General features: G+C 45.2%; 1 protein-coding gene across 2 annotated transcripts; it reads left to right on the forward strand.

Moving 5' to 3' along the window:
• Positions 1-21,624: 21,624 nt before the first annotated feature.
• Positions 21,625-47,898, forward strand: Mdm1 (Mdm1 nuclear protein). Of its 2 annotated transcripts, XM_032912916.1 has the most exons (15): positions 21,625-21,760; positions 22,685-22,799; positions 26,620-26,993; positions 28,046-28,180; positions 30,246-30,413; positions 31,711-31,805; positions 31,884-31,983; positions 35,846-35,875; positions 36,201-36,376; positions 37,289-37,594; positions 38,408-38,517; positions 38,604-38,713; positions 43,205-43,454; positions 45,468-45,527; positions 46,967-47,898. In XM_032912916.1, the coding sequence occupies exons 1-15, from the start codon at positions 21,743-21,745 to the stop codon at positions 47,071-47,073; spliced, it is 2,154 nt and encodes a 717-aa protein (XP_032768807.1). In that variant the 5' UTR covers positions 21,625-21,742; the 3' UTR covers positions 47,074-47,898. The 2 variants fall into 2 exon arrangements, with proteins under 2 accessions (XP_032768807.1, XP_032768815.1); XM_032912924.1 differs by lacking the exons at positions 35,846-35,875; positions 45,468-45,527 and adding an exon at positions 43,790-43,795.
• The last annotated feature ends 23,826 nt before the right edge of the window (positions 47,899-71,724 follow it).

Raw genomic sequence — 71,724 nt, forward strand, 5'->3', positions numbered from 1 at the left:
AATTTGAGTTGTTCCTACCACAGCCTTGGTCTGGAACTGAGAACACAGGTTTTGCCTGGAGGGTTCCCTACCTGATGGCAGTGAAACTGGACTAGTGAAGATTTTGGGGAGAATGAAAGGACAGTTACCGGGACTAAAGGGTTTCCTGTACTGGGAGTGGAGATCTAAGCCTATGGAGCTGGCCTGTCTGCCTGCCTCACTCTCTTAATTCACCTACACCTTGTTCTTCTGGCTATCCTAGGAGACCCACTGAGACACAGCAAGGTGCAAAATGAAGGCAAGGCGGGTGGGGAACCAGTGGGATGGAGCAAGGGCTCTGATTGGATAATGGACCTGAAGAGGCCAAGTCAAAGGTTACCGTATGTTCAGTGCTGTGGGTTCGGGATTAGAGACAGTGGGACTTGGGCTGAGCTCTGACCAAGTGGGGAAGACGCAAATGAGACCTTGTGTTTGTAGAAATTGAGTTTGTGACAGTGTCCGGTCTCCTGTAACAATGCCAAACTCTTATTTACTGTGTCCCAGACAGTTTATCATGAGCTCATTTCCTCCTCTTGGAACCCGCTGGCAACAGGTACGACGATCACCTCTATTTTGCAAAGAATAAGAAGTTCAACACAATTTACAGTTAGACGGGTTGAAACTCAAGCCACCCCTTTCCGGACCGTATGCGAAATTAGGCTTTGCGCATCAAACTCTGGCCGGAAATGATACCGAAGGTTACGGACAGTGACTTGCAGCCCACGTAGCTTTTGGAATGGGGAAGCTTTTTGAAGGAAGAAGGCACAGACAGGAGAGATGCTGTGAGAAGTCAAAAGTTGGGAGACAAAAGACAAACCGTTTGGTTTGACTGGCTTGTTAAGTGGATGGAGAAGGACGTCAGCGCTGAGGAGAGAACGCTTTCTCCGGGACGGCTGAGGGCAGTGACTGTCTAGTCATCAAAATGAAGAAGAAAACAACCGGATGGCTAAATGCAGGGTTCTTTCACCACCTCTCCCATCACCTAAATAAGACCGACCTTAGTGCTGAGTCCAGCATGGCTCTGTGAACTTGCTATGTAGCTGAGGGTGATTGAACTCTTTCTGCTTCTCCTGCCTCCCAAACGCTGGGATTACAGGCGTGTACCAACACTGCGCCTGATTTCTGCTGGTGTTGGGATTGAACCCAGGGCTTCCTGCATGCTAGGCAAGCACTCCATCTATCGAGCTTTGTCTCCAGCATGTGTTCTCCTTCCTGAACAAACCGAGGATGATCTTATCTCAAGACCCCCTCACATGCTGCTCTACATCTTGAGTCACTCCTCCAATAAGTGTTTGCTGCGTACTTACTATGCAGCGGGAACTGTTCCTAGGCAGTTGCTACATATTAGCAAAGTCAATGGACAAAGTCTCTGCTTTTAAATTAGCATCTTATTAGCATTCCTTACTTCTCTCTGCTCAAATATCATGTTATTAAAGAGGCTTTTCCTGACTGCCTCATTTAAAACACAATCCTTGCCACTCACCTCACTGTCCTCAATTATTTCACTTGGGTATTCAAATGTAGTAGAACATTGGGTGGGTCCAAACTGGGGTGGGAGGTACAATCATTTCAGAGGGGTTCTGTGAGACCATCAGAAAACACATTTATATTATGATTCATGACAATAGTAAAATTACAGTTATGGAGTAGTAATGAAAATAATTTTATGGTCGGGGGTCACCAGGATATGAGGAACTGTATATTAAAGGGTCGCAGGGTCAGGAAGACTGAAAACTGCTGTAGTAGAACCAAGTGACACTTCCTGCTATTTGGCTGTCATTGTGACCTCTCTGGTCCCAGTACAATCCAAGCTCTATAGGAGAGACTTCGTTTCATCTGTTGTAGTTCCACAGCAGGACTCTGCACATAGTAGAGGATTTCAGAGACTGAAGGAATACATTAATGCGTGCATCCAGTAGACACTTTAAATTTGGAAACTCACGTTTTTTTACTCTAGGCTGATCTGCTTGTATTTGTTTCTTTGGTCATTTCCTCCTTGTCCTGTTCTCTTCCCAAACTCCTATCATTGTATCAGAGTCTGGACCCTCTTAAGTGCCTGCAACATTTAGTAAGCCCACACTTTTTAAAAGTTTATTTTATGTATATTAGTACACTGTTGCTGTCTTCAGACACACCAGAAGAGGGCATCCGATCCTATTACAGATGGCTGCGAGCCACCATGTGGTTGCTAGGAATTGAACTCAGGACGTCTGGAAGAGCAATCAGTGAGTGCTCTTAACTGCTAAGCTATCTTTCCAGCCCCACACTTTTTTTTTTTTTTTTTTTTTTAAGATTGAATTCTTTGCTATGTTTTCCTGGGCTGTCCCAAACTTCTGGGCTCAAACAATCCTCCTGCCTCAGTTTCCCAGGAAGTCGGGACTGCATGCATATGTCAGTGCACCTGGCTATTTTAAAAACTCTTACCCACTAATGTTAAGTTCTACTAATGTGTTTGGTTTCTAAGAGTGCTTTTGTGTTCTGTCTTCCATTGATACAGTCATTTTACAAGCTACACTGAGTAGGGTAAAGTGGATGCAGGATGCTCTGCCCTTTCCCATCTCTTCCTGTTAAATCTCATCCCCGCTTTCCTTTCCTGGCCTCAGTCCTGATAGTTATGTCGCCCAGGGCCCTGGGTTCCTGAAGCTGAGAGATCAGGATGGCACGCCTGGCTTTCTATACCCAGGCTTTCCTGTATTTTTTTTTTTTTTCTTTTCTATTTTTTCGAGCTGGGGACCGAACCTGGCCTTTGCGCTTGTCTAGGTAAGCGCCTACCACTGAGCTAAATCCCCAACCCCATGGCTTTCCCGTATTTTTGTTGTTCCTTTTCTTCCTTTCTTCTTCCCTTCCTTCCTTTCTTTTTGTTTGCTTTCAACATCAAGGCTTCTTAAACTTTTCCACTCATGACTTCTTTTTGACTGAGAAAGTTTTACATAACCCTGGGTATACAGGTATGTAAGACAAAGATACCAATCAAACACCTACTGATAACAAGTCATAATGAAACTTGCTTTTAAACAGTCCTCTGGCATGCACAAATCTTACTGTTCATTGAAAAGAAAAGCAAATTTGCATACTAATAAAATAGATGTGCTTTTTCATCAATTTATTTTTTTATACATAAAAATCTTTGCTGAATACTTGATCCTTTGGGGGCACAGAGCATCTTTGGTGTTTTCAGAGTTGACTGACATGTTAATTCTGTAATCCCCAGTGCAGAGAATGTCACTTTGCATAAATAAGTAGTTCAAAATGGCAGTGTATTTAGGGTCACTCCAAAATTGTTGGAAATTGTGTCCTAATCACAAGTCAAAATTTACTCAAAATAAAAAAAAAATCAAGTCAGTAAATTTTAACAGAACATTTTAAAGTCAGACGCTCTGACACAATTCAATCCAAAGACACTAATTGGATAATTATCTGCTGAGGAATGTAGGCAGGGTAACAAGTAAGTCTTTCTGTAAGCAAACTGTTATGTTCCTACAAGATCAGAAAAGGTTGTGGTACAGTGAAAGACCTGCAGTTCACTACACAGAATAGCCTTGACCAGAGCTAAGTTTTTCTAGGCACCAACACACACAGTATGACAGCTTGTAAATGCAAAATGCACAAGCTGTGCGTTCAGCACGGAGGCCACAGTGAAGTCCTGGGGTGCAGCTGAGCCAGCTCTGCGGCAAACACCTTGCGGTCGGTCAGATGCTTTGATTATGAGTTACTTTAAAAAAAAAATCATTGCTTGTTCACTAATCTCTTTTTGTTATCAATTTTTTTCTTGATTTCCACATTTTTGTCCTGTGTCCATGATTTAGGAAGCTGGGTTCTAGATGCCAGCTTCTATGCTATTAGGTGCCTCGTCCTCCCACACACAGTTTAAGGAGCTGAGTTAAACCAGCCTCTTCCGTTTCCAGAGCCAGACTCAGAGTGGGAAAGAGGCCTTTTGTGGCTTCCTCCGCCGTCTGCTTGGAACCTGATGATTTCCTTTCAGGTGTCAGCCACACAATTGCTGGCCTTTTCTCTGGTGTGATACCTCGGAAGTCTGCCCACTGGGCACCCCTGACTACAGCAACGTTGGTGTTGGTGGGATCATACCTCAGGACTCTACCCCGCTCTCATCCCTAGACTTTGGCAATATACTCTGGGTCAGAGTTCCCAAGCTGGCAAAACCAGACTCAGATGACTCCAGGCTCTCTCCCACTGTCTGATTTGGCACGTAGAAAAACAGCTTTTGCTGTTTTGTGGGCTTAAGAGTATCTGTTCCTAATGCACCACCTCTGTGCTTTTGGCCAGTAAGCCTGTTAGGTGAGCCGCAGCCTTTCGACACCGTGTTCCCCACAGCAGAACTGGATTGCTACTCTGTTTCAGAAGTCCAGAGCAGACAGATTAAACAATGCTAAGGATTCCTTGGTGTACTTCACACTCAACTTTGGTAATGAAAAATATACTTTCGTTTCTTCAAATGAGGTTGAAGGGGTGAGCTGTAGGGCACAGCCCTGGCAAACCTAGTGAAATGAGAACTGTAGATATTATTTTTCTCTATCCAGAGGAAGATATGATAACCGATTCCCGTAGTTGTCTGATAATTCCCTTCCTGTGAAGGGAAGTAGAGATGTCCTAGTTGGGTGTAGATCCCAAAGGAGGCCTATGTCCCTAATGAATATCATTTTGTCTGCAGAACTGTAGCCCTTAAAATGTTCTAGAAGAATGGAAGTGTATGCCTCAGAAGCTCACAGAGATATCAACATTGTGTTAAAAGAACTATTATGACAGCCAGTGAGCATTTATATCGATTTTGAAGAGTTGTTCAAAGTATGACCCCGGGCATCAAACAGGTTTGGATTTCATGTTTGGCTTTGCAATATCTTGGGCAATTTATTTAATATATGAGATTTTTCTCATATAATACTAGGAATGCCTACTTTATATAGTAGTCTCTGTGCTGACTGGCTCATTGCTTCCAGTGTCCCTGTAGTCTGGGGCTGGAACTACTTTTTCCCAGAATCCCCTTTCCACTTGATCCTGGCTTTGTGTTTGTTATTAAAACTTTGAGTCTGTAACTTGTGCAAGACTTGGAAGACGGAATAAAGGAAGATGCCGTTCTTGGGATGTCCAGTGCTGAGGTTCATCGATAAGGGTTTCCACGGACCTGGGAGCTCACAGCCCTTCCTCTTCTCTCACTGGATGGTGAAGGAGGGTTCCCAGACTCCACACATGAGCTGCCTTCTCGGTGCATACAGTCCAGGCTTCAGGCACAAGACTTCAGTGGCTTTTTCTCTTGTCCCTTGTCACCTTCTAGACTTTCATTCCTAAAGCATCCCTACACACCAATGCAAGCTTGTACTTGAGGTATGAAGCCCCAGTTCCTCTGTCCCCAGTTCTGATACAGCACTGACGTCTCAGGATGTGGAGTGGTTACTTCACTATGGTAATAAGCCTAAAAGCTGTTTTTCAGAATAAATTCGGTGCTGACAGACTAGTGAGGTTCGACTCGAGGAGTTTCATTTCCTAGCAAGAGTGAAGATGAGGGGCGGGGCAAAAGGGAACTTCTCAAGGGTGAGTGTGTGCTAATATTAAGAATAATTTACATGGAAGCTGGAGAAAGGCTCACTGACTGCTCTTCCAGAGGTCCTGAGTTCAATTCCCAGCAACCGCATGGTGGCTCACAACCATCTGTAATGGGATCCGACGCCCTCTTCTGGTGTGTCCGAAGACAGCTACAGTGTATTCATACCTAAAATAAATAATATTAAGACTGATTCACATCTGACATCACACTTCTATTCACACTCGCTCACGGGTTGCTCACACAGTTGTAGAGTTTAGCTCTCTGATCAGCGGACTGACTAAACACTTGGTATACACGTTTGGTATTGATCTGTGTGCTCATCGGGTAAAAGTGGCACTTTCTGGTTTATAAATTACTGCCAGTGGGATTAATTTTAAGGAACCCACGCTGTTTTTCTTGGTTCGCCAATATCAGCAATTCTCCTTTAAACCATGTTTTCGTTCATCCCTGTGGGTGAACGACAAGCCGGAAGTGGCTCTTCTGAACCAATCCCTTTTGGACTTCTAGAATCACGGTTCTTTTGTCTTTAATGCCCAGTTCCCACCCTTCTTTTGCCCATGGAGATCTTAAGCAGGATGTCCCGCCGTTTCTTGGATCTGCTGTTCTTAGCTTGAATGACACCAGCACCTCTGGATTCTGGGGCAGTATCAGGCTATGTGTGGACCAAGTGTCCCAGATGCAGGGGCAGAGAAGAGACATAGGGTAAACCTAGGGAAGGGAAGGGGTGGAATTCAGAGCTAGTGCTTCATCTCGGGGAGCTTTAAACTAGAGCTACAGAGGCTTAGAGGACATCGACTCCTTCTTGGATCCCAGTGGTGCTGGGAATCAGTCCTCTGCTAAGTCAGGAGGACGTGATGCCTGACTGAAGTCTCTGTGGAGAGGCTAAAGCGACCAGCGCTGACAGGACTGCTCTTTACCCCTGCGTATGTTGGGGTTAAGACTCCAACTGGTGCATTGGGATTAACTCCCAACAGAAGCACAGGTTTTTTTTTGGTCTATAGCAGTGGTTCTCAACCTGTGGGTTAATACTTCTTTGGGGGTCAAACAACCGTTTCCCAGGGATGGCATGCTATCTTGCATACCATATATGTACATTATGATTCATCACAGCAGCACAATGACAGTTATGGAGTAGCAATAGGCAATAATTTTATGGTTGGGGCTCACCACAGCATGAGGAGCTGTTTTAAAGAGTCACCACGTTAGGAAGGTTGAGAACCACCAGTTTATGACTTCACAGATGTGCTGCTTCTTCAGAACACTTGACTGTTCCACCCGGATGTTCTGTTGGCAACATTCCGTCCAAGTCCCACTTCAAGGAGGGAATGGTGGTTTGAACAGGTCTGGCTCCCGCAGACTCCTGTGTTTGAATGCTTGGCCCATAAGGAGTAGCCTTATTAGGAGGTGTGGCCTTGGAGTAGGTGTGGCCTTGTGGGAAGAAGTGTGTTACAATGGGGGTGGGCTTTGAGGTCTCCTGTAGAGGGCCGCAATAACATTCGCCACCACTAGATGGCGCTGGCTTCCACTGCGCCCCACGTGGAAGGCCAGGTCAGTCAAGATGGCGCTAGCCTTTTACCGCTGCAAGCCGGCTCCCCTATGGGGAGATTAACTGTGTGCAAAGTGCAAGAGTGCCTTCATGCCAGGTCTTTGCCCATTTCAAGGCATGCACTGATGAGGTCATGAGTAAGCAAAATCAATCAGGTGTGGGTGCGCATCGGGGATAAATAGGGTGGAAACCTGCAAGCAAGGGCTTCCACCATGAGAGAGGAATAGACAGAAATAAAAGTCACTCATAGTAAGAATTTCTATGTCTCAAGGTGTTCTTGCAAGGAAAGTCGTAAGGGGGACATTTGGTGCCAAGAAACCCTGGACAAAAAAACATCGCCGTGCCACGGAAGCCTCCATTTCGTGGAACAAATTCAGAAGCTATGAGTGGGGTAAGACTCTGAGAGACCATGGCTAGCCTTGATCCGCCCAACTCAGTCTCAGGCCGGACGCTGCAGGTGCCGCCAGGTTGTTTGGCAACCTCGGGCTTTTTTTCTATTGACCTTGAGTTTCTAGCTACCGCTAAAAAGGCGCTAGAGGTTGCATGGGAACTGCCTAGGTAAAACAGCAAAGCGGAGAGCGTTGGAGCAAGGAAAAGATGGTCAGAAACAGGGGGTAGTGAAAAGTTGCAACGAAAAAGGAAACTGATCGATCTCAAGTAGCAGTCCCTCCAATTGAGGTGAGAAGTTGGGAAAAGAATGTCCCGGGAGAGAATAAAAAAGAGGAGGTAAAAGGAACACAGTATTTTGGGAGAAAACTTTGTCTTGGTGCTTATAAAGGTATAATTAAGCTCCCGCTGCTCTCGACGCCATGGCGTCTGCGGCGCTTGACGCGACAGCTTTGCAGAGTCATGCTGATCAGATTTGATCGAGGCAGACCGCCTTGAAAATTTATTCAGGAGAATCAAACAAAAGGACATCTCAGTGCCCGTGCACAGCCTGATGGAGTTTATGTAATTGGGTTGTGAGTACAAATATTCAGGGCTGTGTTTCACTTCCATACCATTGGCAAATGTCGGTTGTGCCGCTCAGATAATATATCTTAGTATCTTACAGGAATTGGGTTTCAACACGTTGGTGGACTAGTCCAGGAATTGAGACGATCCATCGCCCATATCAACTCCACCCGAGTGGATAGTCACCGTGAACACCATCTGGTTTTTTCCCTCTTTGTCTATTGTTTGTCTCTGGTGCACCAGGATTTCCCTGTGTCTGTCAGTTTATGTCTGTGATTTTTGTTTCTCGTTGTTTAAATGTTTTATGTTTCATGTTCAAAAGAAAAATGGTAAAAACCTTTATCTGCCGGGTCGCATACACCTTGACTTGGTTTTAACTTTTGGTTTTTAACAAAAGGAACAAATGAATAGAAAAGGTTTCAATCAGGTCTTTAAAGCCCTGTGCCTAGAGCCAGGTGTCTAGATTAGCTGGAGGAGCTGCTTAGAAGCTGACTAAGCGTCTACACGGGCTGATCTTAAAGGTGCAACAGCTTCTCAGCTTCTTTGGTACGAAGAGTTGATAGCTGTTTCTCTTAGAAAAATCCCTGACTGATTAATTGACTCAACAGGTGACAAGGTACATCTCTTAAAATCATAGCTAAAAAGGTAAAAATGGTGTTTGGTGTATATATTAAGATATGTGTAGCCACTTCAATTTTGTTTCTCATTGGTTTTAAATGTATAAATATGCTCTGCTTGCCTTGGTTGTGGACTATTGGCTTTCAAGTTATTGGATATGGTTAAAAAGGTATAATATTGGCAACAGAAAGTTAGCTTAAAACTGTAATTTAGATGAAGTAATTCTAGATACATGTGACATTGGGCCACCCTAGTGAGACAGGTCTAAATTGAGGTAATCTTTTTATGGAATACTTATGCTACAAACCAGGCTTCTAAAAGAATTTAGGACATTGTCTTGAAAGGTATTGGAGACCACGCCATTGTGCGTTCTAATGTAGAATTGATAGTCAAACTTTACAACATAATAGATAGACTGTGGTGCCTTGGAGACTAGATTGTTGGGGGGTTGACTTTTGCTTTCCATAGGTGTGCTTGCCCTGAAGTTATCTGTATTCTAATGCTAATTTCCACTGCCCGGAGAACAGCTGCCTAGTCACGATAAGAGCTCAGCTGACCTTGTGGTGGTGGTCTGCTGTTAGAAGGAGAATTTAAGATTGTGATTAGGGATTGCCAGTTTGACATTGAATAACTAAAATTTATTTATAATTGAGGAAAAATCAAACAGATAGAGATTGTATTAGATAGAGATTGTTACAAGATTTATAAAGGATTGATGAGGTTTTAGAACTTATGAGAACATTACAGCTTGTTTGCTTACTCCAACTGCCATTTCAAGATAGATTTAGAGGATTGTTTTTATGCAGTTTGTTTACATCCTGGCGATTGTGAGTTTTTATTTTGTGAGCTTGCTTATAATTTTAGAGAGCCCATAGAGTGATATCATTAAAAGTGGCTAATAGCCTTATATTATGTAATTTTGTTGCTTCTTCAATGTAAGAAGTTAGAACTTTGAATCTTTCAGTGTATATGAAAAATTTTACTACAAACTTTTGCTCTCAAAATGAGCTTTAATATTTGGGGAGTAGCTGTTGCACTACTCCAGAAAAGAATATTTGAAACTAATTTTAAGCTACTAAAGATATGTTAATTGGCTAAGTACCTCACCTTACCAGAGGACTTAGGTCTTTGTTATGAACATTGGAGATAAAACTTCAGCTGTGTTAATGCAGAATTGTAGGCTAGAGTCTTGGAAGTATTTTAAAAAGAAACCTGGTAAAACATACCTTAGTCCAAACAACAATTTAATTGGTTATTACAAAATACTGATATTTGGCCTATTACATATACGAATTTCAGGCAAAATTGATAACTTTACTCCTTACATGCTTTTGTATTTACTGTAAATTTGTGCATGCAACCCATAGAAAATGCGCTTCCACTGTTTTTTATATGTTAAAAAATCAAGCTTTCACTTCATATACTGATAGTCATTGTGTGGTTTGTGGTTTACAATTGATTTCAATCACTTAATGCTTTATTGGAGACAGGTTTTCTACTTGAAATCAGTGAGTGATTTCAGTGTGAATTGTCTGACAACTCACTGTCCTTTCAGTGCTCTGGCTCAGAGAACTAAACAAAACCATAGACCCAGCTCTTTGAAAATGATAATGGAGTTGATAACACACCCTCACGAAAAGAGGAAGACTCCATTTGCTTACTTTCAACGCCCAGCCTCACCCTGCAAACTCAGATTTCTAAATAAGGCTAAATCTGGACCTTGTTTACAGGATTTGACATTTCTAATTAATGCTTATGTTTAGGTAAATAAAGTTTGTGAGGAGGTGCTGAGAGATGGCTTAGTGGTTAAGAGCACTAAATACTGTTCCTTTATAGGACATTTAAGAACTCAAACTGGATTGCCTAGACTCCTTAACTAGGGAGGAAAGATACCAGACAGATTAGGCCTTACATAAGAAAAATTAGTGAAAAAATCTCATTCTTTATATATCCAAAACAATAATGCTGGAGACAATAATTTGGTATACAAGTCAAATTATAAATACAAGTGCTCAGTGTCCTCAATTTAATCCTCGAGGACTTATCTTAAGAAATAATATTTTAATAATTTTAATAAATAAAAGGGGGAGATATCCCTGAATGCTAATAATACTCCTTTTATTTCAATTTTAAAATTTGGATGCCAAAGTTTATGGCACCCTACAACTAGGCATACTCCTGCCTAGGTGAAATAGAGAGATCCACATATTGACATGATCCTGTCCAGATATTTTATATGGGGAAGAGGGAATGTTTGTGTTTTTTCTACAGGATGCTACAAGAGTGTGCCAGCTGCCTGGGTGGTTGCTGAGACTTGCTGATCCTGGTTACATGAAGATTCAGCTCTCGTGGTTCGGGTCCCTAGAGTCATTCCTCTGCCCTGAAAGGAAGGCGGAAGATCCCCCCTTCACCTTTTGTCATCACAGAAATCTTGCCGTTGCTGCAGTCAGTGTTACCGCTGCGTGTGTTCCCGTCCCACTGTGGCCCTACGCCAGACTCTGTACACTGCTGCTTTTACTGATTCCAGCTGTTACCCTGTCCCTTCATTTCCCTGGTGACTTTGCTGCCTTAACTGGTAACTGGTGTTGCCATTTTACAGACTGTAGCTTCACAGAAAGCCACCTGTGTAAAGCTACAATGACTGGAGAACTCTGTCCTGGTCATACAGATCTCAGAAATTGGTTCCATTGTCTGCTGGTTGTTCCAGAGAAAAATGACTGATCCTGAACTGTCCTGGAAAAGACCTTGACACTTTCGCTGCTATTGTAGCAGCCATTACTGCTGCAGACATTGTGTCTACAGTGTCTGAGTTATCCTCCCCTATTGTTAGACAAGTACAATGGGTGAACTTTCTGGAGTAGTTACTAACAATTGGAAATTCTAAATTTCATTATAGGAGTGGCTTGACCATGGCCCTTGGTGGCAACAGCTGAGGAGGACCAAATGAGGTGCCCACTACTTATCGGGAGTGGCTCTGTTTGATGCAACCCTATGCTGTGGATCAGTATTCATACCATGGTTGGTTTGCAAACTCAGATCTCAACAGTAATGTGACAAGGCCGTTATTCACTCAAGCACTTGTGGCCATTGTACAAAGGGCCTCCACTGAAATTTGGTTATCTTGCTCAGGACTTACTCTGTATCTGAGTTCCCTGCTCCTGCACCCCAAGGACCTGTGGGTCCATTTGCACTGGGAGGAGAGGGTCTCTCTCTGTATTCTGAGTTCTCTGCTCTTGCACCCCATGGATCTGTGGGTCCATTTGCACTGGGATTGAGAGAGACTCAGCGATTTCCTTTGATCAGCCCCTGCACATCGCTGAGGTTTCCTCATTGCACGCGATGGGGTGATCATGACTGCTATAAAATTATATATATTAAAAGGGTGAGATGTAGAGGGCCGCAATAACATTCGCCACCACTAGATGGCGCTGGCTTCCACTGCGCCCCACGTGGAAGGCCAGGTCAGTCAAGATGGCGCTAGCCTTTACCGCGCAAGCCGGCTCCCTATGGGGAGATTAACTGTGTGCGCATGTGCAAGAGTGCCTTCATGCCAGGTCTTTGCCCATTTCCGGGGCGTACCTGATGAGGTCATGAGTAAGCAACCAATCAGGTGTGGGTGCGTACACGGGGGATAAATAGGGTGCGCCTGGCGGCGCAAGCGGGGCTTCCACCATGAGAGAGGAATAGACAGAAATAAAGTCACTCATAGTAAGAATTTCTATGTCTCGCGTGCTTCTTGCCGGCGGAAAGTCGTGCGTGGGACAGTCTCCTTTGCTCAAGCTACACCTAGTGGGAAATTCCAGTCTCCTTCGTCTGCCTGAGGACCAAGAGGTAAAACTCTTAGCTACCTCGTTAGCACCAACATGTCTGCATGAATGCTGCCATGCTGAACTGTAAGCCAGCCCCAAATAAATGTTTTCTTTATAAGAGTTGCCTTGGTCATGGTGTCTCTTCAAAGCAATGGAAACCCCAAGACAGTGATACGGTGTGCGAGTTTTCTCGGCTGTGAGCCCTGTGAAGGAGGAGCACCTCGGAGAAGAGAGACACTTGGCCCAAGGCCATGGCCTTTCTGAGGCATCGAGGAAGGGCAATTCTAAAAAGCCACCTTATTTCAGAACTTTTCTTCTGGTTGGATGAGGCTGGCACTAGCCTGATTTGTAGCTTGCCGTTGTGTATCACCTTCTCCTCCTCTGCCCTCTCTTGTACAGTGTTGATCTCAAGGGTATATATAGAGGGCTAGCATTCAGCATTCAGTTAGGGTTTCATTGCTGTGAAGAGATACCATGACTAAGTCAACTCTCATAGAGGAAAGCATTTAATTGGGGCTGGCATACAGTTTCTTTCAGAGGCTCGTTCCATTTTCATCATGGTGGGAAGCATGGCAGAATGCAGACCGACTTGGTGCTGGAGGAGCCCAGGGTTCTACATCTTGATCTACAGGCAGCAGAAAGGGATTGTGTCGTCACACTGGCTAGATTTGAACATATATATATATATATATATATATATATATATATATATATCCTCAAAACCCTGCCCCCACAGTGGCACACTTCCTTAACAAGGTCACACCTCCTGCAATAAGGCCACACCTCTTAATAGTGTCACTTTTGCATCTCTATTTTGTCAGTGTCTCCTCTAACATTCTTGGTGATTTGTTAACCGGATCGTCATCTTGTGGAGTTTCAAGAGGGAACGGAGAGAAGTGCATACATCTGGCCTGACGTTATATCTGCTAGAATAATTTGAAGAGGAAATAATTTATTCTAGCTTTTGCAAGGTTATAGCTCTGTGGAGAAAGGTGGGTGGCTGCCTCTGCTCTGGAGAGGCAGCAGGGAGCTGAATAGTATAAGACTTCTTGGGATTTCCGGGGTGGGGACTGGTGGGATTTCAAGGCAAGCCCAGGGCCTGATGGGATTTTGAGTTCAGGGATTGGTAGGTTTTCAAACCTGGAAGTGGCATGGGGCCAACATTCTCACCAAAGAAGACTTGTGCAGGGAACTCAGAGTGAGGTCTTGCTATGATGAGGGCCCAGGTAGCACATGAGAGTAAACCTTCCTGAGGCCAGCTAGACAGTCCCAACCACCCCGTCAGCTGACCACAAATTCATGAATGTTTAGAATAGAAGGAATTAGGCCCTAGGATCATATCACCGAACACTTGTGATAAGAGCTATTGGGAAGTTGTAGAAGCAGAAAGCTAATTGATAAGCCGTTGCTACAAGCCCTAGTGAGTCTGTTATGAAGAGTCCATTATGCCCACTCCACAGGAAGCCGCCCACTCCACTGCCGCTGTGACTGACAACAGAGTTCTGCTCTTCTGTATTACACAGTCTGTGGGAGCGCCTCTGATGTGCAGAATGGGAGTTATACCTGCATGTCTGCAGCATAGCCATCTAAGGTCAAGAGGTCAGAGGGATAATTAGTTTCCCACATCCCGAGGTTGTAATGGGTTTGGACTTAGTCAGGTTCACTGTTTGCCACACCTACCATTAGCTAAGATGAACAGGAGCTTCTAAAACTTATTCCATAGCCAGTGCTCAATGATACTAAGTCAATTTCTTAGAATTTCTAGGTGCACTGTTCTATGACTGGGTGTTCACTCTCTATACTGTCACACATACTGAGAGAGTGGAGGGCGAGATAACAACACAGTACTGAGATTGTTCTGAACTCAGCGCTCCAGCAAAGCAAATCTGTTAGGATCATCAACAATGATTAAAAAAAAAAGGCAGAAGAAACTGATTTTATATTCTGAAAAACAAACAACAAACAAACCAAAAACCTCAACCACTGATTGACACTTGCTTGAGCATCGCTAACAGGAAGAGGGGTGATCTCAGAAGAGGATAGAAAACCTGGCCTTGACTCACAGTTCCGAAGTGCACATACATTAACTATATGGCAAAGAAATAGTTCAAAGTTTATGTTGGCCTAAGGGCAGGCATTTACACGGTTCTTCCGGAGTTTTGGATTAGACCCTCTAATAATGCCTTAAGAGATAGCATCTGGGGGTTGGAATGATGGCTCAGTGGTCAAGAATATTCATTTCTCATAGAGGACCTGGATTTGGCTCCTATCAACTCCATGCTAACTAAGGACCTCTGGAACTCCACTTCCAGAGGATCCAATGCCCTCTTCTGACTTCCTCAGTGTGCATGTGCACCGTGCACAGACAAACAAGTTAGCAAAACTTGAATACATATAAATACATACAAAACAAAATAAATAAAAGTTTACAAACAAATTAATGAAAGAAATATGGCACCTGGGCCCTACACCCAGAGTATACAGGAAAACAACTGGATTCATGGATTTATTTAAATAAAAGAGGAGGTGGGGGACTGGGAGTGGATCTGGGAGGAGTTTAGCAGAGGAGCAAGAGGCAGGTGATGAATATGACCAAAATACATCGTATAAAATTCTCAAATGATTAATAAAACTTTATATATCATATATAAAGTGTATATATATGATATATATTATATACACAGATGCCATTTTCTATATATGAAATGACATCTGGTTTTATGTGGCAAGAAAATGCTTCCAAATCTACAGTTAGCAATTCTGGAGAAAAATTTATGGTCCTGTGGGTGCTCTGTAAAGGGATGGTGATTTAAGACAATGGGTAATCGGGGGAGAAAAAGGAAGCTGATTCTTAGCAAAATCATCAGCAGTGTAGGTGTTAAAATGAAGGAATCTTTGCCCACAGTTTTGTTCCCTGTGTCTACCAGTGGAGACATGTTTTTATTTCGGGATGTAAGGCTCATGGTATTTTCTGCTTCACTAAGAATTACTTCTCTCAGCCATGGCTTTGTATGGTGAGGAGTCTATCAGCCTCATCCAAAGGGAAGAGTCCTTGTCAAGAGAACCTGGAGCTCTTCCAAAGTTCCCCCAAATCAGCTGCATTTGGTACAAAAGCCACACACACACACACACACACACACACACACACACACACACACCAAAAACACACACACACACCACAAACACACACACACACCCACACACCACAAACACACACACACACCACACACACACACACACACACACACACACACACACCTGGACAATAAACTATTCCTACAGTTTAAAACCCAGAGGGCAAATTCAACTTGACTCCTTATCAAGTCCTTATCAACCACAGATATCTGCTTATTCAGTTCTGACTGACATTAATGTGAAGTATCAGAGGGAGAACCCTGGTTTGCTAGTTCAGTTTCTTTCCCAGTTATACAGTCAGAAACTCACTGATGTAAGGAAACTGAAGGTTGGTGCCTACAGAAAAATATCGGAAGGCCCCCGCGTCGGAGCCATTTCTTTTTGGAAGCTGTAGAGCTTAAGTTTTAATAAGGATAATCCCAGGAAGTTGCAGGGCAGAAGAACTGGGAGCAGGAACACCTAGAATTTCAGTCACTTTAGAAGTCACTTCAGAGAAGACAGGAGGCCCCTCACTCTGTCGGAGCACTGGGCTTCTAAACCAGCTTCACCGTGATTTCCGAAGTAGCAAGGAAAGGGAACGGGAGAGATTGATAATCGGACACAGTGGTTGGCATTTGGTGGAGCAAATGTTAGTTACCTCTTCCTAAGGAAGGATCCAAAGTAGCATCCGGTGCGCTACTCCCGGGCAGAACAAAGAAAAAGTGAAAGACCCTAGATCAGGTGTTTCTGAGGGTGGCGTTTGAAAGCAGCTTCTTTGTCCCGCCTAGTCTTTAGTCGCCTCCGCGGAACTTTCCAGGCAGAAGATTTAAAAGCATCGTTAGCATATCCAGGTGCTCAGCCCGCAGCCCTTGCCCGCCCTCGTCGGCTTATTTCCTGCTTTCTTTGTCTGTGTGTCCCTCCCCACGAGAGATTGTAATCGGCTTTGACTGCAGGGCCGCGTCTTATTCTTCTCTGTAACACCTTTCCCCACCCCTTGTTGTCTGGTGCTTTACCCGTGTTGTTAAATAAAAGCAATCAGATTTAGAAGCAAATACAGGTTCTCCAACGTTTATGTTGCTACCGGAAGAGAGACAAAAGATGCATGTGAAAGGCGACTAGCCTTTGGATGATATACAAGCACATCTCTTTCAAGAGCAAATAAAAGTTGCCTTAAAGGATTTTTGTTACTGTTTTAGTAGAAAACCCGCAGTATTATTGTAGTGTATGTAAATTAGAATGGCCCCAGGAGGGACCCGTGGAAGGAGTCAATTTATATAGGGAAAACAACCCTAAAGATAACTATTAATACTGACTCCAAAAAGCTGTCCTCTGACCTCCGCCTATACACCATGGCACACGTGTGCTCCCTCCATTAAAATAATTTGCATACCCTCTTAAGTGGGCTGAGTAAAACACCTCTGTCTAGCTGCAGCTAATAGGGTTCGGGTCACCCTGTGAATGTCATCGTATCATATCATACGACACATCTTTTCCTGTATTTGTCCTTTATTTCAACTGTTGGCAGATCATAGTCACGCTTCTCGCTTTTATCTCTGATCTCTGAGATTCTTGCGCAATAACTCATGGAGACGCCCCCCCCTCCCCACACCTCTTTAGTCCTGGAACTTGCTGTAAACCAGACTGGGGTCTAACTCATAGAGACCTGCCTCTGCCTCCTGAGTGCTGGGATTAAAAATGTGAGTCACCACTGCCCGGCTGCTTTTTTTCTTTAAGGTTTTTATGGGTGTGGGCAAGTTACCCACTGGTTTCTGCCATCTCAGTTCAGACTCTGCAAACCATAAGGCCAGCACCCTCATAGGTTTGCTAAGAAAGAACCCCAGAGAGAGGCTGGAATGCTTTGAATGGAGTTGCTGTCCCTCTCATTGGTACCCAAACAGTGACCTCATAGCTCCTGGTGGCAATGCATTATAGGCGTCCGCTTTCTTTTTGCCTTACTTGGCCTTTCCTTGGTAGCCTCATGCTGTTCCCTCAGGACGTTGGCACCTCTAGTCAGTGATGCTTTCTCAGAGGCCTGTTTCATAGGCTTCTCCTGTAAACGTCTTCTCTGTAGGAACCCTTTATGGACAGACCTAAGACATGCTTCCAGGGTGTGAGCTGCTTCCTGCTAAGTGACTAATCCCCCTCTCTCTCCTTTTTGCATTGAAAGTTCTCCAGTAACCAAGAAAATAAAGCCCATGAATTTGTCTTTGCAATTTCGGCTTAGGCATTGCTGTTTTCCTGGCAGGACTCTTGCAAATACAGTATTCCATACCAGAAGACCCAACACACTCAGGGCTGTTGTGGCAGAGACCCTGAGTGTCAGAGCACCTGACACTTGTCTCTCTGCTGAGTAGCCTGTCCATTCCCTGGGCTTCAGATAAACCACACGTATTCAGCTTGTCCCCGTTGATGGACGGTTAGATTGTCTCTTACTGTATGAATCACTTTTCTCATTGCTTTAGGCAAACGGTGTTCTACTGTCTGTGCCTCTTAGCTGTCGGCAGAAGCAACTCAAAGGAGGAAGGATTTATTTCTGGTGCACAGTTTAATAAGGGATGCAGTCCGTCATGGCAGGAAGACACGGCGGTGGGAACACGAGGCAGCTGGTCACGTGGGCATGCACAGGAGGCACAGAGAAGATGGACGCCTATGTCTGTGCTTCTTTTTTTTTCTCCCTACCCTGCCTTCCTTCGCTGTTTCCTGAAACCCCAGCCATTGGCTGCTGATGCCCACATGGCAGGTTGAGTCTTTTTCCTTCCTTTCTCTGGAAACACAGAGATGTGCACAGAGGTGAACTTCTTAGGTGGTTTTTAACTCATGTTTTGTGATCGGCAATGATGCAGCAAACAATCTTCTATTTTCCCTAATTTTTATTGATTCTTTGTATATTTCACATCATGCAACCCAATCTCACCTATCTCCTGGTCCTTCTGTATCTGCCCTCCACCCTTGTAACCTCCCCCAAAATAAAAAACAAAAACAAAAACAAAAACAAAAACAAAAACAAAACTGCCTCAAACAAAACACTCTCTCCTCGGAAGCTGGGTGTGTCAATATCTATATCTCTATCTATCTATCTATCTATCTATCTATCTATCTATCTATCTATCATCTATCTATCTATCTATCTATCTATCTATCTATCTATCTATTTATCATCTTTTTGTCCATACTTCCTTCCTTGCAAATGTTCGTTGCTGTGAGTCGTTGGTTTGACTTGAGGCCTCTGGCTTTGCTACACCATCAATACTGGACCCTCAATGGGACTCCTGTCGGATATCCTGCTGTTGTCCTGAGTCATGGAGATCCTATAGCATTGGTTCTGCAGGACCTGCCCCTTCAAGCACTCTAGCATCTCAGAGGGTGGACGTGGCCAGCTCAACAACATGGATCTGAGCCTGGATGCTAACTGAGTTAGTCAGCCCATATCACTGGGCCAGCTCTCCTGTGCTCACACCATAAGGTCAGCATCAAACAATCTTAAATGAACATTTATATACCCATACAAGTATGAGTCTGTCTATAAGATAAATTTGTAGAAGAGGAAATTGGTCTCGTTTGGGGTTATAGGAATTCTACTTGTCAGGGAAACGGACAATCTTGCATAGAGAATCGGGAAACAGGTATGGTAACCTTCCCTGTCCCGTTGTGGGAAGCTCCTACAGGAAGAGAGAAGTACAATATGAAATCCATCTTAGGAGGAATCACTTTCTGGTTTAGTTTCCAAAGGACTTCACTCTCAGACCTTTGGAGATAAGAAAGACCAAACCAAACCCAAACAAAACAGCTCTCTAAGATGCTTCACCATTTCCTTAGTAGAGAGAAAGAGAGGGAAGGGGGTCAGTCTGTCACAAATTCCCAGGCTGTAGAGTACCTTTGTCTAGTGAGACTCAGTACTTCCCAGCTACTGTGGTTGTAGCCAACAGTAATAGTACATCTATAGGTGTATGGCTGTTGGACAGTGGTGTGCTGCTGGGCGTGCTGTGTATAGCTGTAAATACCAGTGAGGCAGTTCCTATTGACTCCTGAAAAAAACGTGTGTGGGATTTTGAAAGTCACCCCATCCTTGTGGTTTTTTTGTTTGTTTTTTGTTTTTTTTTAATAGTAGCAGACAAGGCGAAAGTTGGTAACACACAGACTACACAATTCATTCAGTGTTCATACCTTATTTTTAAATTCTACATCTTTGATTCATTTCCCCAGGGGTTGAACTTTGCGTAACAGTGACAAACTAAACATTTCTCCCTTGAGTCCTTCTAACTCATCTCTAGCAAACCTGACTGTCACCAAGTCATCTTTCCCAACTGCCATTTGCTTTTCTTGTCATTGCTTCCCCGCCCAGCAGAGCTTTATCACAACTGTCCTTGTCCCCGTTTAGCAGGCCGGATAGGCTCTTCATGCTTACTTCCCCTAGACTTTGTGTGGTGACAAAGCTTTGTGTACAATCAGAACTGGGTCTTTCCTGTCCCCTAAGGTCCAGGCTGGCTTCCTGCAGGGGGCTTTTGTTTCATGTTCCACTGGATCTTGCCTGTGTCATTCTTAATTCACAGAGCTGCGGTTCTGTCCTCACCGATTAACATTAATGAAAGGCCTCCTGGATGCATGACAGCACAGACACTTATTTAATATTCTCTCTGTTTTAGATATCAGGTGGCTTCTTCAAATGAATTTTTAAGTCTCTCCATGTTAATGAAGAAGATCCGAGATATCAATTAGGAACTGGGAAGGCAAGGCTGCAGGAAGTGCTTAAAGGAGACGTGAAGGGGGGATGGGAGCATCCTAGCACATGACAAAGGTAACAGGTACATTAGTTATTCCTGGGAGAACCCCCGGCAGCCTTCTCTCCAGATGCCTGTCTGTCTTGATCATCTTATTTTCTTCTTACAGATGTAGTTTTCAAGGCCAAGTCTGAAAATTTCCCCTGAGCCTTTTCTAATCATCTCTACCCTCAGGGATGACTCTGCTTCAAACTTTCCATTCATGCTTCTTACTTGGAAAGTGAGCCCAGGACACCGTATATTATTATTGACTAAATATATGTACACCCTTCTCAAGCCTGTCTGGCCCGTTTCTTTCTGGACTTTTAGAATTAGCAGTGTTAAGAAATACTCGTGCTGGGCAATAACCTATACAAATCAGACGGAGTTTTATTTTTATTTATTTATTTTTCAAGACCAGGTTTTTCTGTGTAGCTCTATCCTGGAACTCACTCTGTAGACCAGGCAGAGATCTGCCTGGCTCTGCGTACCCCACCCCCACATATGTTGGGTTTGATGGTGCATGCCTTTAATCCCAGCATTATGGAGACAGAGCCAGGTAGATATTTTTGAGTTCGAGGCCAGCCTGGTTTACAGAGCAAATTTTATTTTTAAAGAGGATGAGAGGAGAAAGAACGCCGAAGGACTGGTATTTGCAAAACCGTGTTTCTCTCTCTAAGCCCCAGGATGAGTTTTGTTTTGTTTTTCCTGGAGGGGATCAGAGTGAAGGAAGATCATCAAAAGGTAACAGTTGTCTTTGCGGTCTTAATAAATTTTATTTGGATCAGCCGACATCGTATGTAATTTTAGACCTATCCTTTTTGACCCAAGGCTAGCTGTAACGCTTCTGTTGGTAGCAACTGCTTTTCAGCCAGGTACTCTAGACAGTTTTCTTTATGGACAAAGAGACTTTGGGTTCCGTCGTGCATTCTGGAATGCCAGGAACACTTTCACGTTCTGTGATGTCAGGGACCTGGAACCAGGGAGGTAGCAACACAAACAGGCGGCGGTGCATGCAGTGCTGGTAATCTGCCCGCAGCCTCCTGGACAAAGCTCCCGCGGGCTCCGCCCACCGCAGCTCCCGTGTCCTCATTGGCCAGCTCTCTGCCCGCCATTAGGGAGCGGGGCGGTGCCCTTCCGAGTGCTGGTTGGTCTAATCGTAATGACGGTAAGGGCTACCATTGGTTTTCAGGACTCAAAATGGGCGGAGCAAGGCAGAGAGGCGGGGCGGCGCGGAGTGCGCCGGTGCGTCGTCGGGGACGCTGGGTCCAGTATCTTGCTAGGGAACCAGTGTTGTCGCCCCGCCCCCTCGGGGCTTTTAGTCCCGTTAACTGTCGGCGGGGCTGGTTCCGCAGGGCAGGGCGACATGCCGGTGCGCTTCAAGGTGAGGCTCGGGGCTCGGCGGCAGGCGGCCCGGACGCCGTGGGGTGGGTGCGTGACGCGCCTGTGCGGTGCCGAGCCTCCAGGCCAGAGCCTGTGCCAGGCGGAGGATGCGCCGGCCCGTGGCCCAGCACGGAGGGGTGGGTGTGGGAGAGTTCTATGGGGGCCTGACGGAGTCTGTCTGGGGTCGCCGGGAGGGGAGGCGGAAGGAGGCCCTTGACAGTGGGACGAAAGGCTGCAGTCGGTGTAGGACACGTTTCCTCTGAGGATGCATTCAGCTCCTTTGCTGCAAAACTTTGAAGTGCGCGGGCCTTTAAATGCTTGGGAAACGGGCCCCAGTAAAAGGAGAGCGTGGGTGTGTGTGTAGCCTGCCTAGTTGTAGTTTGCTTTAGCGTTTAACACTTGCACATAGCTGTCTTGTGTCTAGCACTTTTCCACGCAACAGGTGGCCACGGTGTTCCCGTAATCCCCGATTCCTAATTCTAAAGTGCTTGTCCACGGATGAGGGGTGGGGTGGGGTTGGGGAGGGGGGAACGACTCATCTTTCTCCAGCTGCCTTTTATTAAAAAGAACTAGGCGTAACCCATTACATTATGTACTTGATGGGAATTTAGGGTAACTCTCTGGTGGTGAGGACTTAGGTTTGTTACTACACTTTGGAATTAGAGAACCTGTTATAGCGCAGCCTCTTGGAGCGTCAGATTCCTGCTTCCATCAGCCTTAGGTGGTTGTGAGGATTAAGGGGCTACTTAGCCCAGGGCTGGGTAAATATTAGCTATTATTAAGGAGCTTGTGTGTGTGGGTTTAATTCTCATTCTTGGGCCTTTCAAGAACAGCCTTCAAAGGTTGAGAATTTTTTTTTCTTTCAGATGCCGGATTTTAAACCACTTTTCATCACACTGTATTTAAATTGTACTTTTTGTTATAGGGGCTGAGTGAATACCAGAGAAACTTCCTGTGGAAAAAGTCCTATTTGTCAGAGTCCTATAATCCCTCAGTGGGGCAAAAGTACACATGGGCAGGACTTAGATCGGACCAGTTGGGTAAGTTGAGCAAGCCAATAGCTATTATAACTTGAATAAACCTTGGGTTATGTTTACAGAACAATTCAAACCCCCCTGTATTGATTGACTAGATCATATAGAGTTTGCAGATATTTATGGATGCTATACTGTGATCCCAGACTCTCAGCTGCAGAAAAACAAAGGCTCAGCGAATCAGGTGTTTCAGGCGGTATATAAAATAGCATGATAGCAGACAGGTCGAAGAGTAAAATGGAAGGGGAACACCTGAGATTGGTCATTCTGGAAGAGGCTTTTCTGGAGATGTTTGAGCTGGGACCAGAAAATGGAGTGGGCAAGCCTGGGGCTGAGGACTTGCAACGTCTTGAAGAATGGAAGTGAAGGTAACAGAGGCATAATTTGGACTCATCAGTGCCATGAGTTCAGAGATCCTGTTCTTCCTCTTACCTATGCTGCTCCTCCTGACCTCAGAGAATTTGAGCCTTGGTTTCTTACAGCACATTGAAGAGTGGACTGACTTTATTATATCTGCTGTTTCTCTCTCACCAGGTAAGATCTAAGAGAGTAGCCCTCTGTCTCCTTGTTTGTCCATGGAAATGCAAGACTTTGAGACACCCTGCTAGCTAGTAAAACCGAGTTTTAACTTTTTAGTTTTGTATGCACGCAGGTACGCCCATGTGCATGTACTTGCAGAGGTCAGAGAACCTTTCTGTGTGCCGCTCCTCAGGAAGGCCACCCACTCTATTTTGAAACACGGCCTCTCATTGCCTTGGAGCTCACTAGTTAGACTAGACCCCAGGGGTCCACTGTCTCTCTCGCCAGTGCTCAGATTACAAGAGCATGCGGCCACTCTTAGCTTTTTAGCATGGGTCCTGGGGGGTGTCAAACTCAGGTTTTTGTGCTTATGAGGCAACTGCTCATATATATCATTGGCCCTAAAACTGGATTTTAAATTAATGAATAAATCTGAATTTGGATATACAATTTGGATTATAATCTTGAGCAAATCAAACCTGCCAAGTGGGCCTTAGGAGGCTACACTGCATGGTTGAAGGAGATCTTGCTTGGTAAGGGTTTTATGTACACAGGTCAGCACTTAGTGTCCTGAAGATGACGTGGGAATTCTCATGATGTGTAAACCCCTTTAATGTTAGGCATTTGAAGCCAGGGAAAGATGAGGCTTATTGTGAAGGTACAAGTCTGGGAAGGCAGTAAAATAAGGAACAGTTTACATCGGGCTTGGAGAACAGAAGGGAGTGTGGGTAGCTCTTTAGGGCTCCTTTGTAACATAAAGATTCTTAGCTCAGCGGCTTCAGAGACAGGATGTTTCCTGATTTCTCAGGCAGCATGCTGGGAAACTTCTCTGCTCATAAGTTCTACACTTTGGAGGGTTTGTTAGATTGAGAATACAAAAGAAACTGTTTTCAGTTACAACCACCTCAACTGAAAGCTGTAGGGGTATGACTGGACACCAGACAACTGGTCGACCTGATTAATTGTCCTTCAGCATTTTAGCTGAGACCAGCTGCTTTCAGGGGACATCAGTATGAGGGGAGCCCAGGCAAGTGAGGCCGTCCTGGAGCAGGTACAGTGTGAAGGAAGTCCTGGTGTGGGGAGGAAGGCTAATAGGAATTTTCAGTAAGCACAAGGGATAGCACAAGAACTCAAGGCTGTTCAGCAGAGGAGGGAGGAGGCTAACAAGGAGCAGCAGGCTTACCCACAACTGGCCAGCCATTCTCACAGTACGGTGCATCCCCACTACCAGGGGCATTTGCTGGAGCTGGGAGGACAGAGGGCCCATTGACTGGAGAATCTTCCTTGTTGCTTCTGCTCCTTACCAAAATCCCAGCCCTGTCTTAAGGTAGACATCTACAACAGTGGTCCCATTTTCTTTTGTTTTCTTGTAATAACTTAAGAGGGGCTGGAGAGAATGGCTCTGTGGTCAAGTAGTGGTGCTCTTACAGAGGACCCAGGGTTAGTTTCTGGCACCTGCATGGCAGCTTACAACTCTCTGAAATTATAGTTCTGGGGGAATCTGACGCCCTCTTCTGGCCCTCAAGTGCACCAGTCATGTATGGATGTGGTATGCACACACACAGGTAGGTAAAACACTTCTGCACATAAGAAAAGAGAATCTAGGGGTAGCCAGGTGTAGTTCAGAGCACACACCTAACACAGGCACTGGTTTGCTCCTCAGGACTCCCCATGATGTTAAGAAAATCTTGTTACTCTTCCTCCCACTTTATTGATCTTTAGTTTTTTCCTAAGCTTTTACAAGTAGTTTCAAAGGATAAAGATTTTGGTATATATGTATATATGTATATATGTCTTATACATCTGTTCAAACTTTTGAGTGGCCCCTCTGCTCATTCGGTTTATGGAAGTGTTCATCATATAATTGCCAAGCCACTCTCAGCAGCAGCCTGGCTTGCCTGATTAGCTTGGCTTTCTGAGAAAAGTCTGACTTTTCGCCTTGATTCAAAGGTCAGGGCATCCGTGCACTTCCGGTGCTGGCTCTCCTCACGGAACTGTGTGGGCGGATGGACAATCGTGGGATTGGCTGCCACCCCTTTACTATTTCTCACCTGCGCCTGTGCTTTCCTGTGACACAGTGTCCCTTAGGAGTGGCTTGTGCTTTCTTGTCCTGTTGTCTCTGTAGCTCTGAATTCTTGTACCATGTCACCGTGATCCAGCACAGGTAGTGTCAGGCTCTTGAGATGTGTGCCTGTATTTTGTAAAGTGGAAGCAGGACCATGGTGGGCCGTAGAAACACAGATGATGGATAAGTGTCAAGCAAGAGCACACATGGAGTTCAGAGTTGCCCCTTTCTCCCCTCTCCACTCCAACCCCCCCTCCCCAGATGTCTCTGTGTGCCTGTCCATTAGTCTAGGAAGCCCATGAGCATGGACTCTTGCTTCTATGGTAGAAAGAGCTCAGAGAGAGGTTTGGGAGTGATGGTTTTACCTCAGTCAGCTCTCCTGTCGCCTCTTCTTCCCTCGGCTGTCTTACTCTTCCTGTGGTGGGAGCAGTCCTCTTTCTATTTAAAGAATGGCCCGAAGTAGGGCATTGGCTCAGCCCACACACCTCGGTAGAAGGCTGAGGTCTGTATGTTTGCCTCCTGGAAAGAAATGTAGAGCAATTGTATCTTAGCTCTTGTTAAAAGGGCCGTTCTTTTTAAGTCTCAGGAAACCAAGGTAGAAGAACTGAGGTCTAGCACAGTGACCTATCATTCCCTTTTGTCTTGGTCTGTTCTACATAAGAGAAGCTTTGGGAAAAGGTCCAAAAGAGTACAAACCAGGGCTTATTGTTCTGCTAAGTAGCACAGGAAAGTAACCAGAAACGGAGGAGCACATTCCGGGTGTGCCAGGTCTCTTGCCTTGTGACCCCTGTGACTTGTGCGAGAACACTTGGACACTGACCCCAGTGTTTAATTTTAATACTTGTTTAAAGCAAAATAATTTGATGTTGAAAACTATACTTTGTTAGATTTTAAAAGTCCTACAATCTGTAGGAGAGTGTGTGTGTGTGTGTGTGTGTGTGTGTGTGTGTGTGTGTGTGTGTGCTCGCGCGCACGCGTGCACGTGCGTGCATGTGTCTGCGTGTGCGTGCATGTGTGTGCACCTTAGGGTATGTGTAGACGTCATAGAAGAGCTTGTGGGAGTTGATTCTCCTTTCTGCCATGGGGCCCTGAGGACTGAACTCAGGTTGTCAGACTTGCTGGTAAGCACCATTTTGTTCTTTCACTGACTTTTAAGCCTCATCTTTCTCCTTAGGATCTGTTAAAGGCTCTTCATGACTGTGAACTTTGGTAGTAGCTGCTTTCATGTTCTGTGTTTTATAGGGATCACGAAAGAACCAAGTTTTATTTCAAAAAGAAGAGTCCCTTACTATGACCCTCAGATTTCAAAATACCTGGAGTGGAATGGAACTGTCCGAGAGAATGATGCTCTTGCCCCACCAGAACCCCAGACTATCCGAACCCCAAAACCACAAGAAGCAGAGCAAAGAGAAGATGCTAACCACGAAACAGTTCTCCCACAAGAGGCTTCCAGGGTTCCCAAGAGAACTCGATCTCATTCTGCAGACTCCAGAGCTGAAGGGGCTTCAGACGGTGTGGAAAAGCACCAGGATGTCACAAAAAACCATTCACTAGTTAATGCAGACGTGGAGCTGAGACCTTCCACCAAACCTCTTCCTGAGAGTATAGAACCCAGGGTAGGAAGAGCCACCTTGTTTCTTCTCCAAAGTATTTTTAAGTTTTTTCTTTTATTTGTTCTTTTCTTGTCTTGTGTCTCTGGTATAGATGCCAGCAGGCTGCTGAGAGTTTCTGAGAAGGGCTCTATTCTTACTGACTGCTATTTCGTACTGAATGTACTAAGACACGCCATCCCTACATGGGCATTCTGCCTCTGCATGTTAGTCATTAGAGACTAGCAGCCGAGTCCCCAGGACGAGGTCATACTGAGGCAGAAGGGCAGTAGGCCGTTTCTCTGGCTGGGAGCTCAGCTGACTTGTGCCTATCCTCGTTTGACTTTCCCATTGTACCAGCAAGAAAGCAAACAGAATCTCAGCTGACAGGAGGCATAAGGAAGAGAGTTCTGGCTGGCTCCCAAAGATCTTGCCGTTCTGTCCTCTTATGTCACAGCTGGCCTGTGGCAGGTCCCCGTAAGCACATAAGCAGAGGCTGCAGGGGTGTGCGGATTGTGTGCGGGAAATCTCACTGCCTCCCACAGTTGGTTCTCCAGGCCCTAATTTACTTCAGCCACTGACTGGACACCTGGAGCCACCCAAGAGTGCTGGAGGAGAATCTGTGTTGTTGAGAAAGCCAGGGCACACAGGGGCCATGGAAGGTGATGTGCAGGCTTGGTGGGCAGAGGAAGGGTGTCCCAAAGGGTGTGGACAGGGCAAGGTGCTATGATTTATTTATTTTTGATATTAGATTTACTTGTGAATGGTTGGTAGAAAGGAACTAAGCAATGGCTCTATTTTTTTTTTTTTGAGATGCATTAATAGCATAATAGCATGATGCTGTTAATAAGAAAGGAATTTTAAATATTTAGGCAGTTTAAAAGTGATTACTTAAAAGTTAAAGTTTGCAGTACTACTGTATGAATATATACTGTATGAATATAGTTAGCAAAACCATAAGGTATACTTAAAACTTAAAGGGATAAAGTTCATCTTGTGTGTTTTATAGCACAATTTAGACTTAAAAGGAGTTTGTGTAACACATTTTAATAGTTTTAAGTGGGTTTTCCCTCCAACAGTTGGATAGGCATCTTCGCAAGAAAGCTGGATTGGCCGTTGTCCCCTTGAATAATGCCTTGAGAAATTCTGAATACCAGAGGCAGTTTGTTTGGAAGACCTGTAAAGAAACTGCTCCAGTGTGTGCAGCCAATCAGGTAGCTTAACAGATGTGTTTCTGAGTGTTCTCACCTGACTTAGTAACACAGACTTATGTGTCGGTACTGACCTGGGTCTGGTTCTGAGTTCTGGGAGACAGTGAGAGTCTGCAGGCTCTCTCTCCCTCCCTCTGATTTACAGTAGTATGATCTATGCACTGTCCTGTGCTAGTGGTGGTCAGTATTTCCAGGCCCACTAAGTAGGAGATGGGGCAGTGACAACGTGGGGGAGGGTAAGTTCACATGCCAGAGGATCTTTTTCCGTCACTATCTTCTTAATCATCAAAGTGGTTATATTCTAAATTGTTTATGTGACTAATGTTTTTGCATGATGTCTATTTTTTGAGAAAGACTAACTGCTTTGGATATTTATGTAGTGAAAGTAGTACTATATATAATTGTCCCCTTAAGTCAGTTGAATGGTGACAGTAATTGAGTTTTTATTTGCAAAAATTCAAAAGGCATAATGGATTAATTTGTGAGACAAATTTCATTACATTTTGTGCAGCTTTAGTATGTTATTACCTTTCTGATAGATATTCCCAAATTCTTCCTATGTTGCCCAGGCTTTCAGCTTCGGAACCTGTGATGACGTCATCTTTTCCCTGACCGTTTGTTTTTAAAGAAGTCTGCAGACACCTTACAGGCCTCAATTCATTTTGCCTGTACTTGAGTGCTCCTTGTATACTCTGTACCTAAAGCCTAACAGGAAGATTTAGAGGCAGCAGGGCAGTAGCATCTGTGAGCTTCAGTGGCCACTCTGCTGATCATGTAAATCGTGGGAGTTTGTTTACTTGTTATCAAAACATGTTTTAGGGCCATGTGAGGTGTAACGCAGTGATGTCCTCTTTCTATGACTAAACACGGGCAGGGCCTCTGCTGCCTGCTCATTAGTGTTCTCGGGCACCGAGTGCTCTTAAAGATACTCCTGCCTTGCTTGAAAATCATGTTTTGTTTTTGTAGAGCATTTGACCTGTAAGCTAGAGCCAATTCAGTCGAAGCCTGCTTGACAAAATTTACATGCCAGCGGAAGCTTTTGGCAGAAATGCTTCTTTCATAGGATCAGAAGCACAGTGTACAATAAACTACTCCAGTCGTGAGCCTGCGGCTCCCATTAGTGAGGCGCTCAGGGGGCTGCATAGGGAGCAAGGGCTCCTTGTAAGTTCAAAGCACGCCTGCTTTGAGGTCTGTGGGAGAGCTCACTGGTAATCTTTCCGTGCCCCTCAAAGGAGCCAACGGCCTTTAATCAGGTGTCTTTTCTGGTAAGGTGGTCACATTAATATTTAAAAAGAGTTGAACTAGTTTTGGCTGGAAAGCCCTTGAGGTTGTGTTGTCTTGAGAAGATGTACTGTTTGGATTGGGTCTGTGCTAGTCAGAGTTGTGAAGCAGAGGTCATGGATGTCTACCTGGTATCGATCGTCCCTTTTCCATGTGACTTCACTGTCAGCAGTGGCACGATACCAGCACATGGAACCATACTGAGTATTATGGGTGAAAGAAAACATTTAAAAGAGAAATGTAGTAATTCTCAGATGTGTTCTCTCTTGCGTAAATGAGAATGCTGAACATAAGCGAGCGGGGGGGTGAGGAAAAATCCCCAGCTTGAACATGTCAGACATCCTCTTAGGTTCTTTCAGAGAAAGGGAAATGTGGACGAAGAGAAAGATAATCCATAGAGCTGATAACAGTTGCTTTAATAAGACTAATATCTGTTTGTATTATGAAAATAATTTTACTTCATTTATCTCATTACTAAACTGGTGGGAGGAGGTGGAGGAACTCTAGGAAGGAGAAATCAGATAAGGATTATGGGGTAATTTTGCTTATGTAATAGTTTGATCATGTTTTGACTTTTTATTCAAAACATAGTAATAAGTATAGAAATTTGACCATTGGCTACTAATGACACGTATGAAATCAAATTTCAGAAAGATACAATTTTGCTCTTTTTTTGTACTATAATTCAACTTTTTGTGGGCTTTTAAGATCAATTATACACCCAAGTTCTGAATCACTTAATAGCCAACCAAAAACTTAACAACTATTTTTTTTTGTTTGTTTTAAGGTTTTCCGTAATAAAAGCCAAGTTATTCCACAGTTCCAAGGCAATACATTCATCCACGAAAGTGAATATAAGCGAAATTTCAAGGGTTTAACTCCAGTGAAGGAACCGAAGTTGAGAGAGTATTTGAAAGGAAACAGCAGTTTTGAGATATTGTCTCCAGAGAAGAAGGTACCCAGCAGCTCTGACCTCCTACCAGGGGTTTCCGATTCTGCGTGTCTCCCTTGTCACCACCTGAAGCTCTCTCTTATCTAGCATTCGTTCATTTATTAAGCAAACGCCAGGTGCACATTGACTCCTTACATGGAGCCAGGTCCGTGTAGGTACTGAGAGTACAGGGTCAGACAGGCCAAGGCTCAGCAGGGCTTAGGCTGCTGGGAGACAGACAGACAGATAGCTAAAGTGAATACAGCACGACACACTTAGCAGTGTAGCAGGTAAGTCTTCCAAGTCTAACATCAAACGATTGGGCTGTCGTGGTGTGTGTTACAGGGCAGCAGGAATGGTCGAGATGCTATTCTGAAGTAGCAGCTGTTAAACATAGCACACATTTATCTTACGGGAAGATTTTTATTATGTAAAATTACAGTTAGTATAATTCATATCATTTACTTCAGTGAAAATAGGCACCTGAGTTTGTGTGTGAATTTACAGGTATGCTGAGTTGACAGTAGTCTGGAATAATCACAGAGTATGGGTGGTTTTTAAAAATAGAAAGTATGTGACTAAAAGTAAAATTATATACCTGTGTGTGTATATGCACACGCATGCTCACAGACATGCTCACATACACGCACGCACATGCACACATGAACTCATGTGCGCACATGTGCGTGCACGCGCACATCCACGTGCACACAACACACACATCCACTTTTTTTGGCCTATGACATTCTTGGGGGAGGAGTATTATTTTATATAACTCTGGGATAATTAGCAAAACTTTATAAATTTAAGGGCTAATTCAAAATCTCTGTTCAATATGTAGTAGCATTGTTTGTTTAATATTTTGATGTATTTGTTAATCTTTAAATTCATCTTTAAAGAAAACAAACCATGGGCTGGAGAGATGGCTCAGTGGTTAAGAGCACTGTCTGCTCTTCCAGAGGTCCTGAGTTCAATTCCCAGCAACCACATGGTGGCTCACAACCACTATAGTCAGGTCTAGTGCCCTCTTCTGGCCTGTAGTTGCATACATGCAGGCAGAAAGCTGTATGATGTATACACAATAAATAAATGTTTAAAAACAAACAAAACAAAACAAAAAAACCCATAAAATCAGGAATCTAAACTCCTTGGTCTTAAAACTTGTTGATTTTGGTTTTTTGCTTTGTTTTAGTAGCTAAACATCTAGAAGCAGAATGTAGTAGAATATCTAGGCCCACCTTTATAGCATGTATGTTTTTACTTTAATGTCTGACATCTCTAAGCATAAATGCTCAAATTATTTCCATTTCAATATAATAAGGCAGACGAGCCTTTAGACTTAGAAGTAGACATGGCGTCGGAAGACTCAGACCAGCCTATAAAGAAGCCTGCTCCTTGGAGACACCAAAGGCTTGGGTATGTATCTTATCAGGAAATGGTCATGTTTGGGTGGTCACCATGCTAAAATACTTACATGCATTCTGTCTCTCTTAGAAAGGTGAATTCTGAATATAGAGCAAAATTTCTGAGCCCAGCCCAGTATTTATATAAGGCTGGAGCTTGGACGCGTGTGAAGGAGAACTTGTCGCACCAGGTGAGTCTGATTTCACATGTCCTTCCAGCCTATGCCACAGTTTCACAGTGAGTTTCATGCACAAGTTAAAGGTGGATGATGCAATAACAGAACCCCAGATCCCACCATCTTAAAATCATAGTTGCCAACTTACCAGTGTGCGTGCGTACTCTTCTCATACTGACCTCCGTGGAGATCTACATTGATTATTAAAGTCATTTCTTTTAAAACCACGAAATATCTGATAGTTGTAGCAAGTTCAGTTTACAGGACTGGATCCTTAGTGGTTGGGTTCTCACGCCACTCAGACCTGTCTTTCAGCTGCAGGTTCTTTCTGTCAGTAATGGATGTGCTAGAAAGACTACCTCAGTCTGCACCACTGCGTGTAGGACAGCTCATGCAGATTCAAGCTCTACTCTCGAGTGTCCTGAGATAGGGGAGAAGCTGGGCATCTAAGAACAGGCGGAGGAGAGGGCAGTTAAATGCTCAGGCTGAGAAGTGGGGCTTCTCCTTAAAGGAGAAATGATAGAGGTTTATATTGCTGTATAATTAGTGTTGTAAGCTCTGTCTCTACACTTTTCAGTCCTCCTCATGGGCACAAGCTAATTTAAAACTTTTTTTTGGTTGGATTGTATAATAATAGACATTCTTTTCCATCTCTCTTTCCAAAGAGGATTGATTGGTCTGGCCTTTTTGAGCGGCTGGCTCCTTGAGGTGGCCCCTCCTAGACAAGGGCCTGCCACGCCTCCTCAGTGCTCTGCTCGGAGAGGCTCCCACTGCAGCTACTCTCAGACTTGTCTACCAAGCCTAGCTCAGGCTGCAGCTCCCATTCATCTGGGCCATTTGTCTATTCACTCTGGTAACATCAAATAAAAACTTAGAGTATCACAAGGCGTCATGATGGAGGAAGGACTGAATCCTCTATGCTCTTGCAGTTTGTTGGTATCTAGGTCTTGGCAAAGAGAGTATGTCTTGGGGATTGGACAGGGCAGGAGGGAACAGGGACACAGATCCGTGTGGCTGAGGAGGGCCAGTTGGCAGGGATTGAGGTCTGAGAGAGTCTTGCTTTGGAAAGATTCTTGGCCAGTGTGTGGTTTCTTCAAACTGAGGTGAAGTTGGTATTTAGGTCTCAACTCTAGACATTTAATGCATTTGGAGGACAGTAACATTTTTATATTGTTCCGAGGGAGAATGCTGTGCTGTAATGTAAAGACTGATCCTGAGTGACCTGAGTATCAAGTACTCTGCACTCTCCTCCCTGCGTGTATGCTATGTATGTGTGGTGCATGCAGTGTGCATACATGACTGTGCATGTGGAGGCCTAGGTTTGGTGTTGCTTGTCACCTTACTTTTTGTGACAGACTGTCTCACTGAATCAGAGCTCACTGATAGGCTGTGCGGCTGGCCATTGAGATCCCATGATCCTCCTCCTTCACCTTCCAGTGCTAGAATTATACTGGGGGAAGTGGGCAAGCACTTTAACCTGCTGAGCCATCTCTCCAGCCACAATCCCAGCATTAACAGAGATTTTGGCTCTTAGTTCAGATCCTAACTTCATTTCTGCACTTTGGGAATCTGTTTTTAGCAAAACTACTGGGTGTTCTGTCTTAAGTCCTATGCACATACTCATGGGCAAGACAGCCTGTGTGAGCTGGTTTTGAATGTGACTGTGTACCCCACACCTGCATCCTTTGTTACTCTGCTACTTGGTAACATTCATAAAAGTCTGTCTTTAATAACGGAATCTATTTCATGTTAATTTGGTTTTGGTTTTTGAAAAGGGTCTAACCTTGGCCTCATAGCAGTTCTCCTGCCTCAGCCTCTCCCATGCAGGTTTTACAGGCATGGCTCACCATGGTGCTGGCATGTACATCTTTTTGGCTTGGTTATTGGTGTGACATTTGAGGACAATTAGGACTTTGATTCTAGATAAAGAGCCACATTTGAGATACATCCTGTAATCTGACAGATGTTATAAGAACCAGGTCTAAGTCACTCCTCATTCGGTTTTCAGTTTTCTGAATTTTATTTTTCTGCATGTAAATTTTAAATGATTTAGTTCAAATTGGGAAAAATGATTCAGTAATGAAAAATTCTACGTACAGTGTTTAGATTGTGTGCGTATACATGTTTGTGTGTGCACGCGCATGCATGTGTGTCCATGGAGGCCAAGAGGGAATTGTATCCCCAGGAACTGGAGTTATAGGTAGCTGTACGCCACTTACTATGGGTTCTGAAAGCTGAACTGGCACTATACGAGAACAGCAAATGCTTTTAGCATCTGAGGCTTCTCTTTACCAGGGCTTGTAAAATACCCCATCATTGGGTGACAGTACTATGTGGGTTATTCAGTTGGGAATAATGTATTCTTATCCTTTATAGTAGTCCTGGTCCCTGGACCTAGGGGTCATTTCTAGAATCTACTCTCAATTTTCCCCTCTTGCCTATAGAGGACCTTACTTTGAGAGACATCAGCCTCTTCAGTTTTCTTCTTAGTTTAGGACTGTAGACACGTAAATGTAAAACTGAATGTTAGCACTGACAGTTTTAGGAAAGTTGGCTGATGAAGACTTAGGAAAGCATTGGAGTTCATATGTCATTAATAGATGGAACTGAATAGTCAAACAGAGTTTTATAAAGTGCCTGCTCTCCATCCTTTCTAAATGGCCGTGTGCAGAGGGCCCTTCCCCCATTCTCTTAGTCATTAAGCACATGGAGCTCCTGAGTGAACAGGACTCAGCCTTGACTGGTCTTTCCACTGCACAGCACTGAAGGCCGTGTTGATTGGAGGCCTGTGAATCTGCCCTTCAGTTCACGTCCTCGTTTTTCTGCTAGGGGACAGGTTGTGCCGATGCTAGGGTGGTAATTTTCATACAGGTTGGCCTCCTTTGTCTTGTAAGCCTGTTGAATGTGAGAGTTTCATAGCTCTGGCCCCTGTTTCCCTCTGCTGTTCAGTCCCCACTCTGGACCAGTATAGACAGTGCTTCAGTGCAATCACTCTGACCACTGCACATGCTGCTACTGCAGAGAGGAGGCCTGATGGTAACACATGAGACATCTCTCCCTGGGAAGCCGAGACTGTTAACAGCTACACCTAAAATAAATTGTCGAGGGATAAAGACTTTACAAAAGTGTGGGAACTCTGTTTTTAAGTGACTAAATATAATAAACAATACTTTTAAAGCAGAATTTTAACAATTCAGCTTTCTTTCACTGCATAGGTAACATTTAGAGAAGCCAGCAGGTGGCAGTGTCTTGTATAAAATAAACAGGTTTCAGATGGTAGTTGGGTTCTTTTCATATGAAAGTACATTATTTGCAAATTAGAGAATTCAAAGTAGTTTATAGTTCCTCATGATTTTAAAAACTCTTACTGTCTTGTTGAGTATATCACCAGTATTTGGCAGGGACTTATTTTCTATTATACACTTAGTGTGTTGTTTGTTTTTGTCCTTTTTTTTTTTTTTTAAAGTTGAGGTTTTGCTGACTTCAAGGGAACCTGAGGGATTTGGAGAGGGAATCTCACAATGTTAGTGGGGTCTTCTGTAATAGGAGAAGCTGGCAGAAAGCTGGGGGATTAAGCCAGACCGGGAGTCACTGGCATGTAACTACTCTTCCAGAGGTGGAGAGGGAGGGCTGGCAGTCAGTTACCTATCACAGCACCAGCACAGCCCAGCAAGAGTGTGGCTGACCCTTGAGCAGTATTAAGATGTCTTGGTTACTGAGTTAAATAGTGCTAAGGATTCAAGAAATGTAATTGTATTGACAAGTTGGTATATGTTTAGAAGGAAGAATAATAAGGTACAGCGTCTCATTGATTCCCATTAGTACTCATTTATGGCATTAACCTGTCATTAAGTGTGTCTCTGTATTCCTCCCCTAGGGTTCTCTAAATGCCATGTGGTATGCAGAGGTTGGTTGCTTTTGAGTTCTTAAAAACTATGATAATGCATAGAGTATGTGTGTAATTTCCGTCAGAGTAAAGCATCTGTCAGTATTCTTTTAGCTACTACAGATGTCTCCTTGCCTATTAGTCCAAAGTAAAACAGCTGCACTAAGCTTTTGCTTAATTGTTTAATTTCTGCTGAAATGCACAGTGGGATGAGTGTGTGTGGTGTGACTTTGCCTGCTTTTTCCCCTGGACTGTGGCTGTAATTGTGCTTTTGCTTTCTTATGTACTTGTCAGTATTTGTAGGAGAGCCTTGACAATAATGGAAGACATCTGAACTCTTGCTTAGGTTAAGGAGCTCCGGGAAAAGGCTGAGTCCTATCGGAAGCGAGTTCAGGGGACGCATTTTTCTCGGGACCATCTGAATCAGATTATGTCTGACAGCAACTGCTGTTGGGATGTCTCCTCAGTCACAAGCTCAGAAGGCACCATTAGTAGCAACATCCAAGCCCTGGATCTTGCCGGGTGAGATGGTCTTTGTGGAATGTGAGCAGAGTGTGTTGTAGCTTACGTGCATCATAGGCTGATGTAGGGAAATGACCTGACTAACTCACAGTCTGCTGTCCAGTCAAATGGGTCTCTTACTATTTAAAACTGACTCTCTGTGGCCAGTACAGCTGCTGTATGACACTTGCTCTTTGTGTCTCCGTATAAGTAATACAGAGCTCAGGGTAGCTCACTTTTGCAATGTTCTTTGTAACAACAGAACTAGAATAACCATAAGATAGGTGTACAAGGGCTGTAAGAAGGTTAAGAGCAACCATAAAAATATGAGAATATAAGCTAGTGTATGTATCCATCATCACTCATTAATGACTTTAGTGGCTCATATGGAACTGGGCCTCTAGTTGTAGAGAATTCTCTGCAGTTTTAAATTTTAAACTGAACACAATTTAACTCTTTATAAGGAAAATTACACATTGATATGTAGCTAATCAAATAGAGCATTCTCATGTAATCACATGCACCAAATTCAGTTATAGATTTTATTATGTGACCTTGCTTTAAAAGTTCACAAAATACTCTTTAATAATGTCTTGGAAAGATGAATCTAAAATATAAAAGTTCGAATCTGCATACTTGTGCTTGAACGTGAGTTTAGTTGGAGTTAGTCCTTTCATTTTGCAGATAATCTTTTACCCTTTTGTCCCAGAAGTGCAAGTGTAAACATGTGAAAGTAGGTCACTGTATTCCTTTTGGAATATTTAGTGGCCGCTTGGTGTAGCTTACTGTACTGTACAATGCCTTCAGTACCCAGACAAGGCCCTCGGCGTGGGTGGGAACCAGGTGGCAGAAGGCACGTACTCTCTAAGCCGGTATAAACTATACAACATCAAATGCAGGTTTACAAATAAAATCTTTTTTTTTGAAATGCAGAGGTCTTACGAGCCACAGGACCCTCCAGAAACACCCTCCTACCAAACTGGAAGAGGAAAAAGTTGCATTGGCAGAACAGCCCCTGGAAAATACCATCAGGAGCCTGGAGCTGCCAGAGGCTCCTGCCACAGTCAGGAGGAAGTTGGCTTGGGATGCTGCCGAGGGCATGCAGAAGGAAGATACCCAGGAGGAGCCCAGTGGGGAGGAGGACGGGAGAGAGGCCAGAGGAAAGGACAAGCAGGTCTGTGCAGGAGAGCTACAGAAAGTGGACATGCAGACATCTAAGGCAGACGGACCGACAGAAGGGTGAGACCTAAGTTCCTCAGCATATAGGACGTTCTGGTACGTGCCTGATGTGTGCCGGTGCACTGGCGGCTGTGACTAATAAAGAACGGAGTTGTAGGGACTGCCACGGCATGTGCTGGGATTTGACCCTACAGACCCTGCAGTCACACTGACTGCAATGGGGCACTGTGCACTGTGGGGAGGAATCAGCGTTCTCACCCAGGTGCTGTGGTGAGGATTGGCCAGGACCGTTGTGTCAGGAGAATGACTGCATGGGGAACTGGGATTCACTAATATCAGACAAGAAAGGAATTACACTCTGTTGTAATATTTTTAAAGTGGTTTCTGCGAGTAGCCAGTAACGGTGGTTTCCTGTGCAGACAGCTTTGGGAGGGGCTTTGCTGTAGTTGATGGTCCACTTGTCTGTAGCCAGACCCTTTGTTCATTCAGGGATGTAGGTAATGGGGAACTTGGGTGCTGGCTAACCGGAAGACTTCCTTGTTATGGATGGCTGACTTACAATGATCTTCCTCCTTCCTAGGCTCAGTTTCTCTAACTCCATATGGATTAAGAATTTTTAAAAGGATTGTTTTTAAATAGCGACTTCCCTATATAGCCAGAGCTGGCTTGGAACTCATGACTCTCCTGAGGCTGCCTCCTGAACACTGGGGTTATAGGCTCCCTGCATGTAAACCTGACTTTTCTTTTCAGAAACGAAAGTAGACTTCTCTTAGACAGTTTATGTTTTATTACAGTGCTGCATAATGGTGATGATGCAGCTTTGATCATATTTTCTAGAAGACAGGCTTCCTAATAGATTGTCTCACTCTTTAGGTCAGAAACGTCTTCCGTTCACTCAGGGAAGGGAGGCAGACTTCCGACACCAAGGCTGAGAGAGCTCGGTATCCAGCGGACTCACCATGATCTCACGACTCCAGCTGTTGGTAATGGTCAGCCCTGCAACCTGTCATCTGCCCTTTTAGCCTGTAGCTTAGCGTGATTGACATGCAGTTTCCCTGGGATTTTCCAGGTGGAGCGGTCTTAGTGTCTCCAGCTAAAGCGAAGCCGTCAGCCCTGGAGCAAAGGAGGAAAGAATCCTCCCAAGATGGCTTGGAGACTCTGAAGAAAGGCATTACTAAGGTAGCTGTTTGTATTTCAGAGGGAACCTCTTCTTGGGTCCCATAGTCTCATGGGATAGATGACGTGTAGGCTCAGACTACTGTATGGGGAGGTAACCCTGTTAACTCTCAGTAAGGCACTCGGACTTATTTGCTTATTTAGTTGGTCTTAACATTGTATTGCTGCTGATCCTCATTCAAATAGTCTTAGTAGTGACTCGTCAGGAAGGGAGACACATACACTCTGCTGTCTGATAGTTGTGTTCCAGCCACATTGCAGGCACTGTGCAGCACTGGAGATAAAAGCCGCACCAGGGCTCCTCCAGCCTTCAGTCTAGTGGAGTGGGAGGTCACGGTCACATCGGAGGTAAAACACAAGAGCTAAACACAATAGCGAGGTGTCAGTATCAGTGCTGTGAGAGAAATAGGCAGGGGATGAGCAGGAAGTGGTCAGGGAGGTCCTCACCACCAAGGGTGTGCTGAAGCAGAGTCTGAAAAATGCAGGATGGATCTAGGTATGGGCGGTGGTGTTCTGGCAGAGAGAACAGAGATGCGAAGTCTCTGAGGGTGAGAGGACCAGTCATGTGCTCGCTCTAGTGTCCGGAACAGAGAATAGTCTGGGGAATTAGTTTTGAGAGGTAGTGCTGTGCTAAACTGTGTAGGGCTTTGTAGAGAGTAGAAAACTTATTTTAGCATGTCCTTTTTGGCGAGACAGGAGTATTAGAAGGGCAGAGGAGGGATGTGATCTGACTCACGCGTTTGCTGTCCCTCCTGCCATTGCTGTCCCTCCCGCCATTGCACTGACAGTGGACAACAGGGAACACGTGTGAAAGCAGCTAGCGGTCAGTTACCAGACCCAGGGAGACTCGATGGTGCTATGGGCTGTGGTAGGTGGTGAGGGTCTTCTGAGGAAGTCCAGGTCTGCATGTATTGAGGATGTGTGTGCCGAGGGATGCTGAAAGGGGAGGCAGCATGGGAAGAATAAAGGAAAACTGAAAAAATTTGACCTGAGCAAGAGGAAAGGCATTGCTGTTTAACTGAGATGGGAAAGACGTGTCAGGAAATAGCACGAGTTCTCTTTAGGATGTGCTCAACTTGAGAAGCCTACAAGCCATGTGAGTGATGTGTTGATGGGAGCTGACTGTGCACACTTGAAAAGCTGGGCTGCAGAGATACTGGACACACACACACACACACACACACACACACACACACACACACACAAGAAAAGTGAGTGTTGATGCTGCGAAGTCAGTAGGGATGAGACTTAGTCAGAATCTTGTAAAAGCTGGAATGCAAGAGATTGAAGAGAAAAGACAGGTTAAGTTAGGACAACCACTGTGGGTTTGCAGGCTTGTTTGTAATTGGTAGTGGTAGGAGTTGATCCTATGGCTGTGGGCATGGTTAGCAAATGCTGTACCGTTTGACTGCATTCCCAGGCTCCAGACAAAAGTCTTTCAAGAGCTCTGTCCAAGAAAGGAAGCAAAGAGCAGTGGGTGTCTGGTGAGACTGAAATGGTGCCATCTGCAGTGTGTAGTGTTTGCTACCCCGCCTTAAGCTCTGAGAACAAGCTGCACTACCAGCCCCCGACCAGGTTTCCTTAGATCCGTGGATGAAACACACACACACACACACACACACACACACACACACACACACACACACACACACACACACACACACACACACACACACACACACACACACACACACACACACATTCAATTTCAACCTGTCTTCTTGGCTCAATAGTTGGGCACTTCTACTCTCCTTTTGCTAGTGTGCCCTTCCCAATTTTCTTAGCACAACACCCTAAATCAGCCCTCAACTTCAGTTCCTCAGTTACCTTTAGTCCCAGCTCAACACCCTAACCTCCCACCAGGAGAAGTGGCCTAAGGTCGCTCCGCCCAAAATCTCACATGGCTGGTCGCCTTTTCCTCCTGCTAAGCATGGCAAAAGTCCCCCTCCCCTATTGCATCCCCTCACCTCCCCAGCAGGGACCTGGAAGTTCCACCTCCTCCTTCCACCCAGAAATCTTTGCACTTCAGATCTTCAAGGGACTCCCAACACTTCAGACATCTTTACTAATAGATCAAGAACCAATTGGGGAACAGGACTTAACATCAGACCCACCCCCCATAAGCGCCCATCTGTTGAAGATAACTGTTCAGAAAACTTACACACACACACACACACACACACACACACACGGTGTATTTCTATCATGCTTGCTCCTCATCACCCTCTCTTGCACAGCTTCCACTCATCTCCTGCCTCTAGCTAATGCCCCTTCCAGTCTGCCCTTCCTTCCCTCCTTCCCTCCTTCCCTTCTTCTTACTCTTGTTGTTTTGGTGAGGTCCCACGGTGTTCTAGTAGGGTTTCTTTAACAGAATCCGTGTGAGTGGGTTTTTACAAGAGCACCTGCTGCCTACCAGTCATGCCATTGCAGAAAAATGTCTCTTCCTTCCCAGAGACCACAACTGCCTCACATACCTCCTCCCTCTCCTGCAGCTACCACTGTGTACTTGGGAGTCCCCAAGGAAGAGTGCTGAGTGCTAAGAGAGAGAGGTGGGGGGAGGAGGGGGGGGGAGGAGGACGGGGAGGAGGAGAGGAAGGGAAGGAGGAGGAGGAGAGGACGGAGGAGGAGGAGAGGAAGGAGGAGGAGGAGAGGACGGAGGAGGAGGAGAGGACGGAGGAGGAGGAGAGGAAGGAGGAGGAGAGGGAGGAGGAGGAATTTGTAGTGGATCTACAGGGAAGAGTGGGAGGAAGTGAGGCTGGAAAGGTGGGTAGGCTGAGGAGTTTGAGTGTTGTCCCAATGGTGTTGGGAGCCCCTCAGAGTTCTGAAGTGCAAAAGCCAGTAGGGTTTGACTCACAGAAAATGGAGTCACGGGTTATTCTTCAAGGAACAGTTGGAACAGTGTGCCAGCAAAGAGGCTCGAGGTTCAGAACTAGACCCAGTCAGTTTCATTAAACCTGAGGATTCTTCAGTTAAAATCTTTCATCTTACTCAGCTCCTTTTAACAGTAAAACCACGATGGCAGAGCGACTAAGCCATATAGGAAGAAAAACAAAACTTTTTAAGTGTGACTTTAATTTATTAAGTGTACAGGAAAAAGGGAGGCAAATGGGAGATCTATGTTCTTTTCCTGGATCTTAAGTTCTCTTGGGAAGAAGCCATCAGCTCTTCGGTCACAGATCCTTCCGGTTGGAGACTGTACATGTCACATCTGTGGCTCAATGAGGGCACGGTGGAAGTCCAAGCAATGGTTAAGACTGTTGTGTCTGGGTGTGACTTTGCTGCTGTCTATCAAAAGTACTATCTGGCCAGGCTGAGATGGTGCACACCTTTAATCCCAGCACTCGGGAGGCAGAGGCAGGCAGATCTCTGAGTTCAAGGCCAGTCTGGTCTATAGAGTTTGTTTCAATACAGCCAGGGCTGTATAGAGAAACCCTGTCTCAACACCCCACCCCACCCCACCTCACTCGACCAAAAAGAGAAAAGGAGTTCCATCATCAGGAACTCTAGGATGTAGCAGCATTGTCGCTGTGAGAAGCTAAAACTTGGGATGAGTGTGAAAGGACTGTTTTCCCAGTGACACACTGAGGGGCACTGTTAGAGGTCTTGAAGGTCTTTGGGACAGTGTAGACATAAACGGTGTCCTACAGGCAAGCACGGTTTCATAATCTAATTGTTCTCTTTTGCATGCTAGCTCTGTGTCAATTTGTGTACATCTTTTTCTGTCTAATTGTTCTTACCGAGCTCTACTGTGAACACACTTTGCAGCATTAGGCATCGCTTAGCTCTTAGCGGTAATAGAAGGTAGCTATTGTTTAAAGTTTTCAACCAGATACTGCTGTTCAAATCTAATTTCCAGATTTGTATCATTTGATTTCTATTTAACAGTATAAAGAATACATCCGTCAACTACGTCTTGGTTTGTGTCAGTGTTATCCTCTCATGCGAGTGTCCCCAGTATTATACAGAGTTAAAGCAGACTCGGCTGTAAGGCTTCTGCTGCCTTTGCTGGGCTCCTGCAGGTCTGTGGGAGGCTCCTGCTCCCACAGTGGATGTCAGACTGCATATTATATGAATTTAGTTAATTTCTACAGTTTGGTAAGGGAACAGTTAGGACTCCAGTGCTTTTCTTCTGTGATTTAAAACGGCTAGCGAGGTAGACTCTTCACTCCTATATCTGTCTGAATTACTTACATATGCCTGTGCTGCTTCGTAGTGAAACTCACGGCTCGCTGCTCTAGGGGGATTTACTAGTGTAAGCCAACTCTGTGGATGTCTCCACACACTTTGTCAGTTCAGCGCATGTTAATGCACATTTTACTCTTCTGTCTGCAGGTCTGTTTCTCTGTCTCTGCTTAAGCCATCTCTCCAGGGACACTGTCACTTTCCCCACACCTTCTGTGACTTGTGACTGTTGTACATTTGAGTGTTGATCCATTCTTTTGCACACATGTGTGCATCTTTTATATTTTTTTTTTTTTTTTTTTTTTTATCTAGAAAGAAAAACACTGTCCTCTGTCTCTCCTGACTTCTCCTACTGCCGGCATGAAAACAGTTGATCCCCTGCCTTTGCGAGAAGATTGTGATGCCAACATGCTCAGATTTGCTGAGGGTTCTCTTCCTGTTTTGAAAAATTTGGACCGTCAGACCAACACTCCTGGACAGCCTTCTTCATGTACCCTGCCTTACTGTCATCCTTCCAGCAGGATCCAGGGGCGTCTTAGAGACCCTGAATTTCAGCATAACAGTAAGTATTTTGGTTTTAATTTCTTACCTTTTAAAAATAAAAGTGTTATACTAATAGATCCCTGCTATAAGAAGAACGGTATGCCAGTCAGTTCTATTAGGTGATTTCATTTTCTTTTTAATTTATAATGGATCCCCTTCCTTCCCTCTCCCTCTCCCTCTCTCCCCTTCTTCCTTATTTTAATTTCCTGCCTTTCATCAAGGTCTCAATAGACAACCCAGGCTGACAGATTTCTGTGGGTACCGGACAGCGCTGCTGCCCGCAGGTTCACAGTTCACTCCAGAAAGTGAAAGGCGCACCTCAGGGCCTTACCAGGGCGCACAGGAGTCCTGCAGGTGCCGGTGGTGCTTCTTTTTCAGGCAGGACAACAAAACCTGTCCCTGGACATTGCCTGCTGCTGCTCGCTGGGTTGTGGAATTCAAGAGTTGCACATTTCCTTGGGTTTGGTTAGGCATTGCCCTACTGATGGGCGTCTTCCTGTCACAGCTGAGCTCTCGGCAGCATCTGTCCTGCAGCTTTCCTATGTGGTGGCTGCTCTCTGCCGGCCTTGGGAGTGTCTATTCATGCAGATCCTACTGATACTTTACAGTCATGCTTCTTGGAAGTGGGTGCTCCCCACTCACTCTACTGGTTCCCAGTAGACCTTTCCACCGATCAGTTCTTCTAGGAAGTTTTCTTTCTTTCTTTTTTTTTCTTCTTTTTTCTTTTTTTCGGAGCTGGGGACCGAACCCAGGGCCTTGTGCTTGCTAGGCAAGCGCTCTACTACTGAGCTAAATCCCCAACCCTGGAAGTTTCCTTAAGAAGCAATCTTCCTTCTCTGTTTCCTTTCTACTGCCTCTGTCCTTGGATACAGGGCATGTGGTCCACAGTAACAGAAAGCTTTAGGCATATTCTTTTTTTTTTTTTTTTTTCTTTTTTTTTTTTTTTCGGGCTGGGGACCAACCCAGGGCCTTGCTAGGCAAGTGCTCTACCACTGAGCTAAATCCCCAACCCCTTCTTTAGGCATATTCTTGTCGCACTCCTGGGAGAGGCAGTTCTCTCGCTGGGTAAATTAGGAGAAGGCGCTGTGCTGTAGCCATGGCACAAAAAAGGTTTCAGAGTGCTGGCTTCCCTTCATTACAGCGTGCAGGGAGACTGAGACTCTCCGGTCCCCTGTAGCCCCAGCCACACCCCAATCACCTGGGCACAGACACAGGCTGCTGCTTCTTAGTTTCTCCACTCTGCTGATGTAAGACTCTGTCCCCTTGGGTAATTCCATGTTTATCTCTCTGTTTGCTTTCCATTCTCCAACTTGGGTTCTGTTTTCTAGGCTTTCGTTTTCTTTTTTTTTTTTTTTCCGGAGCTGGGGACCGAACCCAGGGCCTTGCGCTTCCTAGGCAAGCGCTCTACCACTGAGCTAAATCCCCAACCCGCTAGGCTTTCGTTTTCTTTGTCCTGTGAGCTTCTGCTGTTTTTCTACATGTCTATTTAGAGTTCTCACCTCTCAAAAGAGGCCTACTTTGTCTCTTTGAAGTTACATCAATGTTATCACTGGACAGAGTTCTAGGCACTAGTCATAGTATGAGTACTTGCTAAAAACATTACAATTACCCCGGGGCCCTTTGATGTCGTTAGTGTCCATTAATATATAAACCTAACTGATAAGATTTCTGATGGCTTCCTTTCATGAGTAGTTTACTGACTTGCTGTGTCAGATCACCTGAGATTGGGCAGTGTATAGCGAACAGAGATGAGTATCTCATGGCACTCAAAGCTGGGAGCTGCACGCAGAAGGGCTGGCATCTAGTGGAGGTGTCAGGTCTCCTGATAGGAAGTGGAGAGGAGGAGTGGCAGGACCCCCCCCCCAATATGGCCTTAGGTCACAGCCTGTATACTTCTAAAGGTCCAGCCTCCTATGATCACAGCAGCATTTCAGTTTCACTGAGAATGTTTGGAGGGAGAGACATGCAAACCATTCTACTAATGTGATGTTGAGTAGCTAAAGAATAATGTCTTCTGTCTTTTTTCTATAAGTAGGAAAACCAAGGATGAGCAACATGCAGTTACTTCCACATGACACCTTTAATGACGAAGGTAAGTTAGCAGTGACTTAGGTCGGCGTCCACCCCTTTGCAGGGCGTTACTAGGGCTTCGTTTGTCTAGACGTTCCTGCATTAGGTCCTCGAGGCCCTGGGATAGGAATGAAGTTATTCCCCCTTACACAGGAGTCCCCTGGGCTGTGTGCTGTGGGGTCTTTCCCCTGCAAACAGGCGCCGTGTCTCAGCAGGGCCATGTCTCTGCCTGCTTCCGCCTGTCTAAGAAATGTGGCCTGATGTGCCATTTATACTTTTTTCAAATGCCTGTATATTATAATTCTCATCTCTAAAAATATGTGTAATTGATGATAATGAACTCTTTTTTTCCTCCTTGTATAGTCTTCATTCTGTCAAATTTTTTGATTGGGCAGGAAGGAGTTTTAAAGTCTTAAGGTAAACCATCAAAATAACTGTTGTCCCATCCTGAGAAGCACTGCTGTAATCTAGGAAGTGCAATAATTCCTGAATTTATTGACTTTGAGTTCGGAAATAAATTTAAATTTAATGCTCTTTATATTGGAATATATCTTTATATTCATTAGAAGGTTTTTCTCTTTTAGTAAGCTTATAGCTCTTTATTCAGTGAACTGGAAAGCAAGTTATGTTCTGAAATACAAATCTGGTGGACGCTTTGAATCTCCTCCTGCTTTCTGTCTTGATGGATAAACCGTCTTTGTAAATATCTGATGGTTTGTTTACTCAGAATATGGAGTTTCAGTACTGGGAAAAGGGTAGCATATTGCCAAATACTTGCCCCTACATTTAGTGAGATTTTTAAAAAGTGATATAATAAACCATGTTAAAACACAGCATTTTGAAAATATTCCTTTTTATTACTTTTGGTAATGTGTATGTGAGCATGTGCACACGTATGCAGGTGCCCTTGGGCCAGAGGCATTGGAGTCTCCTGGAGTTGGAGGTGCAGATGGTTGTGAGCCACCCAGCGTGGATGCTAGGAATTGAACTCTGAACCTTTGGGATGGCAGTCAGTGCCTGTAGCTTCTGAACCAGCTCTCCAGCCCCAGCACTTTGCTTTTTAAATTGAAAATCGTTCTGTGCTCCAAACAGTTTTCTTCTGAAAGTAGGACCCCACCCCCAAGCATTGAAATCAGAAGCTGTGCTTAATCAATGACATGATGGGATTCCAATGATGTAAAAAGTTCCCATCACAGTGGCATGTTTGACCTCTGATGAACTTGGAAAACGGCCATGAAGGATGATGAGCTGAACGCTCCATTTACTGGGCTCCTCGTTTCCTCAGAGATCCAGCATCCACGTCGAGCCTAGGTGGGTTCCTTACTGGGTTCCTTGTTTCCTCAGAGATCCAGCGTCAACGTCCAGCCTAGGCGGCTTCAATTTCCTGGCAGTAGCACATTAAGCACAATGTTGTCCTGTAGATGTTTTCCCCCGGATGTAACCCTGGGATTCTCGTTGCAGACAGACTGTCTGAGATCTCCGCTCGCTCTGCGGTTTCCAGCCTCCAGGCTTTCCAGACTTTAGCCCGAGCTCAGAAAAGAAAGGAGAATTTCTGGAGCAAACCATAAACCTGCTCATCGGACCTAGAGAAAAGTGGGCCTCACCTTTCCTTGCTTGCTGTGTAAAGATCTCTGGAGGGTGTGGATTTTCTTCCAACGCTTCCGACTCAGATAATTTGAGTTCTCAGTGGCTCGTCTTACCCAGAAAACTGTAATGTAGCAGTGTCCAAGTTTAAGTCTTTGAGAAGTCCTTTGCACTTGTCTGAGGACAAAGGCGTAGATTGTGTAGTTCTTCATACACTCTGTCTTCTGCATCAGGTGTCGGGGTTGCTGTGAGACGTGTGAAGGTCATCTGTCTGGAGAATATTCTAAAGGGATAAATGAACTCAAAATTAAGGTCTTCCAACTTAATCCCCTCTCAGATTGGTTTTAGGCATTTTAATAGCTGTAGGTGTCATGAAAGGAATCTGCCACTTTTTATTAGCACCTTCTGTATACACAGGTGCAGTGTTAAGATGATTGGACTTTGAAAATCTGGCTGTACATATTTTCTTATTTATGTAACAAAATTTGCTGAGAGAATATGTATATTTTTGATCTTTTTATGCATTTTATTTGTATAATTGGCATACATTTGAATAATGTCTAGATTTTGAGAAATTATTTGTGTAATGGAGAATTGAAACTTTGTAGACTGAAAAGTAAATGTACTTGGCTTCCTCAGAGTTATCATGTGGAGTAAATACCTTGTAGAAGCATTCTGTTAGGACTGGTTAATCAGAAATCATTCTACCATTGCAGCTGCTAAATGCAGTGAAACCGAGTCTACAGTATTTGGGGTTTTTTGCACAAATACAAGGTTTTAAAAAGATTCATTAAAAAATTTAACACCAACTTGGTGATTCTGTTTTTCTTTTACAGGAGATATTTAACTGTTGTTTACAAATGAGGATAGATTTAAGTCTCTAGTAAGAGTGACTTTCATAAACACAATCTCTGTAATGGTGATGCAAACTGCTTGTTAGGGTTTGGATTTTCTTCTGTTTTGACCAAGACAGGGGCTCTCTGTTTCGAAGACTGTCCTCAAACTCACTCCGGATCCATTACCATCCTCCGTGTTAGCCTCCCTGAGTCCTGGAATTACAGGAGGTGCCTGCTTGCCTGACGAGGTCTGCACCTTCAATAACATCCCCAGATGTGCGTTGGAAGCGTGGAGCCCATTTGATATCTCTGTTCCTGAGCAGAGGAGACCCAGAGGGACGGAGGCCTGGCTGCAAGAATGAGCTTACTGGGCGTGCCTCTGAAGAATGAGCTTACTGGGTGTGCCTCTGAAGGGCGTGTTTTGTCAGCAGGCCTTGACCTTGGCTGGCCTAAACAGATCTGTTTGCAGGACCTGGGATTTGGAGACCTTAAAGAGTGAGGCTGGCTACAGTCGGATGCTGAGACCACCTCAGTTTCAGTTATCCACAGGAACGTAACAAGGGAAGCGTGTTCCAAGGAAGACTGACTAAATATTAACATAGCAGCCCTTTCTCAGGACAGAGCAATTTACACACATTTGCCTGGCACTGTAGGTCATGTCTAGGAAAGCATGAGGTCAAGGCAGAAGGTCATATCTAGACTCAGGATAGATACCCCGAGGACAGCACTCAAACTTGTCCCTTACCAGATTGGGCCCTCTAGCTATGGCCTGTCATCCAACCAGAACGAGCATGTCTTACAAGTTGAATGGAAGTGTTTAACAGGGGAGGCACAGGATCACATCCAAGGACAATCCAGGGAGCAAAATGCACCGAGGAGAAGGCCTCAGTCTTTCTCCTGGAGCCTTAGTAATGAGAACAGGCTGTGACGTTTCCCAGTATCTAGAAGGAGCTGGGAGTCTGAATTCACTTCAAATCAATTCTATCTAGGCTTGCTTTAACAAGCTGATATTGTTGTGGTTATAGCTTGATGAGTTTGGACAGATTTCCACCTTAGAAACCAGTGCAGGCACCAAGGTGTGGTTCTCTGCGGTGGTTCCTGGTCCTCAAGGCAGCCACAACTCACAGTTCAGAAAACGTTTCTCTGGATTTCACTTGCATTTTCGAGATCACTCGCACTTTGGCGCAGATGTTTCCTTTTTAAGTTATTTACCCACTGGCAAACTTGGATCGCTTGCAGTTTGAGGCAACACCAAACATATTTGCTATTTGCACTGTGAGCCCTTGTGAGGAGCTGTGCTTTCTGTTCTCTTCAGAAACTCCTGCCTTTGTTGACCTATGTATAACTTTTTAAAAAGTTTTGCCACCCCTTGAGACAGTGTCTCTCTGTGTAGCCTTGGCTGACCTGGAACTCTTAGACACTCACCGGCCTCTGCCATGGGTTAGACCGGGCCATCATCTCTGACTTTAGTATACATTAAGTATTACTTATTATTTATTTTGAGCATATGTGTTAGAGGGACAATATGGTCAAACCGGTATAATAATAACCTGGTGAGTTTGCATTTTTGTCTAGGTTGACATTTCAAGAGCCAGACCCAGGACAAAACATTTAAAATTAAATCTCTGTAAGAGGTTTTTTCCCCAAATGCACACGCTCCTCCTCTCTTCAGCCCCACATCCACTCTAGGAGCTGACTTCTCTATGTTCCCCTGGACAAATGCATATGTGTACATACGTATATGACATGGTTTGCATATGTGTGCATACGTGTATGACACAGTTTGCATGCTAATCTTTGGATGGGGTCTGAATTCCAAGTTAACATTTGAAGAACAATTAATAACACAAGTATGTTGGGTCTATTAGTAGGAAATATGCAATTTGAGCATAATCATGTTTGTTTTATAAATAAGACAAATTTAATAACTTGGCTCAAGACCCCGTTGGCCAGTGAGTTAAACCTAGACCTTCTCTCTTGTATTCCACCTACACTCTTTCTCTGAAGTGTTTTTGCTCACATTTAATATCTACTGTGAATCATATTTCTGGTTGATTCATTTGGGAGTTAGCTTTTCTCCTTGACTTCTTGGAAGATAAAATACCTTTTAGTCAGGAAAACGAGAGAATTTGGGCACTAGTTATCATGAGAATGGACTCAGGATTAAAGCAAGTTTATACACAAAGTCGGTTTGTCCTTCTATAGAGCAATGTCACGCAAAGCTAGCCTTCCCGGGCGGCTAAAGGACACACTGTGTATGCACCTTTGCTGTGATTGTGTATACGTACAGTAGACACAGCACAGTTAGAAAATGTATTGATCTTTCTGGATGTTTAGCGAACAGATAGTCTAAAATGGTGGATGAGCATGGAGTTGATCTGGGATATGTTTAGGGTGCTTTTGCATGTGCTGGGCTGTAGTCTGACGGTGTGTCTGGGGCCTAGTTAGTATTTGTCAGGCTGCCATAATATAATTACTCTATTTCCCAAAGTGGAATGATTTCTCTGTCTGCCATATCGTAGCTCGCCATAGCTCAGCCCTCCAGTTCATCCTGCAGATTTAAAGCAGGCCAATGGGCTCTTCAGTTTTACGTGGCTGGGCTTTCATGGTTGTAGTGGTGACCTAGACCAAGTGTAGACATGTCTTTTTCCTATGGTGAGTATAGGCACAGAAAGGTCCGCCCTCCCTCACTTTCAGAACCAAGCTTCCTTTGTCCCAGTTCAGATTCCAGTTCTGGGGCTCCCAAGCAAGGGACAGCTCCCCAGTCCTGAGAGTACTGACCTACAGCAGATAAAAGCAAGCAGCTACCCTTAAGGTGGCGTCCATTCTCTTTCTGCCAGTGGCTCACCCACTAGTCTAATTCATAGGTTTATGATGCCCCAAACTCTGTCAGAGCATTTCCTTGGGAACAGTGAGAAATGAAGATTTGGGGGACATTGAACTACCTTTGAGAGTCAGGTCCTGGTCCCAACAAGCAGAGTGATATTGGGCGGGATTCAGATCAATTCAAGCCAAACTGAATATTCAGATTATGCTGGGAAATTTCTCCATACATTCTGTGTCTCAGTATGCCGGAGCAGGCTTAGGGCCCCTCGTTAAGTACTCAGTAAACCTGTAAACAGGTTGCTAAACCATCAACAGTTTGCAGCTGCCCCAACCGTGAGCCATGTACCTCAGAGCATCTCTGACCTCCCTCCCAGAGAGGCAGTGCCCCCGCTCTCCAGGCTGCGTTCCATCCATCGTTGCTGTTCTATCCAGACGTCTCCCGGATGGAGAGAACATCCAGGAGATCCGTGCAGCTGCAGTGTCAGTCACACCGTACAGCTCTTGGCACACATGAAGGCTGGCTCTAGTTTTCTTTATTGGGCAAAATCTATCTAGGAACAGAGTGAGCCGTAGGTGGCAAGGCAGTGAGTGGTCTCCCACAGGAGCATCCATGCTAGGCCAGCCCAGCGACGGGCCCAAGACTCTGTACAATCGTCTAGATCCATCGGAGGCGAAGACACTTCGGGAACTGCTGGCTTTGGGTTAGAATAGCCTGTAGTCTGATCTCAGTTCCTCCTTGAACCAGACTAACCTGTGTTCTTCATCTGCCAATGAGCCTCTGTAGTCTGAAGGCTAAACGGTGTAATCAATACCCATAAAGGAGTTTACATATGCCATTCAAAAATGTGCAGCTCAAAATATTTTATTGGCAGCTTTTTTTTTTTTTTTTTTTTTATGAAAACAGTAGACGAAAGGGGCTCATTTCAGGGACACTCAGGATAAGAAAACGGGGGACGCAGTGCCCTGACATGAAACTATGGCATCTCAGCACAGACCTCTCTTTTATGACCTACATTCAGTTCACAGAGAGAGGCAGTTTTGGGAAGAGATGCTGAAATGATTTGTCTATTTCCGTTATGTGGTAAAGAGAAAAAAGAGATTCTGACTACAGTGTTGTGACTCAGCGATTACGCAGGGCGGAATCAATTACCTGGGGTATGCAAAGCTGATTAGCGTAACCATGAATTGGAGATGTTATCAGGCCTGAGTCAGGAAGCAGATGCCGGAGCCCGGGAGACTGCTGGTGAAAGATTGGCCAGCCCGCTCCGTGAATGAGTGTGTGTCCAATATCAAAGGCTTCCTATGTGTGCTGCTAGCTATTTCTAAGAGGAACGAACCAAAAACGAAGCCCTGTGATTGCAAGAAGAAAAGAAAAGCTAACCTCAATGCCATGTATTATGGGAAAACATAGATGACTTTTTCAGACTTTAGTGAGAGTCCGGGTTCAGACCCTGTCTTCACTCAGGAAAATTGCCCACAATGACTACCTTAGCGTGTGATGTTCCCATTAAAAATGTATTCGGGTCAAGACAGATGGCGACGGGGAAACCAGCACAAAATTGCAAATGGGTTGCGCAATGAAGCTTACTCTGGTTCCGTCACCGGAGAGTTTGCCTTGCAGTTTTGCAAAGATAGAACCGCCAAAGTGCATTCGCCGTGGAGAATGTACACTCGGGATTAGCAACATTCAACTGGCTTCTGTGAATTGTGGCTGAGAATTGACAAATACAGTGAATCCATGTTCCAAGACCGTGCCATTTCCTCTGATCAGTCACAGTCCAGGTGAGGAGACACAGGGAAGAAATCTGTCCACATTTATTTTATTTGGAGCAATTGAAGCTCAGAGCAGTGGAGACAGAACATACACAGCTCAATAGGGGCCGTAAAACAGCAATGTATTTTTGATGGAGGAGTGCTGGAAAGACTGGATATCTTCTTTATGCAGGCTCAGTGGCGGTTTTCTCTCCTTCCTTCACTCACTCATTCATTTACTCATTCATTTACTCATTCGCTCATTCATTTATTCATTCACTCATTCATTTATTCATGCAATCATTCATTCACTCATTCACTTATCACTTACTCATTCATTTACTCATTCACTTATTCATTCATTCATTCATTTATTCATGCAATCATTCATTCACTCATTCACTCATTCACTTACTCATTTACTCATTCACTTATTCATTTATTCATTCACTCATTCATTTATTCGTGCAATCATTCATTCACTCATTCACTCATTCACTCACTTATTCCTTCACTCATTCATTCATTCACTCATTCACTCATTCATTTACTCAAACTGCATGCAAAGCTCCACAGACCACCTGCAATGTGTACCACAGTTAAGCCTTGGTGGCAAGTTGAAGGTCTTATAGATGCTGGCTTCTACTTTTCTGTTCGTTCTGTATAAGGAGAAAGGCTACTTTCCACTCATACATCATGGATTCTTGGTGACAGGCAGTTGTCATTTCCTCCTTGTCCCCTAAGGAGAGCTGGAAAGTCTCACCTTCTCCTGTGTCCCATTCCCTTTGTTAAACGGCCTCCTACCCACGGATGACAGAAGCCCATCCAAGCCACAGTCTATGCATGGTTTGAGTGTGTGAGAAGTGACTCAACACTCTCCTTTTGTCACCCTCCACCATCGCTCTAAGAAACACGTGCAAAAGTAAGATAAGAAGACAAGAACTGTGCGTTCACTTCTCTGCCAGGGGCACGCCTGCTTTTAAGGGCATATACTTTGCCCATTAGGGACATGTTTCCTTCTGAGTCTCAACATACAAGTCAGTTGCTTTAGGACTCTAGAAATCACCTTTCCTTAGCTTCTGAAGGACCCTAAAAGCCAGGCGTGATGGTGCACAGTCAATGTATTTAGAAATGCGTTGACTTGCCGTCCCCTCTTCTGGATGCACGATCCAGCCTCCATTGTCTTCCTACAGAACAGTGGTTCTCAGCCTGTGGGTTTTGACCCTTTTGGGGGTGGGGGTTTCATATCAGATATTCACATTACAATTTATAACAGTAGCAACATTACAGTTATGAAGTACCAACATGCAAATTTCATGGTTGGGGGCCGGCACGACATGAGGCACTGTGTTGAAGGGTCGCAGCGTCAGGAAGGTTGAGAACCGCTGCTCTAGCAGGTTTTCTTCAACACTCTGAACAGATGCTAGAAATTGGAGCGGGGCGTGTGAATCTTGGTTCGGCCAGGTGTTAGCTGTGTGCTCCTGGGCTCTTGCGCCTGAGCGTGCTAACTGTAGGTTGACTAAGCCCAAGCCGCCTCAGAAAGTGTGGTCAGCAAACGTGATGGCTGTTCTTGCTTGTCGCTTGCCCGCACCTGGAGTCAACTAAAACGGAAGCATCTGGGCACTTCTGTGAAGGATTTTCTTGGTTGGACCATGTGAAGTGAGAAGCATCCGGAATCTAGGCCACACCTGCTAGTGACAGCCTATATAAAAAGACCCGGAAAAAGCGTTTGTTTTGTTTGTTTTGTTCTTGTTGCCTGTTCGTCTTCACCCTCCTTGGCAAGTTCATCAATCCCGTTCCTGAGTCATTCCTCCAGTGGTGGTAAAACCTACTTCTCCGGGCCTTCACTGTAGACTGGAAACCTAGGACCTCCCCTAGGACTCTAGCCCCAGATTGAGATCGCCCATGGTTCACCCTCATGGACTGAACCATTACCACATCCTTGACCTTCTGTCTGGAGATAGCCATTGTTGAACTGCTCATCCCGCAGCCCTTTAGGTAGGCCATGCTAACAGGTTTATGATGAATGTGTTTCTATATTGTCCTCCTGAGCTCTGTTCCTTTAGAGAACCCTGCCTAGCACGGATCTGCTGTACCAGGAATGGTTCTGGAGAAACGAGGTCTTAAGGATGAGTCGGTTAAGTATCTGGAATAGGCTTTGCAGCTCACCAACACAGTTAACTCTTCTGGTTGTGCGAAGAACCCTGAAAGCCCATGGTTAGACGTATTTAAGGGCTTGTGGCTGTGGATAAGAATTTTGATAGTTCGTGGAAACATGAGGAAAATCATGATATTGGCTGGATGCTTCTAACATTTCTGGATAAACTGACAAAGGAAAAGAATGGCTGTGGTAAGATTAGCTTCTGGCATCTCAGGATGCTGGGACAGAGGAAGAAAGAACTCAACAAGACAATTGACAGCAGCAAGACAAGCTAAAGGCTTCTAAGTGTGCCCTGGAGGAAGAGCCTTCCTTCCTCAGCCATCGAGCCCAGGCTGCAGAAAGTAAAACCAAGCCCTCACTATAAAGCTGACTTAATTATAGGGGAAAATTCAAATCCTAGCCCCCAGGGTATCCGTGGTTAAAGTAAGGAAACTGATTAGTACGGAAGGGAGTCCTGTAACCTGAGATGGGGATGTGGGTGTCAGGGGACCCTACTGAGAGAGACCGAGGACTTTGAACCCTCAGATTCTAAAAGGTTTTGATCTTCCCAGAGAAGTAGTCTCCCCACCAGTCCCTCTTGTAATATCACCCTCTCTGCCTTTGACTGAGGGGATTAATCCTTAATGGTCACCCTTGGTGACTTTCCTTAAAGGAGATGCTGGGCCTGCCAGACAGTCCTGATGTCACTTAGGGACCACAAACTGTCACCTTTAGACCTATAATCAGACTTAAGGCAAATCAGCTCCTAGAGGGGAGGTAGAAAGTGTAGCCCACAAGGTAGGCTACACTAGGGAGCTTCCGGAGCTTGCTAACTCGTTCAAGCATAACTTTGGGGAATATTTATAGGAATTTTAAGGGGGTGGGATAATGGTGGAAGAAGCTTTAAAACTGGGTCAGGCTGAGTTTTTCAACATGAACCCTCTGGATGGAGACTCTAGGCCTAATAGGGAGACTCACACAGTGAAAAGGGCGTCAAGCGTTTGAGTGGTTGACTGGAGCATTCGGTCCACAGACGGCCTGCTGAACAGGAGATGCCTGGTATCCCTTGGCTTACTGCTGATGAAGGGACTTTAGGGCTCAGGGAAGTTATAATATTCAAGTGGTTTTACTATGTGTAAAACCCAATTCTTTGGAAGGGTAGGCTCAGAAGACATGCCCTTCACTAATCCTGTAAGGCACGGAGTGGAGAGAGAGAGGGATCCCCATGTTTGCTGTCACCGTTTTTCTTGTGCCAGGCCTTAGGGTTGGAGATGCTGCTGCTCGTGGGATGAATTAAAATGTGTTGTGTTTAATTGGGCCCCCGAGGTAGCAGGAGCCAGGTGGCAGCACTGAATCACCAAAGACAAGGTTATTATAGTTATTTTCGTGGGCTGTTTCATTAAGACAGCATAACCTAGTAAGTGATGAGGGGCCCATTTTGAGACAGTGTCTCACGTCGCATCCTAGACTGGCCTAGGCCTGGCTGTAGTCCAGGCGGCTCTGTAACTTAGACAACACCCATACCTGCGTTTCAAGAGTACTAGAGTTACAGATGCGAGCCACCACGTCTGTGTCAGATTTATGCTATTTTGTATAGAGAAGAGAAGGAGCCCTTCTCTCAGGCCTTCCAATGAGAGGGAAGCGTGTCCTGTTAATCCTTTTATCTATAATACCCACATATTTTTTTAAACATCAATATACTGCGGTACCAGGGTCTCAGTGTCACCAATGACCTTGTGAGGACAATAGCAATGGCTGTTAGGTGTCTGTGGCGGGCCGTGACGGAAGATAGTTAGTTAGCTTGCTAGGCAGAGTGAGCAGTTGGTGGGATGTGTGTGAGCAGAGGTGGTTTTTGCTTTCCGAGGACATTTGAAACAGTTCCTAGAAAGGAGCCTTATGGGGGTGGGGAGGGGACATTTATAACGCTATGCGGCCAAATGATATCCAGGTTGAAAGTCTCATGCTTTATGTTTTAGAATGGTAAAGCTCTTCACTGGTTTTTCAAAGTACTGTAAGTCTGAGAAAGAAAAGTGAACTTGCCCCTGACGTTTGCCTAACGAGATCCTGTATCTATTTCTTCTTGTCCACTAATTTCTCAAGATGGCCACTGTGCATGTGGGAGGAAGGGGGGGTTTGCTGGCCTCAGCAGTACCAGCAGCTGCACCAGCACCGGCCCCAGCAGGACCAGCAGGACCAGCAGGACATAGGCAGATGCCATGGTTCCTATTTCTAGACATGGCTAGGGAATGAAGCTTCCTTAAGAGAATTATACACGGGGCTGGAGCGATGGCTTAGAGGTTAACAACACTTGCTGCTCTTGCAGAAGGCCCGGGTTCAGTGACTGAATGGTGGTTCACAACCATCTATAATCCCACTTCTAGATCCAGCACCCTCTCTGACTTCCTCGGGCACCAACTACACATGTGCACATAGGCATGTGAACAAAACACTCTGCTACATATGTGTCTGGAGCCATGGGTCCCTCCATGTGTACTCTTTGGTTGGCGGTTTAGTCCCTGGGAGCTCTGGGTGGTCTGGTGAGTTGATAGTGTCTTTCCTATGGGGTTGCAATCCCCTTCAGCTCCTTCAGTCCTTCCTCTAACTCCTTCATTGGGGTCCTCGGGCTCAGTCCAGTGGTTGGCTGTGAGTATCTGCATCTGTATTAGTCAGGTGCTGGCCTCAATGGGAAGGGAGGCCCTTGGTCCTGTGGAGGCTTGACACCCCAGCATAGGGGGATGCTAGAGTGGTGAGGTGGGAGTGGGTGAGTGGGTGGAGGAGCACCCTCATAGAGGCCAAGGGGAAGGGGAGAGAGAGGATGGGATGGGAAGTTTGTAGAGGGGAAACTGGGAAGAGGGATATCATTTGAAATATAGATGAATAAAATGATTAATAAAAAAAGGAAAAATGATAATAAAATATTTCATAGTTCAAGGTTAAAAATGACTCATACGCATAAAATAAAATGAATAAATCTTTTTTTTAAAGAGAGAAATGTACAAGCAGCATGAAATGGGTTTGAGAGTTTCCCCCAGACGCCTGCCCTCCGAGGTTGCCTTTCCCCAGGACACGCTGCAGTAGCTCCATGAGCTACTAGTTGCTAGGTGTGACTTATCTCTGCCTGTCAGTCCATCGATTCCTTAAAAGCCCCGAGCTTGCAGCAGGAGCCAGCTACCGCTGCCAGTGCGTGCCTGGGGGAGTGTGAGCGGGGTCTGTGGGGGAGGCAGGAAAGCCTTTGTTCTTGATATTACAAATCTCAGAGTCACTTTCTTTCTCAGTAGGGACTTGGCTTATTAATCACCAGATCATCTGTGGTTTGTTTCGGGCACCCTTGGTTCCCCCCACAGTGGGAATACTTCCCTCTTTTTTCTCACTGTCTTCCCTGCGGCCATTTCGCCGTAGCCATCCTCTCCTCATCTTCCAGAGGAGTCCGCTGTTTGGAGCCCTCTGACTGCCTCATTAGGCATGTTCTTTAGTCCACCTCTAACAGCGATGGGATCTCTTTCCTCTTCCTCTTCACAAAGGAAACACATACATACATACATACATACATACATACATACATACACATACATACACACACATGCACATGCACACATACACACACACCTACAATAAAGTGAAATAAAATAAAATATGCTGGTGAAGTGAAGATTGCCTGCAGAGAAAACCGCTTTAACTGTGGAGTGACTCAATATTTTCAATGCCAGGTAACTATTTTTATTCTGTAAAGATGGGGCTATGCTCTCTGTATCGTGTTTGTATGCTGCTTTCTTCACTTGGGAAGTCCACCCAGCCCCTTTTTTACTGAAGCCCCCTTTGTAATGGTGTCGACATGTTTTGGGTCCCTATTACTTCCAGTTATCACCTAGCTTCAACCCACATGATACAGAGGAAGGGATATTGAAGTAGGAAGGAGTCCCTTGCTTCTCGCATAGTCCTGCCAGTAGCTGGCTGTGTGATTGAGACAGGGTCCTCAAGTTTCTTGGCCTCAACTTTTCTTTGTCAGTTGAAACATTGGCTCGTGACTTCGAAAGTCCCTCCAAGTTCTATCAGGATGATGGACACCCAGTAGGGATTACGATGTTTCAGGCACTTGATCTAGGAGCTGTGTAACCAGCATGAGAGAAAATACTCTTCAACTTCCTCAACACCTTCATACCGGTGTTGAACATATTCACCTGTGAACAGCACAGTCGAACGTCCTAAAACAATCTTGTCTTCCCTCCCTCCATGTCTCCACTTTGGTCTCCAATCATAGCAACTAAACTCTTGTTCCAACCATTCCTAAGAAAGATACCTAACAAACGTTGACAGAGGCCTTCGGTGGGTGCTGTCCACTGGATTCTACCCAGACTCCCTCTAACCTAACTGGACTATGAAATGAGACACTGTTTGTTTTGTACTTTGGCTAGGAGTCTCCCTTCTGGAACCTACGCGTCTCAAGAATGCCCACTCTTTCCTTTAAACATACATACAGTCAACTCATTATGATTCTGTGTATGAACTCATCTCTGCTAACATTTAATTTGTAACTCTAAAATCAACATGGATGGGACTTTTGGGGTTATTTGTAGAAGTGGGTAGAGCACAGAGACCTGTGAACATTCACAGCTGGGCTGAATTTGTTTCTTCGTTGCGATTAAGTACTCTGACAGAGGCGACTTAGAGGAGGAAGGGTTTACCTTGGCTCTCGGTTAAGGGCTCCTTGGCAGCAGGAACCTGAAGCAGCAGCCATATTGATTCCACACTCGGGAGCAGAAAGCAATGAATACTTTCAGGCAGCATTCTTTCCTTTCTCCACTTACACAGGTCTCACCTTCAGGCACACCCAGATGTCCTAGGTCATCCTAAATTCTGTCAAGCTGACAATACCCACCACCACACTCATCTCCTGCGTTCTTGTTTCAACTCTCAAACTATAAACAATACATTTTTAATTTTTTATTAAATTTCACTGTTTTGTGGATGCATTGTACATTTTGTTTTTTTGTTTTTGTTTTGTCTACAATTTTATTATTTAAGATACCCCTCCTTCCAGGTAATATTTGGAAAAAATAAGCATAAGAAACTGTCCTGTGTCTTACGGAGAAAGCATGTTATAGCTCTTAAGTGCACTCAGGACTCCTGCACCTTTACTGTTTTCTACTATGAGGCCAGAGAAGGCGTTCCAGCAACACGTTAGGAAACACACGCTTCATGCCTCCATGGGCCAGACCTTGTGTTAGAGAGCAGTGCATTTTGTAACCCTATGCACAGTTGTACACATTAGAAAGGAGACAGAGACTCATGGGTAATCTCGCTCCTAAGCACGGGGCTATCAGACTATGTGGCAGACCCTGACTACTCTGCCAGCTTCGTGTCTCTGTTCCCCAAGCATCTTGTGTTCCTGCTCACCTCCACGCCACTCTCTGGAGTGCGCTCTGCTTGTGATCTTGCTCCCCTGGTCTGCCTGGTGGGCAGTTACTGAACTGACCGCACTCGGCTTACACATCATCTCCTTGCAGAGAACTTACAAGTCAAGCTGCCCATGGCCTCTCTGTCACCCCCACCGTTCCCTCTAGAGCTTTCTCAAGGCATCACTTCACCACATTTTGCGCAAATCTCTCCCTTTCTCTCTAGTCCTTCTCTTTACACGCAACATGAGCTCATCCTTGCTCATGACTCTCTGACCATCAGTACAATGAGTCCCTGACTCAAGGCTGTGGCTCCCTGGCCTCTGCTTCACCCCTGTTCTCACCCCCCCTTTTTTCTACCAGAATGACATAAACAAGTTAGCAATTTTCTTCCCTTACTCTGTTCTTCCACCAGATGCCCAGTGAAGGAAATCCCATCAGCCCCCAGTGTTCAACTCTCCCCTACCTCTCTCCTCATAGCCACCTGTCTCTCAGTCTGTTTACCTCAGCCCAAGCCTCTTCATCCTTTGCATTTCTTCCATCCCAATGATCTACCTCAGGCTACCTTCTCTCCGTCTTATCACACCAGCCTGCTGATGTGTTTTTCTGCCTAGTCTCTGGCCAGAGCTCTCTTCCTCATTCTCAACAGAACACTGCCTCAAAGGGGCAGATGGGCCCTCACTGGTTCACTCCATTGCCCCCCCTTGACATCTGGCTAGCCCCTGTAGGATGAAGTGTGAAGTCTGAGAGTGACTGATCCCTTTGTACTTTTTCTCTTAAGCCTCATCTTTCTCTGCTCGACCCTCTGATCGAGACTTGCTTACCTACGCATGCTTCACCGAGCTGCATTCGTGCCTGTTGATTCCTCTGGGATTGAGTGCATTGCATTTTTTTCATCCCATGGCTTGACCTAGGAGATCTTTAGCTTGGGTGTCTCCTCCACTTTCAGAGAAACTCCTTCTCTGATATTTCACATCATACCCTTCAAATACCTGGAAGGTAGGGGCTTTCTATCACTCTAAGAACATAGCCCAGTGGCCAGCATGGTGAGGATAAGATAGAGCGATTTGCTGAATGAAGACATTGGCTCAAGAGTTTCAGGTGTGGGTCACGGATACTGCTAACCCAGTACCTATCTGTCTGACCAGTGGGCGGTCATGTCAGTAACCAGTCCTTTTGACCACACGGGGAGCTGTAGTTCAGGGGAAACACATTCCTGGAATGTAGACATTCTTCCTTGTTGGGGCCACGCCCTGTAAGCTCAGCCACTCTCTGAATTTTACTAACGTCAACCATGTTTGAAGAAATTCCATAGAGCATAAAGCAGGCAACAAGTTGCCTTTGTGTGATTGGAATAACACACAATACTTCTAGATACTTTGTTTTGCCTGGAGAAACTGAGTTCACAGCATTAAGACCACGTGCCCAGCAAAACCTTATTTGTATTAAGAATGATCTAGTCAGCATATATTGGAAAACTACTGGAAGTGTGTGGGCTGACAGGGACCCCTCACATCTAGCATTACTTGTATCTGCTTTTGCCATGCCAACAAAAACATCTACAGAAAGTTCTGGAGTCATTTCTATTTATAGCTTTGTCTTGGGTTTCCCTTCACTGTGTTTGTCCTTTGAATATAAGGGTTGTCTGAAACAACCAATTAACGACCAGATGAATGACTTTTATTCCTAAAAAGGGACTGTTGGCCAGCCTTACATTGGAGCCCAGAGCATCATGCCATTTTTCATTTAAGTATCTGGGAATAGGAAATTCTTGAACAATATGATAGTAATGTAAAAGTTTCAGTTCTTCGAAATTCAGTCAGTAATGATTTTCTTAAAAAACTAAAACCTGCCAGGTATCTAAACTGTCATGTGCGAGCTGTGAAGCTACTTCACCTCCAGGGTAAGGCTGACGCACCTTCAGCGGTGGCATGGGTGGGGTCTTTGGTCATTGCAGTACTGAGTCGCCCTGGGTGTCAGAAAGAAGCTCACACATCTCCGTCTGTGTAAGACAATCCATGCCATGTGTGTAACATACTGACATGCTGCCAACACATTTAAAACTTATGATAGCGTCCCATGCCCTTAGAGACAAGCACATTCCTGGACATAGTCCCAGGGACCTTCCCTGCTGGCCACACCCATCTCTCCAACTCAGTTTCATCCATTCACGAATCCACCTACTCATTCTTTCCAATCCATTCACCAACTACCCTGTTCTCCCTATGTACCAGGTACTGTTTTAAGAGTCAGGACTATTCAATAGTAAATAAAATCGATTAAACCCTTGTGCGCTTGTGTTCCAGTGATGTCCCCCAAGCACGAACCAGGTTAATCAAATGGACTGTGTTAGGAAGTCACAGATGTCACAGCCTTGAACGCCATGGAGAGGGATAAGGCAGGGAAGATCTGTTGATCTCCGACGTGTGCGATTCTCTGCTGTCTTGTCTCTAAGAGGTTAAGCTTGATTTCTGTCCCCCCAGCACCCCCAGCAGGAGCTGAATGGAGTTGCGTGTTTCAACTGTTCAAAGCTGAGTGGTTGTGGCGGTGTGACTTTGGGACAGAAGGCACAAAAAATGTTACGCTCTTTCTCTTTCTTACATTTCTCCTAGGAGGGGTTAACCACTGTGCTCCCAGCGGCTCTATAGAGAGTGCTATGTGGGGAGGATTTGAGCCCCTGAACAGTAGTCATGGAAGTGAAACTCCTACCCACTTAAGCCTTCAGATAAGGCCATGGATGACATCTGAACTACGATACCACAACCTTGAGAAGAAGCCTTAGAAGTGACAGGTTTTGGGGTCACTTTGTTCTGTGGCAATGTAGTTGTATTATGTAACTAGTACAAGAGGAAACTAGATGTGTGTATGGTGGACAGTGTTGGCAGATGCCAGGGTGCTTAGGGGAAACCTCTCTGAGGAGGTCTGGGACCTGTGCCTGAAGGAGGAGATGTGCCCATACAGGAGAAAATTGCCTGCTGTTCTTCCTATTGCTCTGTGTGCCCTTTGGCCCAGTTATGAGGACATGCCATTTTTCTTCTCAACTCCCGCCCTTCTCACATATTAATTTCTCTTGCCAAAGCTCATACTGCCTCACCTCTCCACCTCACCGCGCTCTGCTGGCAACCCCAGCTCCTCATTTATCTCTCGGATCCTTGCTTAATAAACTTCTTACAGAAAGCCATTCTCATCCATCCATCAGGGGTAAGCACACCTACATGTTTCCCCGAGGCTCTGTGCCATGACACCTGAGGCAGTGTCAATGCTGGCCTTTGTAAAAGACCTGTGCATAAATCTTTCTCTGAGGACAGTGACACACCTGTCATGACCATAATCATTGGATCTAGAGGAGCAACTGACACTTGGTAGGGACTCAGTGAACGTCTGTCTAAATTCATCAAGCTATCCTACTTCCGCTTGAACAAAAGCTCTTCAGATAGCAGCAGTCACATACACTTCCGGGTCCTGAGTCCTCGTCTTGGAAATACCGCCCTGGGGGATTGGTGAGAATCGTGAACAGGCTTCACACAACACCTTGCAGAGCAAGCACTGTAGGTGCTTCCTTAAGATGACTTCTCTTATGTGCCTGAGCAATTCTGTTCAAGAGAAAACTCTTGCCTTGAAACTAGAAAGATAAGCGCCCTCTGAGGGTAGAACACACTTTAGTTAGCGCCCTCTGAGGGTAGAACACACTTTAGTTTTTCAATCACAATTAGATGGATATTGTAAGACACAAGAGAGAATTCCAGTTAAATCTTTCCTTACACCAGATCTAGTGAGATTAAAAATTCACTACATAAACTGCAACCTTTTGGGAATAATTTTTTTCAAATACATGTAGTCTTGTTACTTTTTTATCAAATGCTTTCTATGAATTCTTCGCTGGTAATAGCTCAAAGCAGTATTTACCTTCTTTTTCTGACAATTTCTTCAATTTTAAATGATTTGTGGCCTAAGGCTTGCACACTCTTGAATTGAGCTGTGTGTGTGTGTGTGTGTGTGTGTGTGTGTCTGTCTGTCTGTCTTTCTCTGTCTCTGTGTCTCTGTCTCTTTGTCTCTCTGTCTCTGTCTCTGTCTCTGTCTCTGTCTGTCTCTGTCTCTGTCTCTGTCTCTGTCTCTGTCTCTCTCTCTCTCTCTCTCTCTCTCTCTCTCTCTCTCTCTCTGTGTCATTGCTTAGTCTTTGCCAGCCTGGAAGATTATCATTCAAATGATTCTAAGCTTAACCTGATATTAACTAAATAGTATTTAGATACTACTGCATTAATTCTGAACTAGGAATTTTAAAGAGAAGTTTGAATGTTGGGCTGGGGAGATGCTGCAGTTGGTAAAGTGGCTTGTCCCACAAGCCTGAGAGCCTCAGTTTATGTCACCAGCACACACGCACACACGCACACACGCACACACACAAAGCCAGGTAGCGTGTATCTTTAATCCCAGCATGAGAGGGCTACAGATAAGCAGGCCTCTGGTACTCTAGGGCCAGCGCCTAGGCTTGGGGTTTACTGGGAGCTCTTGTCTCTGAGGGCATGGGACGCTATCACAAGTTTTAAACGGGTTGGCGGCATGTCAGCATGTTACACACGTGGCATGGATAGTCTTACACAGATGGAGATGTTTGAGCTTCTTTCTGTCTCCCAGGGTGACTCAATACTGCAGTGACGAAAGACCCCACCCTTGTCTTAGTTGACGATGCCTTACTCTGGAGCAACTTCTCAGCTTCGAAGCAGCTTCTCAGCTTGCACATTGCAGTTTAAGCCCTTGACAGATTTTAGCCTCCATACGATGTGCACACATCATTCCTGCACATGCTCCACATGTGCATGCACATAAAACACATACACCACACACACATTCACCAATAGAAAGAATTTGATTGTTCCTCCTAAATGATAGAGACTGAATTAGAACTGGCTACATAGCAGCTACTCCGTCGGTGAATGGCCATAGAGAGACTGGCTTGTGTGGTTTTTGGTAAACACATATAAAGGTCTTGGCAGCTAGACCAGGATTTCTGAGCAGACGGTCATTTAGGATGGCAGAACCTTGTAATTTACAGTGAACAATCTTCTGTCAGCCTCACTGGTTTCTCCTTAGTTCATGATAGTCATCAGCGTAGCAGATGGAGACCTCTAAAAAGGTGGATTATCTGCAGAGATCAAGGCAGTTTGGTTCGATCTGTGGGTGCAAAGATATGAAAGAAGGAAGCATTTGTGGCTCTTGAGGTGAAGTGATGTTAGTTTCCAGCTCTTTCCCTCAGCCCTCCTAAGCTTAAAGTCATTGTCGAGAATACTAAACCACCATGGTGACACTGGGGAATCCCACAGGTGACGGTGACATTAGCTCATATTCTTGGAGCAGTCCCTGGAAGAGATTTTCAGGACATTATAGAGGAGTCAATGACAAGTCAGTAGGGAAGTACATAATGAGGTCTCTGAAACCAGTGCGATGCTCCCCACAAAATGCAACCACCCATTTCATTGTATAATTAAACACAGCTCTTTCCAAAGAGGTCATGGAAACACCATGAGAGAGGGTCAGAGCATTAGGGCTTAGCCTAATGGTCAGAGGAAAAGCTATGATGCTAAGGACCTTGCAAACCACCCACACCTGACCTTTCCTGGCTATTATGACCAGACGTGGCTCACTTAGTTGGCCAGTAAAGTCTCTAGCATCTGGTGTCATGTACAGTCTTTGATAGGATGTAGTGCCTAGACCTTAGAGCAGTGGTTCTCAACCTGTGGGTCATGACCCCTTTGGGGTCAAATGCCCTTTCATAGGGGTCACCTAAGACCATCGGAAAACACAGATATGTACATTACAGTTCATAGCAGCAGCAAAATTACAGTTTTGAAGTAGCAGTGGAAATAATTTTGTGGTTGGAGGTCACCACAACGTGAGGAACTCTGTTAAAGGGTCTTGTCGTTAGGAAGGTTGTGAACCACGGCTCTAGAACATTGGGTGCTGCTCTGGGAGTATGCCTTACCTGGGGGAAACGCTGAATATTCTTGGAGGTCAGGTCAGGCAAGGGCACCAGGGCTGGTTGAAGAGGCTGTGTGCATTGTCAATGTGTTTTCTGACTGGAGGAGACCTGTGATATTGTGTCTACAATACCCTGGGGGAGACCTGTGACATTCACAAACAGCACTGGGGAACTTGGGTCTCCTTAGGGGCAAACATGCACATTTAGTTAAGGAAGAACTGGGGACATTTCTCGAGGCAGACACTTCATCGTTCCTGATCCAGGAGTGGGTCTCCCAGGCCCTGTGTCTGGGAGATTCATGGTACAGGGAGGCTGATCTCACACATTTGAGTGCAGGGTTGGTCCCTCACTAAACGGAGAAGTGGGAAGGTGCCATTCCCTGTTTGACACCCTGTCCTTATCTGTTGCTAATGCATGGGGACATTTTCTATTAAAAAGTGACCCATGATCATTTGGATATAATTTATTGGAAGTTTGGCTGAATGGTCATATTATCCTTTCCTATTCATTTTCCTTCAAGCCATTCCAGACAAAGCACAAAGGGGAGAGGAATGAGAGCAAGAGGAAGGGAGAAGGGGAGTAGGAGGAAGAAATGCTGACACTGACAATGGTGATGATGATGGTGATGGTGATGTTGGTAGTGATGATGATGATGGTGGTGGTGGTGGTGATAGTGGTGATGATGATGATGATGGTGATGATGGTGATGGTTTCTCAGAATTACAGAGAGAAGCAATTACAGACTGACCTGTCCATACCTCCTGCCCTGACAGACAGAGAAGGGATTCGAGTATTTTAAGTACAACTGTTCTGTGCTCCATACAATAGGAATGGACACAGGATACTGTGCACAGTAGGGGCGGAACATTTCTATGAGTTCTAGCGAGTCCCCCTTGCAGACCAAGTATGCTCCTTGCCCAAACCCAGAAGAGAAAATGCCAAGCTAACTTCCCGAGTGGAAGACTCCAGACCCATCCCTGTGCAGCAATGCGACCTAAAGGAACTCAGGTCGTCTCTCTGAGTCTCGTGTTCCTTACGTGTGAAAATGGAGCTGTATAATTCGACAGGTTATTGTAAAGATCAAACGAGATGAAATCTAGGGAGCTGCTTGAAGATTATGGTTTGTATGAATCCTGTGATTTACCACAGTCTGAGTATGGCACAGAGGAGGCGGAAGCGTCAGGTGAGAAAGAGAATGAATCTGGTGGAGGAAGAGGCAAAGTCCCCACAGCGGTCCTGTGTTACTCTGCGGCTTTGCTTCCAGAAGGTTCTCATTGGAGATAATAGTCATGCAGACATTCAGACACTTGCTTCTCCTGTTCTTGGAGAGATGGATAGAAAGGCCAGGCGTGCGTGGCCCAGACAGGGTGTGGCCCAGCCATTGTCGCAGCCTTGCCTACAGATATACACTGTTTTCCTCCCAACCGTGACTACGACATAGTCTATGTGGTTAGTGCGTGTGCACGTGTGGCTCAGAAGCAAAGGCTGTGTGTAGTTCCAGAAGCAGGCCCAGGAAAGCACGCTCATGGACGCCAGAGAACAGCCTAAGCACTTCCAAGCAGTGAGGAGGGAATGAGACCCAGAGGGCAAAATCATGGCAGCTGGAGAGGACTTTCCGGCAGTCCTGGGGCCCTGAACAAAGACACTTCATGGTTCCTGGAGGGGCAGGAGTCTGCGAGAGCTTGACCACTCGCTGCAGCTCTGATATTTGTGTGAGACAGGAAAACACGACAGGCCAACGGCTGTCCTTGAGCAGGCACAGCTCTTCTGGCTTCTTCCGTGGATAAGTCTTGCCTTAAGATAAAATTGGCTACAAATTCTCTCCCCGTGTGTTTTTCTCTGTTGACAGTGTAGGCAGCTGGAGTGACGGGCACGGAAGTGGCAGAAATCACTGTCTGTGACTCACTTGGTTCTTGTCAGCCTCTGCTGAGAAATAGAGGAATTTTGATTTTACTCTGCATGTGACCTCGCGTGGGCTCTGTCAAGGAGTTGTCAAGACAGGTTGCTGAAAACAATACTCTGCCAACCAAAGATCCCAGCATTCTCAGGCCTAGGTAGCCCATGTCCACAGGGGCTATCTCAGAGTCAGGGTTAGGTGTGCAGCCCATGTCCACAGGGGCTATCTCAGAGTAAGGATCAGGTGTGCGGCCCATGTCCACAGGGACTATCCCAGAGTCAGGATCAAGTGTGCAGCCCATGTCCACAGGGACTATCCCAGAGTCAGGATCAGGTGTGCGGCCCATGTCCACAGGGGCTATCTCAGAGTCAGGGTGAGGTGTGCAGCCCATGTCCACAGGGGCTATCTCAGAGTCAGGATCAGGTGTGCGGCCCATGTCCACAGGGGCTATCTCAGAGTCAGGGTTAGGTGTGCAGCCCATGTCCATAGGGGCTATCCCAGAGTCAGGATCAAGTGTGCAGCCCATGTCCACAGGGGCTATCTCAGAGTCAGGATCAGGTGTGCGGCCCATGTCCACAGGGGCTATCTCAGAGTAAGGATCAGGTGTGCGGCCCATGTCCGCAGGGGCAATCCCAGAGGCAAGTCTTTTGTCTCCCCCCTCAAACTCGGGTTCATCAGCCCCCATATATTTATTTCCATTCTTTGACTCCCCCACCGGTTCTGTGGGGAGAATGGTATGTGTTTCCCTCTGCTCTGACTGGCTCCCCATCCACCCTCTTACTGGAAGCAGGAAGGGACAAGCGGGGAAGACTTTATTACTCCTGGTCCCAGCAAGTCTAGGAAGAGAGGCCAGTGCAAAGCATCCGGACTAACGTGGCTGTGGTCAGCCTTGTGATTCTGCTTTCAGAGTGAGCCGGACCCCCTTAGTGCCAGCAGATCTTAGTGCCAGCTGAACCCCCTTAGTGCCAGCTGGATCCCCCTTAGTGCCAGCAGATCTTAGTGCTAGCCGAATCCCCCTTAGTGCCAGCAGATCTTACCCCAGGAGTCTTTGTCTTAGTGTTCTTTCCCCATCGGCCACACGTGCAGTCTGGACGTGTTCCTTAGATGTTAGGTCACTTGAACTGGTCATACTCCCTCTTTGGGACTGAAACAGTCCCTAAAACCTCTTCAGGTTGCTGAAATTAAGGCTAAGGAAAAAGTGTTCTGTGTCAAAGGTCACAATCTAGGGTTAACTCTAAATTTTGCACACCAGTGGCTCAAGTATTCGTAGGGCAGTGAGCATTGCTAACTTCTCTCTTCACAGATGGTCTTAAGGACCCTTGTGGTGGTTGCTGTGGCACCAGTGGCTGCCTGGCCCATCCATGCTTAGGCAATCTCTCGGACTTGCCATCTTGTCTTCTCTTTCCCCTCTCTATCCCTTGTCTTCAAAGAGCTGCATGGCAGTCATTTTATATGCCTCAAAGTCGAAGACAGCCACGAATGCACAGCAGATGTCTGTTAGCAGCACACGCTGCGTTTAATAAAGCTAGAACTAGCGGCGTGCTTGCTAAGATGAGGCCTCACGCCAGGAGGGCCAGGTAGACCCCTGGAGTACCCATGACCTAAGAGGAGACTCCTGAACAATCTGATGGCCCTCTTGCCAGATGAACACATCCACATAATCAGCCAGCTGAAAAAAAATCCCAGGAGCCCCTCTTCCCCTGTTCTTGGCTCTGCCCAATCTAGAGTTAACCACTTTGATAGCTCGGTTTTGCCTGCCTCTTTTAGAATGCTACCCTAACTTCATTACAAGGCTTGTATTGTTTGACATTTTTGCTCAACACCTGTTTAGGACGACCACCCCTCTACTTGCAGGGAGAAACAGTACATGTTTTGTTGCCATCCGATATTCTAACACACCATCACAGGCTGCTGCTTCTGTTTCAGTGGTTTCAGTTTAACCTGATTAGGAATAACGTGGGTGTGCATGGTGTATGTCCATGCTCTTGGTGTGCAAACTCATTTTTGTTGTGAGTGTGGCTAGAAACTGCAGAGTTGAGCCACAGACTTTGCATCTCACGTCTGCACTGCTTCAGAAAATGCTGCCAAACAGTGTCTGAAAGGATGTGCTGTATGAGAGAAGAATAAATAAAAACTTAAACATTAATATAAATAACCAGCAATGTTTCCACCTACTGGAAACTAATTGCTATAAAATACAAGCAATCAATCAATTAAAGAGAGGCGGTACGAATTGCTCTTCAAAGTGCTTGTTACAGTTTCATTTACTGTCAGACTTGGCACAATCCCTTTAATTTAAGTGATTCTGGTGAATGACTTCTCTCTTTCTTTCTATTGATCTTGAGATTTGGTATCATGTCATGGTCCAGGCTGGCCCTCAGCTTACTACGTAGTTCACAGGGTGACCTTAAATTTCTGATCCCCCTGCACCCACCTCTGAGATGATAGGCCTGTACCACTATATCTGCTTCAGGCTTCATGCCTTATAGAACAGAATTCTACCAAGTGAGTGGCACCCCTAGCCGACTTGTATAGCTTTCGACTTTGCATTTCCTTGTGCTGATTGAATTAACCCCTTTACCTACGTTTGTCAGACAATCTCCATTGCAGCATGCACGTCCAAGCATTTATTTTGTTTTGTGTTTCCTCATGGATTTACAATGTTTTTTTTTTTCAGTATTCTGGATTTGAGACAGGTACATTGCAAATATCTCTGGGGTCATTTTAAACAGCAACTTACTTGTAGTGGCTGTTTAGAACGGAAAGCGTGGGTGGTTGTTTACTGTCCAAAGGAAAAAGAAAAGACTGGAGATGTAACTGGGACCCCTAGCACCACTAGAAAACGTTATGCTTTTTGTCTAAGAGCATGTAGAACAGTTCCTGAATCAAGATGAGGAAATGAAGGAAAGAGGATGATTTAGCAAGAGAGAGAGAGTGAGGACTTGTGCTTTGGCTTCAAGTGTGGCTTCAGTGGTTGAGCCCGTCTGGTCTAGCTATGCCAGGCAGCATCCGTTCCATTGTTGAATCTCTAGCTCTCGACTAGAGTCCCTTGTCCCATATTTTATTTCTAGAGAAGCTCCCCACGAATGGCACAAGTTTCTCAAACGTTATGCTTTGTGGAGCGACCTTGAGAACTTTATGCAGAATGTCAACCATTCCAGAAGGTGGGTGATTTAATAGTCATCTTTTTTTTACAGAATGATGAGGGATAAAGGCATAGAGTTAATAGAACCAGAACCTCAGGCAGAACCGAGAGACCCCAACATTCTCTACGGTACCTTTCTGAGAATATAAGGTCAATCTCATACAGACCGCAGGACCTTCTTCTGTCATTCCAATAAATACGAGCTTCTGGCCAGTGCAGGGCTTGTGTTGCTCTTCACCAGAGATCAGTAGAGGGCCTAAAAGGGAAGACACAGGTGGGCCAGAGTGGCACTGAGTTTTAAGGTCTGAATTTAGTTCAGGCTTTTTCATGATGGCCAGTCAGCTTTGGGAACATTGCAAACAAACTTAAATCTCTATAATTATAAAGAAGGGGACAAAACATTCACCTTTAATGCAGAGACTGTTTGCAATGACAAGATAGAGGGGATCAGAGTTTCATTTTCAATAAATATCCAATTGCCCTTTCAAGAAGGGGGCTGTTATTAAAAGTGCACTGGATATCAGCCATCGCGCAGTGAGCTCAGTAGATGGGATGGATCAGGAACAGGAAAATGACACCCACCCTTAACTTTCTTAGTTAACATTCTACTTGAGTGTTTCATGAGAACAATAAGAGAAAGAAATAAAAGGAAGGGAAACAGTAGGGAAG

This window comes from Rattus rattus, chromosome 1 (genome assembly GCF_011064425.1).
Source record: "Rattus rattus isolate New Zealand chromosome 1, Rrattus_CSIRO_v1, whole genome shotgun sequence".
Lineage (NCBI taxonomy): Eukaryota > Metazoa > Chordata > Mammalia > Rodentia > Muridae > Rattus > Rattus rattus.

Coding starts and splice junctions, on each gene's coding strand:
- Mdm1 (XM_032912916.1), top strand. Junction 30,414..31,710: donor TATTGTCTCCAGAGAAGAAG/GTACCCAGCAGC, acceptor CAATATAATAAG/GCAGACGAGCCTTTAGACTT. Junction 31,984..35,845: donor AGGAGAACTTGTCGCACCAG/GTGAGTCTGATT, acceptor TTCCTCCCCTAG/GGTTCTCTAAATGCCATGTG.